Source organism: Heteronotia binoei, chromosome 1, assembly GCF_032191835.1.
Source record: "Heteronotia binoei isolate CCM8104 ecotype False Entrance Well chromosome 1, APGP_CSIRO_Hbin_v1, whole genome shotgun sequence".
Classification (NCBI taxonomy): domain Eukaryota; kingdom Metazoa; phylum Chordata; class Lepidosauria; order Squamata; family Gekkonidae; genus Heteronotia; species Heteronotia binoei.
Window position 1 is genome coordinate 31,678,534 of NC_083223.1, and position 72,089 is coordinate 31,750,622.

Genomic DNA, 72,089 nt, shown 5'->3' on the forward strand with positions numbered 1-72,089 from the left:
GCCTGAAGCAGCAGAACAAAGTTTGAGTCCAGCAGCACCTCTAAGACCAATAACACTTGGAATAAAAGGGACCACTGGACTCAGACTTTGTCCTGGAAAACATGGCTAGTTTTTATGATGCTACAGTACATCTGTTCTACAGCACATCAGCTTTCCTGAACATTCCTGTTCAGAATCAAAAGGTCTGCAAAGCTCCTTAATGCTGGCCATAGTGCAAGCATTTAAATTTCTTGCAACAGTAGTGGCTCTCCAGTAGGCTCACTATGCTTGATTGAAGTTTACTTCTGTCAGTGAAGTGTATTTCCCAGAAAGTTAAACAGATTTTGTGCTTGTTAAACACTTTACCAAACAGGATATATGATGTGTGCCAACTATTAAAAAGTATACCTTTTCACTTGTAAACTGGAAGCTCAAAACTGATGTTACAAACATTTTGCTAATGACACATTTTGTAGTTCAGTTGGGTTGCCTTGGTAACTGCATTGTTTAGCTAACTGGACCCTTCTTCACAAAAGTGTATTGTTATCAGGTTTTATTGGTGCAGTAGGGTATAGTTATTCTGAACTGTTTATGTAAAGATCTTCCTTTGGAATTTCACACAGAAGTTAAAACTCTGGATACACATCTGATTTTTGGGTTCTACTGACCTGTCTTTCTGCAAGAGCTAAAGTTCAGCTGAACCGTGCATGGCTTCTTGCATGGTGCCCATACAGTCACGCTTTTTTGTGGCTTGTGTTACCCTTGCCAGAAGAATCCCAAATTTTGAATTGGAGTGTGTGAAGCCAAGATTCCCTTGGTGTGTGTACTCTGCATTTTCAGTAATAGCACAACATTTGGTATTACAAACACAGCTTGATGTCTTGAGCATTACTTTTTAATAAACATCCTTATGGTTCTGAAAAGAAACTTAAAAAGGCAACCAAAGAGACTTGAAAAGGCAACTCTCCCTTCCGTTGCATCTATTCTTGAAAAAAAAAGTCCAAATTGCTTAAACATCAATTGTGAAAGTGGGATAAAAATATGAAACCCAAAATAAATCTAAGGCAATTATATTTGCATAATTATGACTGCATGTCCAGATTTTAAAAAAACAAACCCTGATTTTTCTACTGGCCTAATGGTAAACCGCTGTCACTTGTATGGTGCACAAATATACTTCTTTAAAGCTCTTACTGGATATGCAACATTCAAAAAGGGGGAGGGTTGCTTCCTGTGAATAAGATTTTCCTTGCAGCACTCAATGGCTCTGGGTTAAATCTTTGCCACTATATTTTAACTTCTGGAATAGAAATAGTATAAGAGCAGTGTTCATCAGCCACACATGACCTCCTACACAGTTCAGTCATAAATCCTATTTTGCTGAATAGTCTTTCCATTGGGACATATTAGAAATAGAATCAAAGAGTTGGAAGAGATCTCCAGGGTCATCTAGTCCAACCCCCTGCACAATGCAAGAAATTCACAAATACCTCCCCCCTACACACACACATACATCCCCAGTGGCCCCTGCTTCATGCCCAGAAGATAGCAAAAACCTCCAGGATCCCTTACCAAACAGGCCTGGAGAAAAATTGCTGACTGACCCCAAAGTGGCAATCAGTATTTCCCTGGGCATGTAAGAAGGGGCCACAAGAACTAAGCACTGATGCAACCCTTCCTGCCCTCCTTCCCATGATCTGCCTAAGTTCACAGGATCAGCATTACTGTCAGATGGCCATCTAGCCTTTGTTTAAAAACATCCAAGGAAGGAGGTTCCACTGAAGAACCACTCTGTCAGGAAGTTCTTCCTAATGTTTAGCCAGACACTTTTGATTTAATTTCAACCTGTTGGTTCTGACCTTCTGGGGCAACAGGAAACAATTCCACATCCTTTACATGACAGCCCTTCAAGTACTTGAAGATGGTGATCATATCACCTCACAGCCACCTCCTCTCCAGCTAAACATGCCCAGCTCCTTCAGTCTTTCCTCATAGGCCTTGGTCTTCAGACCCTTCACCATTATCGTTGCCCTCCTCTGGATATGTTCCAGCTTGCCTATATCCTCCTTAAATTGTGATGCCCAAAACTGAACATAATATTCTAGGTGAGGTCTAACTAGAGCAAAGTAAAGCGATACCATCACTTCATGTGATCTGGACACTAGCCTTCTGTTGATAACAGCCCAAAACTGAATTTTTAGCTACTGCTTCATACTCTGACTCAGTGTACGGTTCACTAAGACCCCTAAACCCTTTTCGCACAGACTACTGTCAAGACAAGTCTCCCCATCCTATAATTATGCATTGGATTTTTCCTACCTAAATGCAGAACTTTATATTTATCCCTGTTAAAATTCATTTTATTGGTTTCAGCCCAGTTTTCCAGCCTATCAAGGTCATTCTGTATCCTGATTCTGTCTTCTACTGTATTTGCAACCCCTCCCAACTTCACATTGGCCTGACTTCCTACCAACGGTTTTCTTTGGTTGTTTAATTCTCCATGGCTCTTTACAAGGAATCTTTTCAAACCCTTGAGCATATGACTGGAACGTCATTCATGTTTGGTATGGGCTCTGATACATTGGCATCCATCTTCGGTCTTGACTTAAAGCCCTTGAAAACTGGACAGACTGGCACATACTTGAGCCACTGGCTGCGTTTAATCAGTCCCATACCAAATGGAAAATCATAACTCCTCAGATTTGTAGATGTTTCACTGTTGGCATGTGCTCCAGCTTTCCACTGTATGAGACCACGTTCCTCTTGAGTCCCTGGGAAGGAGTAAAGATCAGAGGGAAACCAGATGAGTTTGGAATGAAGACTAGAATTAAAGAAACAAAACAAATTGTGCCTATAAATTTGTTACTAATGCATTAGATTAGTTTTTTTGTTAGCTCTGAACAAATGGTGCCTTTTTTGGGGTGGCAGGATGGTAATGACAGAAACAGCCAGTTTGGTGTAGTGGTTAAGTGAGTGGATCTAGGAGAACCGGGTTTGATTCCCCACTCCTCCACTTGCAGCTGCTGGAATGGCCTTCGGTCAGCCATAGCTCTCATATGAGTTGTCCTTGAAAGGGCAGCTGCTGTAAGAGCTCTCTCAGCCCCACCTACCTCACAGGGGGTGGAATACAAATCCAATATATTCTGTCTTTTAATATGGGTCTCCAAAGCCTGTCTTATACATGGCCCATTAATTAGCACAATTCACAAATAGTTAACTAAAACCATGGTAAAAAATTCTACCTAATACAAACAAATGACAAATGTGTATTTACTGCATAAAACTCCTATAATCCATACTACTGTAACCTCAAGAGTAGATTACTGCAATGTCCTCTATGTGGGGCTGCCCTTGAAGTTGATATGAAAACTATAGTTGGCTTAGGAGGATGTAGCAGCATGTTTGTTGGCAGGAGTCGGCTGAATCAGTCATAATATGGTAACGATTGCACAGGTTACCAGTTTGTCTCCAGACCCCTCACCATCTTCATTGCCCTCTGGGCGCCTACTGACTACTTGATGCCTTTTATTGGAGATGCCAGGGATTGAGCCTAGGACTTTATACATACATACATGCAAAGCCTCTGTTCTCCCAATGAGCTGTGGTTCCTTCCGTAAAAAGAACCCATTTTTAAACAATCACTCATATCAAGGTGCTGATTTTGATCATTAAATCCCTTTACGGACTGAAACACACTTTCTTGGCAATCTGCTGCTCCTCATGTGAACCTGGGTGGAATGCTCCTCACCAGGACCTGCTTTTGATTCTTTCTCTAAGAGAAGGGAAGCCTCACCCTGGGCTAGAATGATATCAGTGGCAGCTTCATCTCTTGGGAATGGGGTGAAAAATAATGTGAAAGTGGTCCCTTCCATTCTGTAGTTTAGTAGAATAGTCTTTTGGTTGACTGTTGGCTTTCCACTGGCTCTTTTAGGTGCAGATCATGTTTTAATTTGTAGATCGGTTTATTTTTAAATTTGGAAACCACTTTCAGCTTTATAGGAAAAGTGGTACAGAAATCTGTTAAATGGAAAAATACAGACTTTCTCAAAGAAACTGAGCTGGACTAGAACATGGACTAGAATGCAATGGATCTCCTTTGCATTCTGTACACTCGCGACATGAAACAAGTACACTGCAAGGCATTGAAATAGCTGTACCTGGGATTGTGTTGTCCAGTATGAATGCAATGCTACCTCCAACAAACATTTCTGTGGTTAACAGCACTGTTAATATTTGGTCTATTTCAGCAATACCTGCAAGAGAAAGTAAGAACATAAGAAGAGCCCTTCTGGATCAGAGCAGTGGTCCAGCATCCTGTCTCACACAGTGGCCAACCAGTTCCTCTGGAGGGCCCATAACAGGGCATAGAGGCCAAGGCCTTCTTTTGATGTTACCTCCTGTCAGTGGGATGCTGAGATTTACTAACTCTGAACATGGAAGCTGGCTTTAGTTTCCATGGCTAGTAGTCACAAAAGGACATATCCTGCATGAACCTGAATAATCCCCTTTTAAAGGTGTCTATGCCTGGACATCAGCTCACAGCAAATTCCACATTTTAATTGCTTGTTGAATAAAGGAGCATTTCCTTTGTTATGAATCTGCCAATCAACATCATCATACGCACCCGAGTTCTGGTATTTTAAGAGCCCTGTGGCGCAGAGTGGTAAGCTGCAGTACTACAGTCCAAGCTCTGCTCATGACCTGAGTTCGATCCCGGCGGAAGCTGAGTTCAGATAGCCAGCTCAAGGTTGACTCAGCCTTCCATCCTTCTGAGGTTGGTAAAATGAGTACCCAGCTTGCTGGGGGTAAAGTGTAGATGTCTGGGGAAGGCAATGGCAAACCACCCCGTAAAAAGTCTGTCAAGAAAACGTTGTGAAAGCAACATCACCCCAGTGTCGAAAATGACTGGTGCTTTTTACTTTTTTTCTGGTATTCTACCCTGTGAATAATTATAAACACCCTCTTCTTTAATCATCTCTCTCAAACTGCAGAGTCCCAGAGATGAACACAAGTCATAACAGCTGCTCCCAGTCTATAAGCTGCTACCAAGCTGCTCCCAGTCTATAAAGGTCTACTCCGACTGGCAGCAGCTCTCCAAGGTCTCAGCCCTTCTCCCAGTGCCTACTGACTACTTAATGCCTTTAACTGGTGATGCCAGGGATTGAGCCTGGGACCTTCTACATACATATAGAGCTTCTGTTCTCCCAGTGACCGTGGTTCCTTCTGTAAAAAGAACCCTTTTTCAAACTATCACTCATATCAATGTATGTTGCTACCCTACTCAAAGGTAATCAGCACAGGGTCTAAATTTGGGTGGAAATGCTTCTAAAAATAAAGATACAGGCTTTTAAAAGGCAAGTCCTATTTTAAAATGAGAAACAATACTGACCAAGAAGCAGAACAAAATGTGACCGTCATGTCAACAAAAGTTTTACATTGCCAGGGATCTAGTGCAAACGTGAAACTCCTAAAAATAATAAAATATTAGGAGTCAAAAGATATTTTTACTCAGGCATAGACTCCAGAGATTGAGAGCCCATCTATTCCAGGGGTGTCAAACATGTGGCCCAGGGGCCCAATCAGGACTCCTATCAGGCCCCCGAGGAACTGGCTGTCATCTGCTTCTTTCTCCCTATCTCTTGCTTCCTTCTGCATAACAGCTTGATTTGCAAGGCTTGCTCAACTGCACAGGAGCTACAAAGCAAAACCTCCATTTTCTCCATTGGCTGAGGCTCCTCCCTTGCAGAAGAAGGGGGGAAGGTAGAGCTTGTTTTTCCAGACTCAATCGTACAGTAGAGCTACTGAGCCAAGTCTCTCTTTCTTCTATTGGTTGAGGCTCCTCCCTCCCCTGTCCCCTGGGGAAGGAAGGAAGGAAAGAGCCGCAGTTTCCTTTGACCAGTTCCCTGGATCCCATGGAAGAAATACAAAGAAAGCACCTTTAAAACCAACAAGTGGTTTTAAGCATGTTTTATGGTTTGGGTTTTTTTTAACAAAAAAATATTTAATTGTGTTTGCCTGTGTCCTTCATAAAGTTTATATCTCTGCTACCTAATCTTGAATAGGTACACACATGGCCTGGCCCACCATGGCCCAGCCCAACCCAGCATGGCCTGGCCCAACAAGGTCTCATTTATGTCAGATCCAGCCCTCATAACAAATGAGTTTGACACCCCTGAGCTAGACTCTGCTTCCATTAGCAGTCAAAGTAAGAATTCAGCTGCAGGGAAGAGTTTCAATGACTTTTCTGTTACCTGTGTTGATGGCATTTGTGTGCGTATCCAAGTAATTTGGAAGTGTGAGACCAAAGAACATTGCAAAGCCCAGAACAAATAGGTTGCGGGAGGAGTTCATGTCAACAAACTGCAGGTTGGAAAGCCCAACGGCCGTGATCATGCCTACAAAAAAGGAAAGGCAGGGAAACTCACTCTTCCTGTCAGTGCCAAATAGACATCCAGGAATTGTGGTAGGGCTGAAGCAAAAGATCTAGTTGCAGCTCTGAACAGCACAGAGACTCCCTATGAACACGCATGTCTACCTTACACTGAGTCAGACCACTCATCTATGAAGGTCAGTATTGTCCACTCTGGCAGCAGCACTCCAGGGTCTCAGGCAGAGGACTTTCTCATTACTTACTACTTCATCCTTTTCACTGGAGATGCCTGGGATTGGAACTGATTGCCTGATATCCTCCACTATCTGCTACATGATGTTTCATGCCATCTTTTTTTTTTTTTCTGGAGCACACCAAGTCTTTTTATTGGCATCTACATTTTCATATTTTCTCCAATCATCATGAGGGCTAGAAACCATTTCTTGTCAGGTTCCTGAAAGTTACTATAGTCTCTTACAAATCCCCAGCTCCCAAAACATGCCAAACATGATTCATACCAGGGTGTAAGTGATTGTGCTAGCCTAGTATTGAGATTCCTTTATTTGCAAAAGAGCATTTGGACAGATTTGGCCAAGCTAGCTCAGTCTTGTCAGATCACAGAAATGAAGTAGGGTCAGCCCTGGGTAGTACTTAGACAGAAAACCACCAAGTAAGTCCTGGGTTGCTATGCAGCGGCAGGCAATAGCAGACCACCTCAGCATCTTATGCCTTGAAAACCCAATGCAGTTGCCATAAGTCTGCTATGACTTGACAACACTTTCCACCACTGTTTGGGGACAGTAAACTTACCGAACAAGGTGCAGAACATTCCTCCGAGGATGGGATCTGGGAGAGAAGCAAACAGTGCTGTGAACTTGCCAATGGTGCCCAGAACAAGCATGATCCCAGCACCATACTGCACTACCCTTCTGCTGCCCACCTGCAATGGAAAGGTGGCCAAAGACATCCAGAATATTAGTGTTACGGCTTTTGCATCCTTATTTATTTAGATTTTTATCCTGCAGCTCTCCCAGAATAGGGCTCAGGACAGCTAACAACATAATACAATAACAATAATAAAACCATAACTTAAAAACTCAACAAACCACAAACTAAAACTTTTGGCATGAAAATCTATCAAAATCACATTAGTGGCATGCCTGGCAGAATAACTCTATCTTACATACTCTGCAGAATGAAGGCAGATCACCACACCTCAGAAAAGATATTATAGTATTCGGAAAAGTGCAGAAAAGGACAACTAGAATGATTAAAGTAAAGGGTTGGAACACTTTCCCTATGAAGAAAGGTTAAAGTGCTTGGGGCTCTTTAGCTCAGAGAAAGGTCGACTGAGGGCTGACATGGTAGTGATTTACAAGATTATGCATGGGATAGAGAAGGTAAGGAAAGAAGTACTTTTCTCCCTTTCTCACAATACAAGAACTCATGGGCACTCAATGAAATTGCTGAGCAGTCGGGTTAGAACGGATAGAAGGAAGTACTTCTTCACCCAAAGGGTGATTAACACATGGAATTCATTGCCATAGGAAGAGGTAGCAGCTACATGCATAGACAGCTTCAAGGGGGGATTGGATGAACATGTGGAGTCCATCAGTGGCTATCAGCCACAGGGTATAGATGGAACTCTCTGCCTGGGGCACATGATGCTCTTTATTTTTGGTGCTTGAGGGGCAGCAGTGGGAGGGCTTCAATGTCCTGTCCCCACTAATGGACCGCCTGGTGGCACCTGGTTTTTTGGTCACTTTGTGACAGAGTGCTGGACTGGATGGGCCACTGGCCTGATCCAACATGACTTCTCTTATGTTCTTAAGTCCTGAAGGACACCAGTCTCCTCAAACAAAGCATTCCACCAGGTCCTTGCTGCATTCAAATGGGTGAACTGAGGGCCAGTCACTGCCAAAAGCCCATGTGAAGCGGAATGAATACCCCACAAGAGGTCTGTTACGAGATGAGGCAAGGTGACTGCTTTCACCACAAAATGATCACACACTCAAGAGCAGGGGTGGCCAAGCTGCGGCTCAGGAGCCATGTGTGGCTCTTGCATACCTATTATGTGGCTCTCAAAGCCCCCCCTCCCCCATCAGCCAGCTCGGAGAAAGCATTTGCCTCTTTAAAACACTTCTCCAAGCCCTATCACTCGCTGAGAATTCCATCATATGCACTGCCTCTCACTCATGCATAGGCTTGCAGTCCGTCACAAGGTCATAACAAAGCAAAGTGGTCCTTTAGGTGTGACAGTTCCAGACCATTTAGGGCAGGGGTGTTAAACTCATTTGTTATAAGGACTGGAACTGACATAAATGAGGCCTTGTCAGGCTGGGCCATATGTGTCATAAAATGTAATGACAGGTAGAGGAGATATAAACTTTATAAAGGACATAGACAAACACAAAGATTTTTAAAAGATTTTTAAACAATTTAAAAGCAAGCTGTGACAGAAGGAAGAGAGAGAGAAGGAAGCAGATGACAGCAGTAAGTTGCTTGTGAGCCATAATGGAAGCCCTCTGGGGGCCTGATCTGGCCCACGGGCCGCAAATTTTACAACCCTGGTTTAGGGCTTTAAAGGTTAATACAAGCACACAATTTTTCATACCAATTTCTCCCCATTGGATCTATTTATTTGTCATTCTCTGGTTCTCTCTGAATCTCTCAAGACAGAAGGCTGGTTGCTTTTATATAATATTTGGTAAATATACTGTTTTTATACAATATAGCAGAGGTGGCCAACGGCAGCTCTCCAGATGTTTTTTGCCGACAACTCCCATCAGCCCCAGCCATCAGCCATGCTGGCTGGGGCTGATGAGAGTTGTAGGGAAAAAACATCTGGAGAGCCACCGTTGGCCAACCCTGCAATATACTACCCAGCTTTTAACTTTCACGAGCTAAAATTACCGCAGCAGAAACCAATATTTCCATTTTTCTGATGGTTAAGGAGAATCAATTAGAAAAAAATTATTCTGAACGCTGATCACCCCAAATCACTGGGGAAGAAGATCTTTAGCCATTATCCTACCTTGCTTCTATAACATCCAGCCTGATGAAGAGATCTGGAGAACAGAACTCAAAAGCTTGAATGCTATGCTGCGTGATTTTGGGTCCAGTTTAATAAAAGGAATTCCTTCTCTTATGTTTTTTGGGGGATATTGCTATGGACCATAACTATTTACTTCTTGACACACCTTTTATGTAAGACTAAAACATTACCATTAAGACTGGAGAAAATCTTAGAAACTATTTGATCGCCACCAAGTTGGACACATTAATGCTATCCTGCAAACTGTGACTGGATTATCTTTTAGTATTTTGCTGCAGTGGGATTATAACTGACAACTGAAGCTACATTACAGATGATCAGGGCCAGTGTGTGGGAGAAGGCAAACTAGGCAAAGGCTGACGGCGCCAGCTCCCACAGGGGCGAAGGCGGGCACTCCCTCCCCGTCCCTGCTTGCACCATCCCTGAGCCTTTCTTGGCTCTGAGAGGTTCAAGGAGCACTCCTGATCCCTCAGAGCCAAGAAATAACACCACCACCACCCCCTCCCTTCCTTCCGCTCTGCCCCCCCCAAAAAGACAGTGGGGCCAAGGTGCGGCGCGCTGTGATCGCACCGGGGGGGGGGGAGGCAGAGCAGAAGGGGCCAAGGTGCAGCTGATTGTGCCGGGTGGGGGGGGAGTCGAGACTGGAAGGGCTATCATGTCAGGTGGGGAGAGGCAGGAATGGAAGGGACAAGGTGTGACGGGTGTGGGGGAGACAGCAGCAGAAGGGCCGATTGCGCCGGGTGGGGGGGAGGCGGGACAGGGCTGCCGGGCAAGGGGCATGCTGCGATGACATCACTTGCTGGTGATGTTATTGCGGCACACACACAGCGGTTAAACATTAGAGAAGGTGCCAGCACAGGCTTCTGCCTTGGGCGGCAAAAAACCTAATGCCGGGCCTGCAGATGATGTTTGCCACTCCTTGCAAAAAAAAATTGTATAACTCTAACTAACATCTATGCTGCAATAAGTCGAAGACCAGGAGTGTACAGCTTTTTCAAAAGATGTTTTAGGACAGTTCATTCACCCTACATCCCACAAAGGACTTTTTGTTTTACTTAATGAAGAGACAGCTGGATTATTTCAGTGCTTATGACAGGCAGCCATGTGAATTAAATCAAAGAAAGCAGAGACCCAAACTATGAAGGGACTTGAATAAGGCTGCCAAACCCCAGCAGAAGAAACATTTAAAAGGCCTCATCTACTTACAGGAAGTTCTCACAAAGAATTCCTGGAGATTCCTAGAGCTACCCAGAAGTTCAGGGTAGCTCTAGTAATTGCCAGGAACTTCCAGTTTTACCATACGGTTCCTAGTGATTCCTGTGTGTATGTTAAGTACCATTAAGTCACTTCCAATTTAGGGTAGAATTAATGAATTAGTGATCTCCAAAATGTCCTGTTGTTAACAGCCTTGCTTAGATCTTGCAAACTGAGGGCCCTTGTGGCTTCCTTAATAGAGTCAATCCATCTCATGTTGGGTCTTTCACTTTTCTGGCTGCCTTCAGCTTTTCCTAGCATTATCATCTTTCCAGTGACTCTAGTCTTCTCATAATGTGACCAAAGTACGATAGAGCCTCTGTTCAATCATTTTAGTTTCTAGGGAGAGTTCAGGCTTTATTTGATCTGGAACCCACTGATTTGTCTTTTTAGTGGTCCACCATATCCATAAAACTCTTCTCCAACACCACAGTTCAAAGGAATCAGCTTTCTTCCTGTCAGCTTTCTTCACTGTCAAACTTTCACATGCATATATTGTAATAGGGAATACTAGGGTACGAATTATCCTGATTTTGGTCACCAGTGACATGTCCTTACACTTAAGAGTCTTTTCTAGCTCCTAGAAGCTGCCCTTCCCAGTCTCAATCTCCTTCTGATTTCCTGATTGCAGTCTCCCTTTTGGCTGACGATTGAGGCAAACGATAGAAAATCCTGCACAATTTCAGTTTCTTAGCAGTCAGTCTTAAAGTTGTGTAATTCCTCAGTACTTATTAGTGTCGTCTTCCTATTGTTCAGCTTTAATCATGCTTTAATCATGCTTTAATCACTTTCTGCTTTAATCTTCACCAGTAGTGATTTCAAGTCTTCCCTATTTTAAGGGGAGGGATGGTGGCTCAGTTTTTGAGCATCTGCTTGGGAAGCAGAAGGTCCCAGGTTCAATCCCCAGCATCTCCAACTAAAAAGGGTCCAGGCAAATAGGCGTGAAAAACCTCAGCTTGAGACCCTGGAGAGCTGCTGCCAGTCTGAGCAGACAATACTGACTTTGATGGACCAAGAGTCTGATTCAGTATAAGGCAGCTTCATATGTTCGTGTTAATTTTCTGACAGTAATATGGTGCCACCTGCATATTTCAAATTGTTAATGTTCCTTCCACAAATTTCACTCCACTTTCCTCTAAATCTCATCCATCTTTCCTTATGATATGTTCTACAAACAGATTGGATAGGGAGATAAATTACATCCTTGTTGACACCTTTGCCAATTGGAAATCATTCTGTTTCTCCACATTCTGTCCTAACAGTAGCCTCTTGCTCGGAGTATAGGTTGCGCAGAGATGTACCCTTTCTACTTTCATGTAGCTCTTTCAATCACCAGCAATTCTATAGTAAAAACTTATTGTAAGTAGAAGAGACCTTATTTTACTTTTTTTCCCCTCCCAAACGTACAACCTCCCACTTGGAGGATTAAAAAGTCCAGTTTATCCTGTATGTGCAATAAACTGGTAGTGAAGCAGGGCTGAAATAAAAAGATATTAAATAAGGTAAATTGAAAGCCATCAATTAGGCACAAGGGCAAGAAAACAAAAGGTCAAAGAGATTTTAAAAGTGCTTGCTAGATGCCTCTTTGAAATAATCCTTCTAGATTGCGAAAGAGAGGAAAGGGGAGTTAGCAGTGTGTCCAACTTGTAGAATCATAAGGCAGCAAAAGGGGAAGTTAACCCACCGGCTCTGCCGCAGCTGCCTAAAATAGGAACTAGAAACTGGCTGGAATAAGCACTAATATAAGCATTGAGCAAATGTACCTTGGACTATGTCTCAGGAGCAAGTCAAAGATGCAAATATGTTTTTGATGAAGGATATTGCTGCAAGAGTGTTAGCAACATCAATGCCATGTATGGAAAGACCCTCCCTGTCTCCTCCTTGTTCTTTAGTAATATGACGCTTGTAATGATGTATGGGATATAGGGTGGTTCTTTCCTGTAATTGTGTGATTGTTTACTGGAAATGATTGTCTGTGACTATAAAACTGTAATTGTCTGTGACCTTCCTGAAATCGGGGCTCCCAGATTCGTTTAGACATGAGTCTGATCTGGGGTCCGTGTACACGTTAAATAAACGGCTGTTTCTTCCTTATTTTGCCTGTGGCCTCATTTCTGCCTCACCACCAATGGCTAAAGTTGCTGCTACAGTAGCCCTGTGCCATTCCTGGAGCATAGGAGGAAGTAAACAGCAGGGATCCAAACCAGCAGATATTCCTGAGCCTTCTCCCAACATAGCAGGGCTCCTGCAAAATCCCAGAAATAGAATATATGATCAAATATGGCAATATCGTACCTTAGTGATGCCCAAGACTCCAATGTTAGGGCTGGAAGAAGTGGAACCATTACCAGTACCCAGCAGCCCAGCAATTATGCAAGAGATTCCCTCTGTAAAAATGCCCCTGGGGAAAAGAAAAGGTATGTAGAAAATATTAAACTACTAGGACCACAAGTGCATGATGATCCCCATCCTCTTCACATGGCCCAAATTCCCTTACCATGTAACAAAGGAACAAGCTGCCACATTCTGAGCTACTTAGCTATTTTAAATAAACCGGAGTTAAAGGCCAATGTTTTATTCTCACCTAAACTTTTGTGGAGTAGAACCAAGATATTATGAGTAGATCCTCACTTGGCAGGCATGTTATTTTGGGGTAAGGTAGACAGGTCCAGGTTGGGAAAATTCTGGAGATTTGGTGAGGGAACTTGAGAAGGTACCTCAGCAGGGTTCAATGCCATAGCACCCACCCTCCAAAGAGGCTATTTTTTCCTGGGGAACTGCTCTCTGTCATCATTCCAAGAGATCTCCAGTTGGCAAGCCTATTCTGAGGTACAACATCAGTGAAGAAATGTGTTTTCCCTGAGAGGTATGAGATTGTCACGACTCGAGCCTCGGGTAGGAGACGGCTGCTGGAGTCCCGGCAGTCAGCCAGAACTCTTGCAGCCGGCTGAGGTTTTCAGGGAGCAGCACAGGCGTTATCTTAAACAGTCTAATTAGTCAAAACCATAAATCAGTCCGAGCCAAGGGATGAGACAGAGAGCGTAAACGCAGGAATGCCGGGGGTCGGGTAGCCAGAGAGAGCAAAGCCGAATGAAGTCAAATTACCAAAGCAAGTCCACAGAGCAAAGTCACAGTCCAGAGTTCCGAGGTCCAAGGTTCAAGCCGGGTCAGAAATATGCGGGTTCTCACAGGAGTCAAGAGGGTGCAGAGCGTGGTCACGTCCCAGGAGGATCGTTCGTTGCCAGCACAGTTTGCCAAAGGGCCAGGATTGCAGATATACTGTGCTGGCTTGTTAACCCATTAGTATGCCGGGCTTAGATCTCTTCTCCCCCGCATGCGTGCTTCACTCCTTCTGTTTCTAATCTCCTGCCGTCTCCTTTCACGGAGCCGGCTAACAGGTGGTGGAGATTCAGGAGGGGATGAGCTGGGGCCCGGCGTGGCCTGATCAGTTCCAGGTGGCTCCTGCTGCCGGCTTGCCTCCTCAGGACTTACGTCCAGGGCTGTTAGGCGCCTGCTCTGAGCTAGCAGGTGCTGGGTCAGGGGCAGGCATGACAGAGATGAGCAAAACCTCCACTGTGCATTTTAGCAGTATTTTTTTTTCTGGGCAGAAAACTGGAGGGGAAGTCAGTTCAGTTGCTTCCCAGATGTACCTCAGCTCACCTTTATACAAATGCTAATAGATCTAGCAGGAGAGATAATGGGTGGATCAAGCTTTTCTCCAAGCTGGGACCAGAGATTTGGAGGAATGAAATGCTAGAGGGATTCCAGGAAGGAAACGTCCTGGAGATCTCCAGGTAAAGCCTCTCTGACCTGGTGTGATCTGGTCAGCGGATGGAGAAACAGATATGATAAAAACTCCTTGCAACAAAAGGAGGTCTGTTTTTTCATTGGGCACTGAGTCCAAAAGGGCACACAGACCTCTCCATTGGGAAGGCAGCTATTGAATATGTGCTCACCTAAAGAGCTGGAGGGAGCTTCAAGGTAATGGAACTCTGTAGAGCTCTATACCTCCAAACTAAAGACCCTGTCCCATTGTCTAACATCTGATAGGGCATGTATCCCAAGAGGCACAGTGGGCTTGCATTTTACCCATTTCTTTTGAATCCCTTGCTTAATCTGGTGCTGTGCTAACAGTACGTTTATGAACAGTTTCTTTTCAATAAACACTTTATGACATTGATGCTGGGAGAGGTTCTCTGCACCTTGCAGACCTCCACTGTCTTGGACACACTATTTTAAAAGGAGTGCCAGGGGGAAGGCCAGCAGTTGGCAAGTGGCCATTCCTCCAGGGATTCACAAGGCAGTATATGGTCCCCATGGTGACCAGGTGCTGCGCAGAAGGAGTCACAGAGGCAAGGAAGGTGGGAATCCTAACCCTCCTAGTGGGCAAGTCTGTCTGTTTTGGTGCTTGGGAGGGGCAACAGTGTGAGGACTTCTAGTGTCCTGGCCCCACTGATGGACATCCTGATGGCACCTGGGGGTTTTGGCTACTGTGTGACACAGTGTGTTGGACTGCACGGGCCTTTGGCCTGATCCAACATGGCTTCTTTTATGTTCTTACAGAGATCAGGTGGTGGTGGCCTGGTGGGCTACTTGAGAGTGGAAGAAAAACCTCTCCAGGTGTTGAGAAAAACCTAGAAGAGCAGAGTGGAATAGGACCTACAGGCTAAAGCAAGCACACTCTGCCACAACATCAAAGATCAGGTTGAAAGGGCCACAAAATGCAGGATGCTCAGGGCAAAATGTAATTATATAGAATTCAAAGCTAAACTGGGAAAAATTAGTCTATTTACTAAGTATGCTAAACTATTTAACTCTGATCGGGGTGGGAAGTTCCATGTTTTGAAAAGGTAGTTCAAGTGCAAAAACCCCAAGTCCTTGTTTGTCCCAGAATGATTATAATGATTTCAACCTGAAGTCTCCCTAATCTAAATCTTTTTTGAGTACATCGATAACAAGTCTTATGGCACCTTAATGAATTTATTGCAGCTGCCCCACCTGAATTTGTTGCTACATCATCTAAGAACAACCTTATGCCACATAAAAATACCACTATGGGAAGTTGCGTTCTGTGTGCCACCTGACACTTGGAAGAAGTTAATAAAACTGGAAGTGTAGTAATAGAACAAGCTACTGCTTAAAAATATGGGGAGCCTTCATACTTCCATGTTATATGAACTTAGCAGCCCACTTCAATAGAATCCATGGAATTTTATTCCAGCTAACATCAGTCTTTTGAAAAAGGTGGTAGTGGTGGTAGCAGTATAAGAAAAAGGTACCTAGGTCAGATCGGAGATGGGGTTGGGGGGAGACTTGGCTCTCTCATAGTATTCTAGGCTCTAAATTTTAAGCTCTGTCTCTTTAGTAAGCCTCTAGCTATTGTATGAAGTTATTAGGAGCAAGAATGTGTATGAAGGATTGCATGCAGTTCCTCAAAGAAGTAAGCCTCCCTACTGAGGGTTGTCAGCTCTGGGTGGGGAAATACTTGGAGATTTGGGCAGTGGAGCCTGGAGAGGGGGGATTTGGGGAAGGGAGGGAAGGAGAGGGGAGGGACCTCAGCAGGGTATAATGCCATAGAGTCCACTCTCCAAAGCAGACCTTTTCTCCAGGGGCCCAGTGTCTCATCTGGAAATAAACTGTAATAGCAGAAGACCTCCAGGCCCCACCTGGAGGTTGACAGTCCTGTCTTGACTACTGAGTCTCATCTTCAGTTATGATCTGCCAGGAAACGTTTGGCATCACAAAGAATGCAGGGGCTGCTTCTTCCTCTAGTTCATTAGCTGACTGCCTTGTGATTGGGAGTGGTGGGATTTCATATTGACAAAATCATTGTCAAGTTTTTCAAAGCAATGCAGAGAAGCAGAGGTGCTGCACACCTCCTACCTACCTACCTGTTAATGGCATGTACAGGTGGAGGCGGAGCTCCAGCAAGCCTAGCACAGGCATAATAGTCACCAATCGACTCAATGATCCCAGCCAAGGTAGCACTGAACATTCCCAGCACTGCAGCAGCTGTCACTGTGGGGATCCCCCACTGGCCTAGAATGAGGAAAGGCAGTAGGTGTAAGTCAGAGCAAAACATACAGGAATCAAATTACTGCAAATAGGCTGGGCCTATAGGGACACACCTTGTAGAATGAAGGGCCTATGACAAAATAATGCTATGGTTGCTTAACATAGGATAGGACTCATAATAATGCATTTAAATTACCAGCAGGAAGGTACCAGTTGGATATTAAGAAAATGCTGTTATAGTAAGAATAGCTCAGCAGTGGCATTGGCAGCCTTGGGAGGTAGTGAGCTCCCCTTCTCTGGCAGTAAGGAACCTTTGTTAGGAGTACCTTTAGGTACTAGGAAGGGAATTGAAAACAAATCAGCCAGTATCATAATGCCCCTGTATAAATCGATGGTGCGGTCTCATTTGGAGTACTGTGTGCAGTTCTGGTCGCCGCACCTCAAAAAGGATATTATAGCTTTAGAGAAGGTGCAGAGAAGGGCAACTAGAATGATTAAAGGGCTGGAGCACTTTCCCTATGAAGAAAGGTTGAAACGCTTGGGACTGTTTAGCTTGGAGAAACGTCGACTGCGGGGTGACATGATAGAGGTTTACAAGATAATGCATGGAATGGAGAAAGTAGAGAAAGAAGTACTTTTCTCCCTTTCTCACAATACAAGAACTCGTGGGCATTCGATGAAATTGCTGAGCAGACAGGTTAAAACGGATAAAAGGAAGTACTTCTTCACCCAAAGGGTGATTAACATGTGGAATTCACTGCCACAGGAGGTGGTGGCGGCCACAAGTATGGCCACCTTCAAGAGGGGTTTAGATAAAAATATGGAGCAGAGGTCCATCAGTGGCTATTAGCCACAGTGTATGTGTGTATATAACATTTTTTGCCACTGTGTGACACAGAGTGTTGGACTTGATGGGCCGTTGGCCTGATCCAACATGGCTTCTCTTATGTTCTTATGTTCTTTAGGCTGACCCTGCATTGAACAGGGGGTTGGACTAGATAGCCTGCATGGCCCCTTCCAACTCTATGATTCTACAATTGCTCTTCAGTGAATACTAATTGTTAGGACCGTGATCCCAAATGTAGAAAGTTTAGGGAGACATGGTGTCATTTTTGAGTGATGCTCTAGGCCACCTTCTAGTGAAATCTCCTGCCTTCCATCCGCTTTGCCTGCTGCACCGCAACTGAGTGGGGTGGGGAAGATGCCATAGGAAATAGGAATGTCACACGGGCATGATATCAAAGCAAGAGTCAAGTTGCACCTTTAAGACCAACAAAGTTTTATTCAGAATGTAAGCTTTCGTGTGCTAGAAGCACACTTCATCAGACAATAGTATGGAATGGCAAGCAGTCCTAGATATAGAGAAAGTGGGCAGTGAGTTAGTATGCAGTTTTTTGAGCACTTCCATGACTCTGCATACTAACTCACTGCCCACTTTCTCTATATCTAGGACTACTTGCCATTCCAACTAGGGTTCCCAAGTTCAATTCAGGAAATATCTGGGGACTTTAAGGGTGGAGCCAGAAGACATTGGGGGCGAAGCCAGGAACAAGGGTGTGACAAGCATAATTGAACTCCAAGGGAGTTCTGGCCATCACATTTAAAGGGACAGCACACCTTTTTAAATGTCTTCCTTCCATAGGAAATAATGAAGGATATTGATAAGAACAAAAGGGAAAATACCAAATACGTGGAAGGAAGCTGTTATTTTGTTGATTCCAAAGGAAGACAAAGATGTTACGAACGTAAAAAATTATAGACCAATATCGTTATTAAATAATGACTATAAAATATATACAAGAATCTTGGCAGAACAGTTTAAACAATATTTGATAAATTTTATAAAGGAAGATCAAACGGGGTTTCTTCCCAAAAGGCAAATAAGAGACAATATCAGAACTGTTGTAAATATTGTAGAATATTATGAAAGACATCCAGAAAAGGAAGTAGCATTATTCTTTGTGGACGCAGAGAAAGCATTTGATCATTTAAACTGGGATTTTATGTTTGCAGTAATGGAGAAAATGGAGCTAGGAGAAAGCTTTACAAGAATGATAAAAACAATATATACTGAACAACATGCAAGGCTGTGTATAAATGCTGATCTTACAGAAGACATGATAATTAGTAAAGGTACAAGACAAGGTTGTCCACATCCCCACTGTTGTTTATAATGACTCTTGAAATATTACTGATGCAAATTCAAGAAGATAAAGAAATAGAAGGATTAAAAGTAAAAGGATTTACTTACAATACAGAGCATTTACAGATGATATAATGTTTATAAATTAAAACACCATACAAGTCACACCTTTGTTGTTAGCCAAAATACAAGAATATGGGGAGTTGGCGGGACTTTGTATTAATAAAGAAAAATCAAAACTTCTATGTAAAAATATGCAAATAAATAAGCAACAAGAATTGCAGAGACTAACGGGCTGTGAAGTTACCTCCAAGATAAAATATTTGGGTGTGGAGATAACAATGAAGAATATTGATTTGTTCAAAAATAATTATGAGAAGCTATGGCATAAAATGGATAAAGATATGTTAAAGTGGAATAAACTTAATTTGTCACTGTTGGGTAGAATTGCCACAATTAAAATGAATATTCTACCAAGAATAATGTATTTGTTTCAAACTATTCTGATTGTGAAAGACAGTAAACAATTTAATAGATTGCAAAGAAAAATTTCAGAGTTTGTGTGGGTGGGGAAGAAACCAAGAATTAACATGAAAATTTTAACAGATGCAAAAGAGAGAGGCGGATTTCAATTACCAGACTTAAAATTATATCATGAAGCAGTTTGCTTAGTATGGATAAAAGAATGGATAATGTTGTTAAACAAAAAAACTCTTAGCGTTGGAAGGTCATGGAAATAAATTTGGCTGGCATGCTTATATGTATTATGGGGGAAAAAAGATAGACGGCTTTTTCTCTCACAATTATATAAGAAACAGCTTGCTAAATACATGGATGGAATATAAGAAATATGGAGATGAGAGAAAACCGTTATGGATAGTGCCAGCCGAAGTGATAAAAATAACAGCGAAGACAGGTGAAGAAAAGTGGTTGTCATATCTCTCTCTCTCTCTCGGCTTGACTTCGCGAACGAAGATTTAAGAAAGGTGCAGTAGTCCGCGTCTGTTGCAGGCTCGCTGGTGGCTGACAAGACCAATGCGGGACAGGCAGGTCCAGCCACAGTGGCTGCAGGGAAAAGTCTGGTTTGGGGTTGGTGCTGTAGCAGTACAATTCTTCCTCGATCTCCTTTTGTCCTCAAGACCAGCTATGCATGCGTTCTCAAAGGAAGAGACAGCCTGGTGGATGGTGTGCCTCCATGCTTTGCGATCTGAGGCTAGGTCAGACCACTGGTGATGGTTGATGCGACAGGTGCCAAGGGATTTCTTCAAGGAGTCCTTGTACCTCTTCTTTGGTGCCCCTCTATTTCGATGGCCGGTGGAAAGTTCGCCATACAGAGCAATCTTGGGAAGGCGGTGGTTTTCCATCCTAGAAATATGCCCTGCCCAGCGCAGCTGCGTCTTCAACAGCAGTGCTTCGATGCTTGTAACCTCCGCCCACTTCAGTGTTGGTCACAAAGTCACTCCAGTGGATGTTGAAGATGGTGCGAAGGCAGCGCTGATGAAAGCGCTCAAGGAGTCGCAGGTGATGACGGTATAAAACCCACGATTCGGAGCCGTAGATGAGGGTTGTCATCACGACCGCTTTGTAAACATTGATCTTTGTGCCTTTTTTCAGATGCTTGTTGCTCCACACTCTTTTATGCAGTCGGCCAAATGCACGGTTTGCCTTTGCCAGCCTGTTGTCAATCTCCTTGTCGATCTTGGCGTCTGAGGAGATGATGCACCCCAGGTAGCTGAACTGCTGGACTGTCTTCAAAACTGATTCGCCCACAGTAATACAAGGAGGGTGATAATCTTCCTGGGGTGCAGGCTGGTGGAGAACTTCTGTCTTCTTCAGACTAACTTCTAGGCCGAATAGCTTGGCAGCCTCTGCAAAGCAGGATGTCATATGCTGCAGAGCTGATACCGAGTGGGAGACACGTGCAGCATCATCAGCAAACAGTAGCTCTCGGATAAGTTTTTCCATTGTCTTGAAGTGGGCCTTTAGTCGCCTCAGGTTGAACAGGCTGCCATCGGTGCGATAGCGGATGTAGACACCATCGTCATCATCTAAATCTACTGCAGCTCTTTGAAGCATCATGCTAAAAAAGATCGTAAAGAGAGTTGGCGCGAGAACACAGCCTTGCTTTACACCTGTGCCTATTGGGAAGGGCACCGAGAGATCGTTGCAATGTCTGACTTGGCCTCGCTGGTCTTCATGTAGCTGGATGACCATACTGAGGAACCTTGGGGGACATCCTAAACGTTCCAAGATTTGCCACAGGCCGTTCCTGCTAACGGTATCAAAAGCTTTGGTAAGGTCAACAAAAGTCACATATAGATCCTTGTTTTGTTCCCTGCATTTCTCATGGAGCTGCCTGAGAACAAATACCATGTCGGTGGTGCTCCTGTTAGCTCTGAAGCCGCACTGGCTCTCTGGGAGGAGTTCTTCTGCAATGGCGGGCACCAGTCTGTTCAGGAGTATTCTGGCAAGGATTTTGCCTGCGATGGAGAGCAGGGTTATCCCCCGGTAGTTGGAGCAGTCTGACTTTTCCCCTTTGTTCTTATGTAGAGTAATGATGATTGCATCGCGAAAGTCCCGTGGTAGTTTGCCTTGTTCCCAGCAGGTGACAAGTAGTTTGTGAAGTGTACTATGTAGTACTATGCCTCCATGCTTCCAGATCTCTGGTGGAATTCCATCAACTCCTGCTGCCTTGCCACTTTTCAGTTGCTTGATGGCTTTAACAGTCTCTTCTAGGGTGGGGATCACATCCAACTCTGTTTTCACTGGTTGAAGTGGGGTGAGGTGGATTGCTGAATCTTGAACTACGCGATTGGCACTGAAGAGAACCTGAAAATACTCCGACCACCGGTTCAGTATGGATGCCTTGTCTGTAAGAAGCACTTGGCCGTCTGCACTACGCAAGGGACTCTGAGCCTGATATGATGGACCATATACTGCCTTCAGGGCTTCGTAGAACCCTCTTAAATCACCAGTGTCTGCACACAGCTGGGTTCTCTCTGCAAGCTTGGTCCACCACTCATTCTGAATGTCTCGAAGCTTGCGCTGGAGGTTGCTACATACAGTGCGAAAGGTTGCTTTTTTCCCGGGACAGGAGGGCTGAGCAAGATGCGCTTGGTGGGCAGATCTCTTTTTCGCCAGTAATTCTTGGATCTCTTGATTGTTCTCGTCAAACCAGCCCTTGTTCTTCCTTGTGGAGAACCCGAGGATTTCTTCAGAGGTCAATAGGATGGTAGTTTTTAGGTGTTCCCAGAGTGCTTCTGGAGAAGGATCTGTGAGGCAACTGGGGTCCTCAATTCTTGTCTGGAGTTTTGCCTGGAAGGCAGCTTTAACTTTGGCTGACTGAAGGCTGCCAAGTTCCAACCTGAAACTTCCTCCGGGGGATACCGCCTCTCCTGGGTGTAGATTTAAAGTGAAGACAGAGATTGCAGCGTACTAGACGATGATCCGTATGACATTCTGTACTGGGCATTACTCGGTTGTGTAAGACATCTCGAAGGTCTCTCTGGCGCACCAGAATGTAGTCAATAAGGTGCCAATGCTTGGACCGTGGGTGCATCCAGGTTGTCTTCAGACTGTTCTTCTGCTGGAAGATAGTGTTGGTAATGGTGAGCTGATGCTCCATGCAGAATTCTAGCAGGAGGCGCCCGTTATCATTGCAGTTGCCAATGCCATGTTTGCCAAGTACTCCTTTCCAGGCTTCCGAGTCTTTACCTACTCTGGCATTAAAGTCACCAAGGATGATCACCTTGTCCTCTGTAGGGGTCTTCCGTACGAGGTTGTGTAGATCAGCATAGAACTTGTTCTTTTCTGCAGGATCTGCTTGAAGGGTTGGAGCATACACACTAAAGAGTGTTGCATGCTGCTTGTTTTGAAGTGGGAGGCGCATAGACATGATGCGATCTGAGTGACCTGTTGGCAGGTTTTCGAGTTTAGAGGCAATGGAGTTCCTGACCATGAAGCCGACGCCAGAAAGGCGGCTCTCAGCCTTTGACTTACCCGACCAGTAGAGGGTATAGCCAGCACCGTGTTCTTGAAGACTACCTTCCTCAGGGAAACGGACTTCACTGAGAGCTGCTATGTCGATATTCAACCTGAGAAGTTTGTGGGCAACTAGAGCAGAGCGTCGTTCAGGGCGACCACTGTCTACTGTGTCAAGCATGGTTCTGATGTTCCAACACGCAAGCTTTAGTCTTTGCACACTTTGTGAGGCAGGTGCATGCCTTTTCTTTGTTGTTATTTTTCGACCGCAAGTAAGGATGCCCGTTGACCGCGGCTAGCCAACTGGGGGGGAGGAGACTAGCTTTGTTTAGGCCACCTTTTCTAGGCCCCTCTGCATACGGAGCAAGCAGTACTGTCCCATCGCTGTATGACTTGGTATGTTGTGGGCTGTGGATGTGGATACCCTTCAGGCCTGCGCAGAGGAATTTTTAGGTGAAGCGCAGTGTGTGCAGTACTGGCTCCACCCTTTCACCATGGGGTCATCTGCCATGGCCCAGTAAGCTGGGACGCCGGCAGCGAGTCCTCCAGGTGGTAGATGTTACATTAACGAGCTCTGTCTGCCCGGGCTTGATGTTAGAGTTTTCCTTCTCTTGGCTGGCGAGGTTGGTGAGCCCAGCCTGCCCATCCAGTTATACCGCCGGACATTCGGTCGCACCATAATATGGCAAACTCTGTGAAAACGGGGGGGACCAGCGAGAAGGTGTTGCCACGGATGCAGTAATGTAGGAGAGGCCATTGCAATGACCATCTGCCAGGCATAGCCAGACAGTGACCACGCAGAGTTCACTACACCGGGAAAGGAGAGGCGATGTATTGCGCATGCACTTCCCCTGGGGGGGGGCAGGACACCCAGAGGGAGCCCACCCCCCACCCCCCCGGTTGTCATATAATCAACTATTAAAAATACAGTGGCAACATAGAATTGAAAACTGCTGAAGAGCTGAATAATAAATATGATTCCAAATGCAACAAATAAAGAGCTTGGTGGAGAATGACATTAAAACTGAAGGAATAAGAAAAGAGCAAACAGAAATGGAAAAAGTTCTGCTTGGAGACAACGAAAAATTAATTTCAAAATTATATAATTTACTTTTAAAATGGTCTACAGAAGATGAAGTAGTAAAATCTCAAATGATTAAGTGGCCAATTAATGTAAATAAAGAAATACAGATGAAAACTTGCGAATATTTGTGGAAGAACTCTATGAAGCTTTTGACGTGTCATAGTATTAAAGAGAACTGTTTTAAAATGATGTATAGATAGTATATGACTCCTAAGAAATTGGCAAAGATGAATAATAAGATGCCAGACAGATGTTGGAAATGTAAAAAACATGAAGGTTCTTTCTACCATATGTGGTGGAGTTGTGAAAGAGCAAAAAAGTATTGGCAGATGATTCAACAAGAAATTTCTAGGATCTTGGGATATGAATTCAAGAAAGTTGCAGAGGCTTTTCTGTTGGGATTACAAATGGAAAAATTTCCAAAAGAAGATAGAACTATAATTTGGTACTTGCTTTCAGCTGCTAGGACATTATATGTGCAGTTGTGGAAGCAAGAAAAAATACCAGAGAAATGGGATTGGATTGTAAAAGTTATGACATGGAGTGAAATGGACAAATTAACAAGAATTTTAAGAGGCTATGATTTAGAAGTTTTTAAGAGGGAGTGGGAAAAGTTCCGAAGATATGTAGAAAAAGAGTGGAAAATAAAAGGACATTGGACAATTTTTGATAATAATTAAGTCTTAGAAAAAAGAAGAATATTAATTTTTGTTTTTATTAGTTAAGGGTACCTTTAAACATTTGTACTTTTAGCCCTAGATACTATACTGAAAATTTGGTGCCTTTATCTCAAAAAACAGCTTCCTCAGAGCCCTTGAAACCTCCAGATCAATTCCCCATTATACCCTATGAGAATCGATCTCCACATAGGGAATAATGAAGTGCTCAGCAGACGTTTCCCCCTCCCTTTCTGGCGACTCTGAAGTGAGGGATTGGCCTCTCTACTCATGAGTTGCTGCCAACTTCTTCAAAGTAACACAGACACGCCATCCCAAGAGGAAGCCTTTCAATCGGAGACTGAAGCCTCCAGAGGTGGAAAAGGCAGATGGTCCTCTGGGGGCGGGGCTTCCCCCCACCGGCCAGCTGACTGGGGGCAGGAAGGAGCCTGGGAAAGCGGAAGAACCTCCACTGGGACCTGGGGATTGGCAAGCCTAATTCCAACCAATAGTCTGATGAAGTGTGCTTAGAGCACACAAAAGTTTACATTCAGAATAAAACTTTGTTGGTCTTAAAGGTGCAACTTGAGTCTTGCTTCGTTCTACTGCTGCAGACCAACACGGCTGCCCACCTTGATCTATTGGCATGGTATCGCTTTGTAGTATGACCTCTTCTCCAAAGCAAAAAGCCAGTCCTGGCTTTCCCTCTGTCTCCTCAATGCAAGAGGTACTTCAAAAGAGCACAGGAGACATTGCTTTTGTGTCTGCAGGGAGTACCCATCCAGAAACACCTGCTTCCATCAAAGGAGGATGTTTGGCCTGGAACCTTCCAGAGTTTTGTGATTGGCCCTTGTACTTCATGGCAGCTGTTTTGCAGTTGGACACAACACTGCCCCACAGCCATTTTTGTGATGGCACCCATTCAATGTTCTTAAAATTCCCAAGTTGCTCACAGCTCCAATAAGGTTATGGACTTCTGTTTTAGGAGATGATAGCTCTGACCAGCAACCATTAGAGCTTAGAGGGGGTGACTCCCCTCCCAGCTGAGGGAAGGGAGAGGGCAGGTCTGTCTGTGTATATGAGAGGCACAGAGATAGCACAAACAGCAGGGTTGAGCTGGATCATATGTGAAGAGGAGCAGAAAAAAGGCTGTAAAGAGGCTAAGCGTGTGAGTGCAGAATTTCTATTCCTAGTGACCTGGTGTAGGACAGCCCTGTAGGAGTTGTCTCTGCCTTCCACACCTGAAAACAAATCAAATATTTCAAAAACAGTATAAGCCTCTCCTCAAAAGGGAACCAGCCAGGTAAGTGCTATTCCTGGAACTAAAGCAGTTCCTGCATGCATGGATGAATGCATCAACAGATCAATGGGTATGAGACAGACTAAGCAGAGGTTATGCCATAGAGTCTTACACTCTTCCTTGAGACTGGTTTTTGTCTATACCTGCATCACTCACTAACACAACAGGAAATACAGTACATAAATTACAAAGACCTTCTAGGCATTAAAGCAATAGCGCTAGAACCACTGCAGGAATGGGGAATGGTATATATTCAAGATCCCTATGAACAACCAGGAGAACCATTTTCGACCTCAAGTTCATCAGTTTGTCTGTGAGGCACAGGAAGTTCAAAATGGAGATGCTGAAAACCATAAAGAGGCTCTTCAACCAAGGGCACTCATGACATTCACTGGCTTAGCAGAGTGCTATCTACACACAATGATCCTTACATCACACATGAGGGATTCCATCAGACAGGAGATTCCTCTGATTCAAATATGGAAACCAACTCTTCCAATTCAAAGCAACACTACTGAGGCTTGCTTTGCCTCCCCCTACCTCACGAAGCTAATAGTAGCTGTGGTGGCCAGTCTAAGTACTTGAGGAACCCACATTCTGTACCTCAGTGATTATCTGCTCAGATCACTGAGGAAAAGGAAAAAGCAGTCCACAATATCAGACAACCAGGTTCTGAAAGAATTCTGTCAACAGCAATTAAAGGCAGTTCAGCACAGCTCAATCCTAATGGCACTTGAGTGCCAACACAGACTTCAGCAAGGAAATATTCTTCCTCAAGAAATGTGGGAGAAGTTGACATTTTATGCCAAGGTACTAAGAATGACAAAGACTTGGATCTCATGTTCCTTATAAAGATCCAAGGGTTCATGATTATGACTGTAGATCCTATTTACTTGGTGAGAGAACATTTAAGGCAGGGGTGTCGAACGCATTTGTTATGAGACCCATATCTAACATAAATGAGACCTTGTCGGGCTGGGCTGTGTCAGGCCGGGCCATGTGCGTACCTATTTAAGATTAGGTAGCAGAGATATAAACTTTTAAAAGGACACAGACAAACACAACTAAACTTAAAAAAAACTTTAAATAAAACATTCTTGTTGGTCTTAAAGGTGCTTGTTGGTCTTAAAGGTGCTTGTTGGTCTTAAAGGTGCTTTCTTTGTATTTCTCCTGTGGGAACCAGGGAACCGGGCAAAGGAAGCTCTGGATCTTTCCCTCCCTCCCCAGGGGACCAGAAGGGGGAGGAGCCTCAACCAGTGGAGAAAATCAAGGCTTTGCTCTGTAGCTCCTGTGTGATTGAGCAAGCCTTGAAAAACAAGTTGAGATGCAGAAGGAAGCAAGAGGGGGGGAGGAAGTAGACAAGAGCCAGTTGCTTGGGAGCCTGATAGGAGCCCTTTGGGGGCCTGACCACCATGATGGTGGGGGAATTCAACAGGCAAATCGATCAAATCCTGGGTTTGTCGGCCCCGCAGAGAGCCCCACATCCACCTCCACCTAGACCTCCCGCAGCTCCACTGCCAACCCCGCCGGCGGTGCCCCAGCCTCCTCGGGAGGGAGGTTGTGGACGGGAGTTAGAAGCTACCTTCAACAGAGACCCCGAGGAGGAGGAGTATTTCACGATCCAGGCTAACAGCTACATGCACTATTGGGGAAACACCTTCCCTGATGAATTCAGCCGGGTGGACTACCTGGGGTCAAAGTTAAAGGGAGCCACGAAAAGATGGTATGTGAGTCTGTATGAGGCCATGAGCCCGGAACTGGACTTCGTGGCCACATTCCTACAGGCCCTGCTGGCCCAATATGAAGACCCACTACAGGAAACCTGCACGCTGGCTGCCCTGAGGGACATGCAGCAAGGCTCCAAGACAATTCGAGAATATGCAGCGGAGTTCCGTACGAATGTGGCAAAAGTGAGAGGATGGAGTGAGCTGATGAAGATCGAACACTTCACCCATGGGCTGAATGTGAGTATTCTAGATCACGCCCTACAGCAAGCCAGACCAACCACCTTGGTGGGTTGGATCCAACTGGAGGGTGAGGTGGAGACCAACATGAAGAGGGTGGCCATGCAATGTCAACACCAGAGCAGTAAGTCGAGTTGCGACCCGAAACCCGGGGGGAAGGTGGAGGCGAAGAAGCCCCAAGGCGGAGGTGCGACGGGGAAGCCGGTGGGGACCCGTAAATGCTTCCAGTGCGAGGACCCGAACCACCTGGCTAGTAGCTGCCCGAACCCTCCCCGGGCGCTGTCAAGCTCATCGAAAACAAGCACACCGACACCCAAGAAGCCGGCCAGCTGCCCTAAGGAAGTGGCCAAGAGCAATGCCGCCGCGGGCTCGATGTAGGACGATGACACCATCGTCACCGATGAGCTGAGTGAGATGTCCTGGGCTGATGAGCCATTGGGAAACCACCTGCTCTAAACGATGCCAGCCAGCAAGTTGCCGAGGAACCGGCACCACCATATATGGTGGACTTGTGAAAGAGCAAAAAAGTATTGGCAGATGATTCAACAAGAAATTTCTAGGATCTTGGGATATGAATTTAAGAAAGTCGCAGAGACTTTTCTGTTGGGATTACAAATGGAAAAATTTCCAAAAGAAGATAGAACTATAATTTGGTACTTGCTTTCAGCTGCTAGGACATTATATAAATGAGGGTCCAAGGAAGAGTGGGTTAATGGTGTGGAAGAAATGGCAGCCAAGATGGTTAAATCAGGTATCTAGATGGACGCCATTAGAAACGTTAATGGAGGAAGACAGGGACTATAGGTGGAGGGAATCACTCAATCTTAAAGGATACAGAAGGGTAGAAGATTTGTTAATAATGAATAAGTTAAAACCATTACAAGACTTGCAAGCCGCAGTAGGGGTACAACATTGGCTTAAAGCCGTAGGATTGTATACTAAAGTTAAAAAGAAAGTGGAAAAAAGTAATTTAAATGAAGAGGAACCTATGGAAAAGATTTATAAATTAATGGGTAAAACAAAAAAAGGAATAGTAAGCATTTTATACAGGTGTATGATCTCAGACATCGAAGGAGTAATAGGTTACCTTCAATGGATATGGAGTTCAGAAGGCCAGATAACAAAACCAACAGTAGAAAAGTTAATGGAAGGCTTAAAAAAGGTTAAAATTTATAAAGTTAGGGAAATGGAATTGAAATTCATTACTAAATGGTATAGAACTCCGGCTACCTTAGCTAACATGTTTCCTGGGTTGAGCCCTAAATGCTGGCACTGTAAGAAAGAGAAGGGATGGTACACCCACATGTGGTGGGAATGCCCTGAGGCTAATAGATTATGGAAAATGGTAGTGGGAATGATAAAGAAGTTCTTTCAAGTTGAACTGAGAATAGAGTTTGAATTGATGAAGATGAGTATACTAGGGAATGCGATAATAGGGAAGAATAAGACCTATTAAAAGTAATGATATCAGCGGGTAAAGAGGTAATGGCGGTAGGATGGAAGGATAAAAGTAAATGGAAGGAAAGAATTTGGCATGATTATCTTTTTGATTTTGTTCAGTCAGACATAGCTGCCATAATGACTCAGGAAGGGTCATGGGAGGAAAGAAGAACAAGGATTAAGGAAAAGTGGCTGATCTACCTGAAGTGGGCAAAAGAAGAAAAGAAGGCAGACATTCAGTGGAAGCTCCAAGTCCTTTGTCCCTGGCTGGAAGACAACGTATAGACTAAGGGGGGTGGGATGGGGAGAAATATGTTAAATGGAATGAGAAGAAGAGTGTAAGAGAAATGGACAATCAATAATAACAATAAAATATATATTTTTAAAAAAAAAATAAATCTGGACCGATCACAAAAATTTGGAGGCACTTACTGGCTGGAGAAAACTCAGTGTAAAACAAATCCAGTGGGCAGGGTTTTTCTCCAAATTTGACTTTGTGCTGAGGCATATTCCTGGAACGAAGAACTTTTTGGCGGATGGTCTTTCACGCCTTCCTCAGCATAATAGCCAAAAGGAGGAGGTGGTAAACTCGCTGATTCCCCCCACTCAGGTGGCTGCAATGGTGATTACCAGGTCCAAAACTCAGCAGAAACTGTGGCCAAACGGGTGGGGGGGAGAGCATTTGGCCATTGAGACCGAAAAAGAGGGAGAAGAGTGACCAGGAGACGTACAGAAAGGAGAGGATGGGCTCTGGTATAAGGGGAGTAAGCTGTACATACCGAAAGGCCTACGGTCAGAGGTCTTACAATTTTGTCATTCTAACAAGCTAGCTGGCCACTTTGGGTACGTCAAAACACTCCACCTAATTAGTAGGCAGTTTTGGTGACCCTCTATGAAAAAGGACGTTTCAGAGTTCATGGCTTCCTGCCCCATTTGCCTTATGGCCAAAAGAAGGGAAGGGAAGCCCCCGGGACTACTGAAACCTTTGGAGACGGCTACTCACCCTTGGTCCTTGGTGTCAATGGATTTCATAGTCGCACTACCAGTCTCACAGGGCAAGACAGTGACGCTGGTAGTAGTAGACACCTTTTCCAAACAGGCGCACTTTATTCCATGCGTGCAGTTGCCCACCGCCAAGAGGCTCGCCTATCTATTTTTCCATCATATTGTGAAATTACACTAATTCCCTGATAAGATCATTAGTGACAGGGGCCCGCAGTTCGTTGCCAACTTCTGGCGGGAGTTTTGTAAATTATCTGGTATAGAACAGGGGTTGAGCTCTGCCTACCATCCTCAAACGGACGGACAGATGGAATGCGTGAACGCTTTGTTGGAACAGTATTTACGGTGCTATGTGAACCACCAACAGTCCAACTGGGTGGATCTTTTGCCATTGGCAGAGCATGGTTACAACAACAGCATGCACAGCTCAACCAAGGCTTCCCCTTTTCAGATCGTGAATGGATATGAGGGGAAGCCTGTTCCTCTCCTGCCAAGGGGCGAACGAACCTGCGACCCCACATCATTTGAACAATGATGGGGAAAGCTAGGGAGTGGCTGGAAAGTGATCCAAGAGAATCTGGAGGTGGCGAAGGCAGCGTATAAAAAGCAGTATGACAAGTCTCATGTACCGGTGTGGAATTTTAAGGTGGGGGATTCTGTATTGGTGTCAACCAAAAACCTCCCCTTGATCCAACCATCAAAGAAATTGGCCTATAGATTCTTGGGTCCTTTCAAGATCAAACGGGTGATCAACAAGGTTACAGTAGAACTAGAACTGCCCAAAATGTTTAGTAAAATACACCCTGTCTTTCATTGCAGTCTTCTGCGAAGAGACCCGGGTGGTTCTTCTTGGCACCCTCGACCACCAGCTCCACAACCTATCCAGATTGGGAATCAGAGTCATCATGAAGTGCAGGAGATTTTAGATTCGAAATTGAAACGTGGAATGTTGTATTATCTGATTAAGTGGAAACATTTCCCAGCCACTGAAAATGAATGGGTAGCCGAGAAAGATGTATTAGCTCCTGATTTAGTAAATAAATTTCATAAAGCGTTTCCTCAGAAGCCCCGGAGCTGAGTTTAGGGGGGGGCAGTATGTCAAGCATGAATAAAATTCCATTGGTAATTGATTGTTCTAGGGCCCTGCTTAAGCCTGGTCTGGAAAGCATCATGGAGGGCACAACCGTCTTGCCTTATTATTCTTTCCCTTCCCCCCTGTCCCGCTTTATGGCTAGCAATTAGAAGTAGTGAGAACTGAAACCAAGTAATCAGCACCTTCTCATACATCCCGTGAAGGGAGTATAGGCCATCTGGAGAAAGCAAGGACAAAGTCCTGATAATGGTATGGGAACCTAGACATTTATGATAGTTTATGTGTGAATGCCACCCCACAACCTCATCCCTTGGAATCCCTTTGAAGTAAGCCTCAAAAGTATTATATCAATGTATCAGTTTCATTCTTCTCAAGAACTGTCTATGTCAAAGTATCAGTCTATCAATAAACATAGACTTTGTAGCAACTTCATCATTGAATCCGCATGCTTGACACCAGGATCCTGATGCCTTCATTCCAATTGGCCGTTCTCGTAGAACTGGCCAATCAGGATGTGACGCATTTCTTCCAGGAAATGCAAATGAAGGATCCTGGATAGACTAATAGGAGGGATTGTTGCTGACTAAAGAGGACATGTTTAACTCAGCCACAGTGTATATAGTGAGAGTGTTGGAAATATGTATGTTTTGTATGTCTTTTACAATGTTGTAAAGTTCCAGTCATTATAGGGTTAACACTGTGCCTGATTCCCTATTGTCTGCATGACCTGGGAAGAAGATACTGACTGCTGTCAATCAAGGTCTAGAAGCGGGAAAGCCTGTTTTGTCTGTTTGGTCCGTTATTCAGGTGACTTCCTTTGTTCAGGCAGAGAGGTCAAGAAGAAGGAGGAAGTAGCCTCCATTAAGCACATGATCTTCTAGTGTAAGCATGTGGTTCTCAATGTGTGAGGATGTGGTTCTATAGTGTTTGTTGTTTTATCTCCCAGTACCCTTTCCCTGTAGAAATAAATATGTTTTTGCTTTTTCATGTTAAATGCCTCTCAATGATTATTTGATCCAGTGATCCATCACACTGTTTGAGATAAAGAAATAGAATTTCAAACAGAAATCCCTAACAGAGAGAAGTTGCCTGTGCTGTTTGTGACTTTCTTCTTGAATAAACTGTTGCTGCTTACTTACGAGCTGACTGAACTCACCTTACAGTAGGGACCTCGGTAGGGTTGCCAAATCCAATTCAAGAAATATCTGGGGACTTTGGGGGTGGAGCCAGGAGACATTGGGGCGGAGCCAGGAGCAAGGGTGTGACAAGGATAATTGAACTTCAAGGGAGTTCTGGCCATCACATTTAAAGGGACCACACATCTTTTAAATCCCTTGCCTCCATAGGAAATAATGAAGGATAGGAGCACATTCTTTTGGGGTTCATAGAATTGGACCGCCTGGTCCAATCTTTTTGAAACTTGGGGGGTATTTTGGGGAGAGGTACTGGATGCTATGCTGCAAATCTGGTGCCTCAACCTCAAAAAACAGCCCCCCAGAGCCTCAGATACCCGCAGATCAATTTTCCATTATTTCCTATGAGAATAAGTCTTCATAGGGAATAATAGAGTTCCCTCCTCTCCCCCCGTTTTCTCTCTCTCACTCACACACACACACACTTAACTGTCTCTGGTGCAAGTGGGCAGCCGTGTTGGTCTGAAGTAGTAGAACAAAGCAGGAGTCTCTGGTGCCTCCACAATGAGGTCTGGAAAGTACAGGGGGCTACGCAGCTCTTTTACACACACACTCACTTGTCCGAAAGGAAAGCAAAACAAACAGAGCTGCACTCTCAGGAGGTCGGCTGTTGCTAACCCTTCCCCATGAAGTACTTCCTGCTCTAATTTAAAGGCACACACACATTTTAAAACTGTACCTGTTTGCGGGTCCTGCCCAAGATCTAGCTGGCCAACTGGCTGGGGAAAGCCTGTAAAACCTGGGAATCCCCCACTGAGATCTGGGGATTGGGAAGCCTAAGGGGAAGGGAAGGGGCAAAGAGAAGCTGCTGCGATGGGGCTGGGTGGGAGGAGAAGGGAAGGGGCGAGGAGAAGCTGCTGCAATCGGGGCTGGGTGGGAGGGAAAGGGAAGGGGCAAGGAGAAGCTGCTGTGATGGGGCTAGAAGGGGCGAGGAGAAGCTGCTGCCATCGAGACTGGGTGGGAAGGGAAGGGGCAAGGAGATGCTGCTGCCATCAAGACTGGGTGGGAAGGGAAGGGGCAAGGAGACGCTGCTGCGATGGGGCTGGGTGGGAAGGGAAGGGGCGAGGAGAAGCTGCTGCGATGGGGCTGCATGGGAAGGGAAGGGGCGAGGAGAAGCTGCTGAAATCGGGGCTGGGTGGGAAGGGAAGGGAAGGGCGAGGAGAAGCTGCTGCAATGGGGCTGGGTGGGAAGGGAAGGGGCGAGGAGAAGCTGCTGCGATCGGGGCTGGGTGGGAAGGGCTGCCATTTTTCCCCCGCTTCCGGATTTTTGGCGAGCGAGGGAGGAGGCTCCAAATCGGGGGGTCCCCCGCCCGGGGTGGGGGATTGTGGGAAGCTTAGACCTCAGTGGAGTACAATGCCACAGAGTCCACCCTCCAAACCATTAATTTTCTCCAGGGGAACTGATCTCTGTAGTCTGGAGAAGAGTTGTATTTCTGGGGGATCCCCAGGACCCACCTTGAGGCATCCCTAAAGCAGCACCAGATCAAGAGAACTGCAGAAAGAGGCAGCATTGATACTTCTGTGCGCAAGGAAACACTTAGATTTGCTGATGGCACAGCTGTCAGAACTTGTAACTTTCCTGTATACTGAACCTAGCAATGTTAGCCTGACTGACTCCATGTTGGAAATGTTCTACTAACCCAGTACTATTGCCTTTATGCCTACTAACCAAATGCCTTTGCATTTCAAACAAATCCAAATCACTGTGGGGCGATTGATAGTCTCTGGGAAGCTGCTGCAGGTGTCCCTTTGAAGCTGGATTGCCAGAGCAAAGCAGCAGGGTTCCTTCCTTCGCCTTGCAGATAAGAGGCCTGGGAACAGACAACTGTCTCCCGAAGTGTGAGAATAAGGTCTATTGTTTCTGTTACCCCTGTATAAAGAATGCGCCGATAGCCACTCCGGTTATCAGAGTCAATTTGCTTCTCCACTGAATGTAGTTCTCAATAAACGCTTTAACTTTTAAAACAAAGTAACACATCTTGTCTGAAGTTCTCCAGTTCTGACAACAGCATAACAGTATCAGCAATGTTCAGGCAGACTGTCTTAGTGAGTGATGGATGAATCTGGGTGTAGTGCCTGAGTCAACAGATTCCTCAGGACATATTATGCTCATAAGTATATCCTCAGCTAACCAAGAAGGGAGGCGAAGCTAAGCTCCACCTTCAAAATGGCAGCATTAAGTTCCACTTTCCTCTGCCTCCTATCTCAGTCCCTTGACAAGCTTTTTTTCTTTTCACACATTTGAGCCGTGTGACTCAACTGTGAAGTGGGGAGAAGAGGAGTCCTCAGGCTACAGGGGAACCCAGCAGACGTTCTGCACTAATATAATGAAGGAGAGTTGGGGGCAATATCAATAGCAAGTGGTCTGTGGACAGGTCATGTGAACACCCCACCCATTCTCATTCTATTCTGTGATGCTTCCATGGTAGGAGCAGGGATGCTCTCCTTCATTAAGGGAGAATGGAACAGTCAATTTATTATGAAAATTCCTTCTGCTTGCAGGTAACTTTGTTGCACCCTGAATCAAAGGGCAATAGGGTTTTTCTTACTGGGTAGGACTTCAGGATAACTCAGTCTCATTATATCTTGAAAGCTAAGCAGGTTTGGCCCTGGTTAGTATTTGGATGGAAAGGAAGTCCAGGGTCACTATACAGAGGCATCCAATGGTAAGTCACCTCTGGACATCTCTTGCCTTGAAAGTCCTATGGGTTCACCATAAGCCAGTTATGACTCAACAGCAAAAAAAAAAGGACTTTGTTAAAATAATCAAGGCACCTGAGTCTGTTCGTTGCAGTTTTATTAATGTCACTCATTGTTCCTTCAATGTCTTCTTAACCATGCCTTTCATTCTCTGTTAAGTTTATGTTTTTAATTATAAAAGCTGTTAAGTCTTTGAAACAACAATAGGCACACCTTGCAGAAGTTGTGGAAAGCTATGGAAGTAGGGCTGAGACCTTCCAGTTGCACCTGGAAATCTCCTGCTATTACAACTGCCAGTCAGTCAAAAATTTATTAGCCATTGGCCGTTACAAAACAAAACAGAAACCGAACAACAAAGTTTCAAATTAACACCTTAAAAGTTCCCCAGAAAGGCCAACCTTAAGAAGTTATAGCATTTGAAATTACTTTGCTCTTATCTTCTTAGCTGTAAGGGCAAACAAAGAGACTCTACAGGACACGTCAGATAACAGAAATATAATCTTTTCCGTTTCTGAACATGCTTTTAAGGAGGTTAGTACTCCAGACAGAAATTTAATTGAACAGGATCTAATTAACTCTTTCACACCCCTCCCATCTATGGAACAACTTGCAATCACAACTAAACTCAAAGTGTTGAGGGACGAACTTTTGAGAACAAAAAGTGGTCACACGCAACAAATATCTAATCTGCTTATGATGCCCAACACTCTTGAGAATGGTTCAGCTTTATCAACCCCTCTAACTCCTCTTATTTCTATGGAGGCAGACCAAAGGAAAACAGGAGTAAACCACTCACCCTCCCAACAAGTGAATCCTGAAGAGAAGGTATCTAACACTCCCCAGACTTTCAGCTATTACGACTGATATCCAGACAATCATGATCCACTCCCCCCTGAAGAAAATGATGCTCTGGAGGATGGATTCTATGGCATCGTATCCTACTGAGGTCCTTCCCCAGGCTCCACTCCCCAAAACTCCAGGTGTTTCCCAATCCAGAGTTGGCAACTATATATAGAAGTCTTCAAATGCTAGACCACAGAGCACTAAGAACCCAAAACAACAGCAAGTGCAAAGGAATCGTACTTACAAGGATAGGGAAAGCGGAACCATGGAGCGATTGACATGATTTCTCCTCTAGAATCTGTTCTGGCCTTGTATCCATGAGCATTTGGATCACGAGGAAATACATCAGTCACTGTCAGAATGTAACACAGCAGCCAGACCATCAAAATGGCAAGAATGATCTGGAGAGAAGAGATGCAGATAGTCCAAACTACCACTGAAATATTATTGTCAATAAAGTATCTGAAATAGAGGAGCAACTGTAGGAAGAAAGAATCCACAAGGCTAAATCATCACTAAAAAGTAGCTTGACATGACCACACTCGAAAGCTCCTGCCATCCCATGGAGCCATTTAGTAATTCAAATGAGACATAGCAATAGCATCCGTCCACTCAAATAGTAATCTCCATCTACTTTTGATCTTTCATTTTGAAATAGTTTGCATATCTAGAATTGTAGCACTATGGAGAAGACAATGTTCTGCAAGCTGAAGAGATCTTCCAAGTTTAAAAGACTCTTCCCCCCCCCCCCCAATCATTGTTGTGTAATAAATACTGACAACTGTTGCTCATTCAGAGCACACAAGCTACCCAGCTTCTTTTGAAATATAGTGCAGTGGTTAGACCAGGATCAAATCCTCATAGAACCACAGAAATTCACTGAGTGATCTCACAAGTTTGTTGTGTAGATAAAATGAGGAAACAGAACCATGTATCTTACCCTTCCATTCTTTGAAAGAAGGCTGTTCTTCTGTGTCAAGTGTTTTCTTAACATTCAATCCACAATAATTTGTGACTGAGAAAAATTACATTCTTTCTCCAGAAGTTCTAGGGTTTTCCCACATTTTTATTTTCCTCGCTTGTGTATTCCTGTGGCTTTGGGGGCAGGGTCTGTTCCACAGGTGTTTTTCTTCCTCTTGTGGTCAATGAAATGCTACATTGCTTTATATCCAGCATATCTCCCTGCAGAATTAGACTGCAGGTTTTTATGATGGACAAAAAGCAATGTAGTATTGAATCAACCACTAGAGGGAGAAAAATACATGAGGAACAGAAAAAAAATTTGATGCAAGAGGGACACATTAGCGAGGAAAATGAGAATGTGGAAAAGCCCTATAGAACATCACTGCTGTTAGCTGCAAAAATTCACAAGCCCTGAATGCCATAGTAACTAGTGATAAAAGAACACCATCTCCATGCTCCCAAGCTACACCCAATGTCAGTGCTTTCTTTTAATTTGTATTGAGTTAAATGGGGAGAGGCTGTGTCTCGCACAGCTGTAGCAAGATGCAACATGAAAGAAATAGAACAAGACAATTGACAACAGTGTGAAATCAGCTTCTGTACCATGGAAAACTGTCCCCATTAACAAATGGAATATTACTTACTGGGAACATCTTGAAGATTTGTATCCGGAACAGAATGCATCCTTCCCCACATTTGTAACCAGGGAGGAGAAAAGAGACTTTTCTCAGGTACTGAGCAAATAAAATAATTAAAAAAATTGACCTGTTTCAAAGAGAAAAGAAGTGCTGAAAGGCAGAAATCCAAAGCAATCTAGGAACACAATCAACACAGTAATTAGGACTAATTCACACAACTGGCAACTGGATTTATTTTACCATCATTAAGGTCCTGTAAATGCAATGCTTGCAGGCCAACTTCTACATTTAAAAAAATCAGCCTGAGCATGAAGAGATCCTCAGTCTACAAAAACAGGTTTTTTCTTACTGGGTTGGACAGAAACATTCAACAGCGCTTGAAAGGGAAGTGCTCCAGTTTTCTAAAATGATTTGAGTAATTTCCATCTGTACAGTGGAGTGTTTAGTTGTTTTCTTTCTTTCCTCCATAGCTTCCAAACAGCTACAATTCACAGACAACAGGATGCAGGCCATTTGTGTCTGAGTGAGGGCCAAACAACGTGACACTGGGGCTGTGTGACTGGATGCCTGCCTTTTTCACTGCCAGGGCTAAAGGCAATCCAGGCAGGGAACAGCAGCCTTAATCAAGAAAACATCACAAAAGATCCCACTTTCCCCAGTGTCACAACCCCTCTTCAAGTAATGTCTTCACAACATGACTTTGTTTTCAGTCTGCATTGGGGTTTCAGTCACAAGTTCTCAATGTAAATGTAGTTTAGCCCTCATTCTGCCTCTAATGTGTGACATCCAGGGTAAGTTGCATCCACTGGACTCTTAAATGCTTCAGCCTCACTGATTTCACTGGTATTTAACTACATCTATTTTTTTTCTGTACCTGTTTTAAATTGATCTTTATTACATTAGCAAAAAAAAAAAAGCCATAGCAACAATACAAAGCAAAATTCAACAGTCATTTCCAGGCTGGATTACTGTAACTCTCTCTACATGGGGCTGCCCTTGGCTCTGACCCAAAAACTCCAGCTGCTGCTGAACACACCTGCACAAATGTTGACCTCATTGCCTATGCAGACACGGATCCATCCTGTGCTGCACAAACTACAATGGCTGCCAGACCTGTTTCAAGGTGCTGGTTCTCACCCTTAAAGCCCTATATAGCCAGGAGGCAGCAGCATTTCCTTTGGGACTACCTCTCCCCATATGAGCCTCATCGATCTTTGAGATCAACAACTCAACATCTCCTGGTGGTCCCTGGCCCCAGAGATGACCAACTTGCCTTAACTGGGGCCAGGGCTTTTTTGGCCTTTCCCACTGCCTGGTAGAATGAGCTTTCCTTGGAGATCAGGGCCCTGCAGGACCTGTAGCAGTTCTCCAGGGCCTGCAAAACAGAGCTCTTCTACCATGCCTTCAGTTGAGGCCTCCCCACCCCACACCGGCCATCTTGGGATCCAATGGACTTCTGGACAGGATTGGTCATGACAGTAGAGGGAGAGTTTTTATGCTTTTAAGTTTGTGTTTTAGCTGTTTTATATTGTAATTTTAATCTTGTTTTAATTGTTTAATCTTTAGATGGAACCTGTCCTGAGCTTGCTTTGCAGGAAGGGCGGGATATAAATAAAATAAATAATGCCAACCCCCACATGAAGACAAGAGATCTCCCAGTTTTACAACTGATCTCCAGACAACAGAGATCCATTTCCTGGAGAAAATGACTGTTTTGGAAGGTGGACTGTGAACTCCCTGCTGAACTCCCCTCCCCTCCCCTCCCCCCACCTTCCAGAGGCTCCACCTCCCAAAATCTCCAGGTATTTCCCAGTCCAAAGTTGGCAACCCAGTCAGCTGTATTTGGATGACTGGCCAGTTTCTGTATAGAATCACAGAGTTGGAAAGGGCCATACAGGAAATCTAGTCCAGCTCCCGGCTCGATGCAAGATCAGCCTAGAGTATCCCCAACTAGTGTCTGTCCAGCCACTGCTTAAAGATTGTCAGTGAAGGGGAGCTCACTGCCTTCCTAGGTAGCTGATTCCACTGTTGAACAACTCTTACTATAAAAAGGTTTCCCCTAACATCCAGAGGGTACCTTCGCACCCTTAACTTAAACCCATTATTGCAAGTCCTATTCTGTACTGTCAACAGGAACAACTCCCTGCCCTTCTGTAAGTGACAGCCCTTACTTGATCAGGGAAATGGTGTAGACATAGGGCGTTTTCGCACTTACTTTAAGCCGGAGCGACGCCCCTCTTCACCGCGCAGCGTCTGCACGGTTTTCGCACTAGTTGCTGCGGAGCACCTGGAAGAGCCGCAAAGTCCCGCGGCTTTTGCGGCGCAAATGTAAGCCGGTTTTTAGCGGTTTACATTTGCGCCGCAAAAGCCGCGGGACTTTGCGGCTCTTCCAGGTGCTCCGCAGCAATTAGTGCGAAAACCGTGCAGACGCTGCGCGGTGAAGAGGGACGTCGCTCCGGCTTAAGGTAAGTGCGAAAACGCCCATAGTTTATCTTGATTTGAGTAAGGCTTTTGATAAGGTTCTACATCCATATAATATTCTGATTGACAAATGGGTAAAATATGGCTTGGACCCTATTACTGTTAAGTGGTCTGTAACTGATTGACAGATTGCACCCAAAGAGTGACAAGTGGATTGCCTCAAGGATCTGTCCTGGGACCTGTTTTGTTTAATATCTTTATAAATGATTTGGATGAAGGAATAGAGGGAATGCTTATTAAATTTGCAGATGATACTAAATTGGAAGGGGTAGCAAATACAGTAGAAGACAGGATACATGATGATCTTGACAGGTTGGAAAACTAGGCTGAAACCAATAATATTAATTTTAACAGGGATAAATATTTAGGTAGGAAAAATCCAGTGCATAATTATAGAATGGGGGAGACTTGTCTTGGTGGTATTCTTTGCAAAAAGGATCTAGGGGTCTTAGTGGACTATACACTGAACATGAGTCAGCAGTGTGATGCAGTAGCTAAAAAGGCACATGCGATTTGGGGTTGTATCAACAGACATCCAATATCCATGCAAAGTGCATGCTTTGCTCTGCTCTGGTTAGACCTCACCAGAAGTATTGTGTTCAGTTTTGGGCACCATAATTTAAGAAGGATATAGGCAAGCTGAAATGGGTCCAGAGGAGGGCAACAAAGATGGGGAAGGGTCTGGAGATCAAGACCTATGGGGAAAGGCTGAAGGAACTAGGTTCATTTAGCTTGGAGGGGAGATGACTGGGAGGTGATATGATCACCATCTTCAGGTACTTGAAGGGCTGTCATCTAGAGGATGGTGTGGAATTATTTTCTGTGGCCCCAGAAAGTAGGACCAGAACCAATGGGTTGAATTAAATCAAAAGAGTTTCCGGCTCAACATTAGGAAGAACTTCCTGCCCATTAGAGTGGTTCCTCAGTGGAACAGGCTTCCTCGGGAGGTGGTGGGCTCTCCTTCCTTGGAGGTTTTTAAACAGAGGCTAGATGGCCATCTTACAGCAAAGAAGATCCTGTGAATTAGGCACATCATGAGAAGGAGGGTAGGAAGGGTTGCATCAGTGCTTAGTTCTTGTGGCCCAGGGAAATGCTGATTTGCCACTTTGGGGTCAGGCAGCAATTTTTCTCCAGGCCAATTTGGCCAGGAAGCCTGTTTTGTTTCTCCATCTTCTGGGCTTAGAGCAGGGGTCACTGTGTGTTTGTGTGTGTGTGTGAGAGAGAGTTATTTGTGATTTTCCTGCATTGTGCAGGAAGTTGGACTAGAGGACCCTGGAGGTCCCTTCCAACTCTATGATTTTAAATACTTAAAGAGAGCAATTATGTCTCCCCTCAATTTCCTCTCCTCCAGACTGAACATTGCCAAGTCTCTCAGCCTTTCCACATAGAAATTTCCTCATAGGCCCCTCACCCATGATCATCCTCATTGCTCTCCTCTGCACCTGCTCCATCTGCAATTTGTTTCTCTGTGACTTTAGTTCTAGTTGGTGGGAAGTTTCCACACGCATACCTCACATCAGTTTTATAGTACAGAAATTAGAACACAGAAATGGAGCAGTATAGAAAAACAAGTGGCCTACAGTACTGCGATGCCCCAGTGCGATCCCGCTCTGTCCCCCGCAGCTTGAAACACGGAGAGTCCTATTAAGGAGACAGTGGGTGTGACTGTGAGAGGCCCAATGTAGCTGAGTAGTGCCCCCGGAAGGCCCACCAGTCCAATTATCACTTCCACCAAGCTAGAAACGATGATTGCTCCTTGGATCTATGGAAGAATGGAATGACAGGGACAGAAAATGGGAAGTTAAACATACCTAATCATGCTCCACTTCACAGGAGGAAATAATTGTCACCAGAAACACTAGATTCTGGGTTTGCTCCTAAACTGCTGCTCTGCTGATGGAACAGCCATTATACTGGAACAAAAGCACTTACGTTGGTGCAGGAAGGAGGCATGATTTCTACCAATCTCCCCTCCCACTGGTAGACCCCTCTTTGCCTCCCATTCTGTTAGAGCTGCCAACTCTTGGTTGGGAACTTTCTTTGGATTTGGGGGTGGAGCCTGGGGGGTGTGGGATTTAGGCAGGGGAGGGACCTCAGTGAGGTATAATGCCATAGAGTCCACCCTGCAAAGCAGCCACTTTCTCCAGGGGAAATTATCTCTGTAATCTGGAAATCAGCTATAATTCCAGGAAATCTCTAGGCTCCACCTGAAGGTTGGCAACCATGCAGAAGAAGTAAAAGAATTGCAGATTTATACCCAGCCCTTCTCTCTGAATCAGAGACTCAGAGCGGTTTACAATCTCCTTTTATCTTCTCCCTCCACAACAGACACCCTGTGAGGTAGGTGGGGCTGAGAGAGCATTCACAGCAGCTGCCCTTTCAAGGACAACTCTGCAAGTGCTATGGCTGACCCAAGGCCATTCCAGCAGGTACAAGTGGCAGAGTGTGGAACCAAACCCGGTTCTGCCAGATAGGAGTCCATGCCATTAACCACTACACCAAACTGGCTCTCTATTCCTTACGAGTCCATTGAATTCCCAAGGAGCAGAATTTCACAGGGTGGGAAGCAGGGAAGACCTGTTACATCAGCTTCCCTAATCTAGCAGTGCTTTTGAATCCTATCTTCTGTATTATGCAAAACTGTTTGCATGGATGTACTTAATTTGGTTTGACCTGGATTATCCAGGTTAGCCCATTCTTGTCAGATCTTGGAAACTAAGCAAGGCTGGCCCTGTTTAGTATCTGAATGGGACACTACCAAGGAAGTCTGGGGTTGCTACACAAAGGCAAGCAATGGCAAACCACCTCTGAATATCTTTTGCCTTGAAAACCCTATGGGGTCACCATAAATTGACTGCAGCTTCACAGCACTTTCCATCACCAATTTAACAAATGGGATTTCAATTCTTCTTATACTTTTTTTCTCCTTCCCAATGCAGGGGTTTTGGAACTGTTGGGCTTGTGTGTAGGAAAGTTGTGTGTGATGCAGAAGGTAGAAAATAATTATATAGAACAAGGAGGACAGCAAGTTATGTTGTCTGTAGTGCCAAAGAGTGTCACTAGACACCCCCAGGCCCTTAGCAAAAATTTCTTGCATCCTGTTTAGATTTTTTTTGCCCTGCAACAATGATTATGAGAAATAGGGATGGGCACAAACCAGCACATGATCTAAAGTCTGTCAAAAATTTGGGCCGGTTCATAGTTTGTAAAGCAATGTTCATGAACTAAAGAGCTGCCACAAACTTCCATGAATTTTAAGGCAATTCATGGCCATTTGTGGTGGTGCATGAAGAGCAGAAAGCAAGGGTTTAAATGTCTCTGTGGGTCATGAAGTGATACAAGCCAATTTGGTTTGTAAACCAATGTATCGGTTCTGGCTCCGTTTGATAAATATTATCAATATTTATTTATTTATTTATGGTGAATACAATGGCAAAGATAAAACAAATGGTCTGGAAACTTGTGGAAACTGTCCAGACTCCTGAGTACATCGTCCAGCCTGCCTAAACTCCTGCAAAAATGAGAAGTTCTGGATATATAATCTGCAGACATTAACATCTATGGGATTAAATGAAGAAGCTGAATGGATCTGTTGTTTTTAATAATAAATGCCTGACAGTACTGATCCTCAGGCTCTTCCCCTATCTTTTCTCTGTTGTCTCTCCTTCCCCCACCCCCCTTCTTACTTTTCCCTCCCTCTTCCGGGAATTGTATTATGCACTGCATGGGTTAGATTGCATCATCCTTTAACTCCTGCATATAACAGATTGTTGTCAGGGCCAGCCCTAGACTGTCTGGCACCCTAGGCAAGGCTAACTTCTGGTGCCCCCTCCCCCTGCACTGATAACATCACTGAGTCACATGGGGGCACCCAATATGGTGCACCCAGAAGGCTGGCACCCTAGGCAATCACCTAGTTTGCCTAGTGGCAGGGCCAGCCCTGATTGTTGTGTGACACTTTTTTGAAATTCTTAATTGATGACACACATGTCCAGAAACCAAAGAAATGTCCTAATAGGTGGGTTTGTGAATTCAATTATTTTTAGATTTAAATGTTTATTTGCATACTCATCTATTCTAGCTGACATATAATTTTTGTTTGTTGATTATTAGATCATTGAAGATTTTGTTGTGCATGTACAGTCACCATGAGAAGTTATCCATGGCCTACTTCATAAATTTTCAGCATCTCCACAAAAATTCTATAGTTATTTGTGACTTATATTTATAATAATTTTGCCTTCTTTTCTTTTTTTTGTACATTTTCAGAAAGCAGCGCCAGGCTTCAATTTTGGATGCGTGTTTCTTTCTAATGGTATTACTGATCACAAAGGAAGGCCTTTGTGGCTGAGATGCGTATGATCCTATAGGTTATTTGATATTTTCATCAACTGTCAATGTGAAATCAACTCTGGATGTAAAATGATTATAGCTGGTGTCTAGCTCATGTTGATGTTCTATATAGTCTGATCTTCAGACTGTTTTTAATCTTTTAATCTTTCTCTGATTCCTCAGCCCTCCTATGAAGGAGCAGGCTATAAGAGGAGGGGGAACTTATACCCCAAGCAAAGCTGGCAGTGCCAACCATCTGTCTGTGGGTGCATGCCAGTTCCCAGTCCAACAAGAGTCTCCTCCACCACTCTAAATATATAAAGCTGAATTATAATGTTCGGAAATATTTCAGAGTACATTTTCCTAGATGTTTAAAGCACCATTTGATTGACAGAGAAAAAAAAAAAATGAAGTAGTCCTTTCTTGAGTCATTTCCTCAAAATGTCTGGGTTTTCAAGGAGCAAGACATATGGAAATTTTACTTGGGAAAGGAACAGGAAACTTCAACAGGGAAGATCTCCAACAGGTATACAGAATTCCTGCCAGCTACCATCCAAAGAATTTCCCTGTCAAATGTATTCGGATTTTCTGTGCAAATACCGCAATGGGATTAATTCCAAAGCAGTTCTGTAGAATAAAAGTATTATACTAAGGGCTAAACTAGCCATAACTTTTTTTCCTGGGATGAGTCTGGGTTCCCCCAATCTGACCCCTATTTCCCCTAGTCAGACATCAGTTTCTTCACCCTCCACCTCATAGACACACACACTGTTTCTCCAACCTAAAATCACTCTGGAAAGTGGAGTTATTTGCCGGGGGGGGGGGGAGTGTGAGCGAATAATGAGTCCCCTCCCCTCCCCAGTCCATTTCAGGAGGAAGTCTGAAGTCCCTTCTCCCCTCACTTTGTAGTTACAATCCAAACTAGGTTCCTGAGGCATTTGAGAAATTAGTTCCCATAAGCTGACATCTGATAGACAGAAATGAAAATCTGCTGATTGAGGGAACCCAAACCAAACCTTGAGAAAAACACAACTTCTGACTTGACCCTTTGAGTAGATGAGCTCCCTTCCTGACAAAGATTGCTGGATTGGACTTGGATCATACCTTGGCAGGCTAGAGTTTTGGTATAACTTACCTCTCTCATCCTTGGTTGCCAGATGTGAGAGGTCTGGAGGGGTAATGTCCAATTTCCATAGACCTCCTCTGCATAATGAAGCAAGAAAGGTCAATATATACCGGAGCAGAAACCATGGGGGAATAGCATTGAGCAACTTGCTTGATAGGGGAACAGAGAGAATTCTTCAAGAATCTGAAGTATGAGGGAAGGGGCCAAGAAAGTGTTGATAAGCTTCGATAACAATTCCTCTATTTCTTGGTAACTAGATTTCACAAGCCAAGAAGGACAAGGATCCAGTTTGCAAATGGTTTGCCTCAGAGCTGGTGTCAGGATTTCTGGCGCCCCAGGCTGGCCCCCCACCTGTGCCTGCCCCCCACCCCCCTGCCTGTGCTTGCCCCACCACTGCCCCCCATGGGGAGGCAGCAGGGGAGGGCTGGGCAGGCTCTGGGCTGTAGGCTCCAGGCTGGGCAGGCTCTTAGGGCAATCTCAAAGTGCCTCTGAGAGCAAACTGTGCACAAATGGTTCACCTGCAGCCACTGCTCAGCCTTCTCAGGCAGACCCGCGAAGGCTGAGCAGGAGCTGTGGGTGACCCATGCGTGTGCTCCCAGCGGCACTCCAAGACTACCCTAAGAAGAATGACAGTCTCCAAGCATCTCTGGGAATGCACACACCACCCCTGCTCAGCCTTCTAGCAGAAGCACAGACCCAGGAAGTCTGAGTAGGGGCAGCAGGCGGACAGTGTGTGCATTTGGAAGTGCTCACAGACTGCCCTCCTTTGCCATGGAAGCCTTCCACGGCAAGGGAGAGCAGCCTCCAAGTGCCTCCGAGTGCCCCTCTAGCCAGATGGCCCCCTAGGCAGCTGCCTACCCGGCCTACTCAGACGCTCCTGCCTTGGGTGGCCCAGGCCTCCAGTGCTGTAACAGTGCAGAGAATTTTGGCCTTATTCTGCTTCCCTGAATATCTAATTAGGTGCAGACGTTGGCAAAATTCTTCTCAATGGATAGTGAACCTTTAAGGATGATCGGCCTTGTATGTGGTTGCATATACAACGTCCAAAAGAAAGAAGAAGGAGGAAACAAACATACAAAAGTACAGAATGATGTAACATATATGCACAAAAAACCTTGCACAAATAACCACTTCGAGCCCACTATAAACATATTCAAATATTATATAAAATAGAGGGTTGCAGGCTCTGAGCTTTATATTCAAATAACATATAAAATAAAGATCTCCTGGAATTTCTACTGATCTCCACGTGACAGGGATCAGTTCACCTGAAGAAAATAGCTGCTATGGAGGGTGGCCTCTGTGGCATTGGATCCTGCTGAGGTCCAAAAGCAATTAGTAGGGTTGTGAGTTCTACGTTGGGGAACACCTGGAGATTTGGGGGAGGGCCTGAGGAAGGTGGGGTTTGGGGAGAGGAGGGACTTCAGTGAGGTTTGATGCCTTAGTGCCCACCTTCCAAAACATCCATTTTCTCCAAGGGAGTGAGTCTCTGTTGCCTAGAGATCAGTTGTAATCCCAGGAGATCTCCATGTACCACCTGGAGGTTGCCAACCCTAGCAAGGAGACACCACCATTGAAAATGCCCTATCTCTGGTCACAGTCTGCCTCACACAGGTGACAGCAGTCAGCAGGGTCTGAGAAGAGGGTGGTGTTGCATCAGCCACCCTCCTGCAGGATAAGCACATCCAAATTACCTTCTGGAGGACAGTTCCATTTTTCAAGGGCCAGGATAGATTTGGCAGGCACCAGGAATGCTAATGCACTGGCTTGAAACAGAGGAAGTCTGGATGGCCAAAAGAGAAAGAGCTTTATTAACTACCTGTCAGAACTTGTATGTATCATGTATGCTGAGCTTGGTAATGTTAGCCTAACTGACTCCATTTTGTAACTGTATACTAATCTTATATCCTTGTAGCTAGGGCCACTAACTAAATGCTTTGCATTTCAAACAAACTGTAACCACTGAAGGGTGACAGATAGCCTCTGGAAAACATCTGCAGGTGTCCTTTGAAGCTGGCCGACCAGAGCCTCGCAGCAGGACTCCTTCCTCCTTTCCCAGAGATAAGGGACCCTGGGAACAGACAACTGTCTCCCAAAGTGTGAGAAATGGTTTTATTGTTTCGGTAACAACTGCATTAAAAATGTATCAATCGCTGAGTCTGTTATCAGAGTCAACTTGTGCCTTCCCTGAACACAGTTCTCAATAAACGTCTTATACTTTTGCAACAAAGTAATGGGCCTCGTTTGAAGTTCTTCAAGTTCTGACACTACCATTCACTATTAAAGTGATCTTCAGTCCCTGGGTTGGGACATCCAAGTGGGTCATAAAGATCCATCTACTGGGCCATGACCTGCTATAGAGCCACCATTTCCCACCCATCCCTGCTTTTTTGAAGGTCCTGCTGCTACTACACAGTGTGAGAGAGAAGATGTGTTCTATGCCTCCTGCCACTGCACATGCGCTGAGAGGAACAGGAGCACAGCAAAGTTAGGTCCTTCAGCAGTGGAGAAGATTCCTCCATGGCTGTGCTCATTGGCTTCTTCCACAATATGGTACACTTTCTAGTGCTCATCTTGTGTTTCCTTTCCCTCACTCTTGCAATGTAATCCCCAGCAGAGTGACACCCTTTTAAGTTCACAGAAGTCAATGGGGTTCCTATACTACCACCTGAGGGGGGTTAAAAGTGAGCCCTGGGTCTGGAAAGGTTGAAGACAACCATGCTATTATTCCTTGCCCCCTTTAAGATCACAGAGGCAATAGGTTACCTGATTCCTACTGTGGTTTGGATTAGAGTTGTGATTCCCACGCAGCTGAAGATGGTGCCAATGAGCTGACTGATGGTATACTGGTCCTTTCCTACACACAAAGACTCTGCCAGGAGGAAGGGAACTGCTATGGTGCCGCTGAAACAGGTCAAATAATGCTGGAGAAACAATTGGATGGTGGGGACAAAACAGCACATTATTAGGTGCATTCCCTTCACTGAAATCACACAATTATGTGAGCAAATAATGCAGATAAGTCATTCCTCCACAAAATGAGGTGTAGACATTCTAATGCCCTGACCTGGACAGCCCAGGCTAGGCTGATCCCATTCGATCTTGGAAGCTAAGTAGAGCCAACCCTGGTTAGTATTTAGATGGGAGACCACCAAGGAATACCAGGGTTGTGACACAGAGGCAGGAAATAGCAAACCACCTCTGAATGTCTTTTGCCTTGAAAATCCTACAGGAAAAGAAAAGGAAAGGTCCCCTGTGCAAGCACCAGTCGTTTCCAACTCTGGGGTGACGTTGCTTTCACAACGTTTTCACGGCAGACTTTTTAACAGGTGGTTTGCCATTGCCTTCCCCAGTCTTTTGCACTCCCACCCCCCACCACAGCAAGCTGGGTACTCATTTTACTGACCTCGGAAGGATGGAAGGCTGAGTCAACCTTGGGCCGGCTACCTGAATCCAGCTTCCGCCGGAATTGAACTCAAATCGTGAGCAGAGAGTTCAGATCACAGTACTGCAGTACTGCTGCTTTACCACTCCGCACCACAGGGGCACTAGAAAACCCTACAGGTGAGCCATAAATCAGCTGTGATTTGATGACACTTTCTACCACCATACACAATAACACACAGTGGAACATGTCCATGTTTTCCCTTATTTGTACTGAACATAGCCAATTTTCCAGATGAACATAATGTGTGTCTGCAAAATACTAGTCAAAAGCATTTCCACATTGTGGCATTAATTCTGGACTTTGTAGACATAGTTTTATATTCATATACCTGCCTTACAATCCCATCCCCTTCTTAAAAATAAGAATTGCATGTGTTTTATACTTGCTACTTTTCTGTCATATTGCAAAATGTGTAAAACATTAATGTTTTTTTTTTTTTTTAAAGAACAGTAGTAGAATGGAGCAACCCAGGAACACTCCTCTACAATGGAATAGGACTGTAGTCCACTGTAATTATTACTGCAGGGAACATCCGCATTTACTGTATTTTCTTACACATACAAACAACCTGTATTCTTTACAGTATACTTTGATTTATATCATTTGTTGTTCACATTGTTCTCTAATCCTGTAATCTTAATCCTACTGCATTGTTCACTGGTTGTTTTATGTCATCTGTCAGCACTGTTTGATATTCTGTAACCTCCAGGGCTTTTTTTTGTAGCAGAAACTCCTTTGCATATTAGGCCACACACCCCTGATGTAGCCAATCCTCCTGGAGCCTTTGTAGGATTGGCTACATCAGGGGTGTGTGGCCTAATATGCAAAGGAGTTTCTGCTAAAAAAAAAAAAAAAGCCCTGATGACCTCAACGAGAAAGGAAAGGAAAGGTCCCCTGTGCAAGCACCAGTTGTTTCCGACTCTGGGGTGATGTGGCTTCATGACATTTTCATGGCAGACTTTTTACGGAGTGGTTTGCCATTGCCTTCCCCAGTCATCTACATTTCCCCCCCAGCAAACTGGGTACTCATTTTACTGACCTCGGAAGGTTGGAAGGCTGAGTCAACCTTGAGCCAGCTACCTGAATCCAGCTTTTGCCGGAATCGAACTCAGGTCGTGAGCAGAGAGTTCAGACTGCAGTACTGCAGCTTTACCACTCTGCCACAGGGCCACTCTCAATGAGAAAGGCAGAGTATAAATAAAGCAAATAATTCTGCCCCCCAAGCTGAAGTTTGGGGGTACAAACCTGATGCTGTGTAGGTTTACCAGTTCTATGATGCAAATGGTTCTCCCACCATGGGTTTGGTGTAAAGCAACTGATCTGATGGTGGCCAGGGTCTATGCCAAAAGAACTGAAATGTTTCATAGTGGATGCTGATGCTTAGGACCCCGATACCTGTGTCCACTATGAAGTGTTGGGCAGGGAAAGTTTATAACACTGAATTTGGGACTACAGATGCTTAATGGGATATTTATTTGTTACAAAAACATAGTTGTGCCTTTCCGTCTTTACACACATACACACGGGCAGTTTACATGTTCTGATTCAAACAACCAGTTGTACGACAAATAACAATAAATACAAACAAGGAAGGAACAAAGAGAATAGCATTGTGGCTATTTCAGTATACCAGAGTTGTCTTTTTAATGCAATTGAAATTTTAAAAAATTAAAGCCCAGGGAGTAATGATGCCAGCCTCCAGGTGGGACCTAGAGATCTCCTGTAATTACAGCTCATCCCCAGATTACAATGAACAATGTACATTGTATTGCTCATTGTGCTGTACATTGTGCTGCACTGTGCTGTACAGTCCACCCTCCAAAGCATCCATTTTCTCCTGAGGAACTGGATGCTTTGGAGGGTGGACTGTACAGCACAATGTACAGCACAATGAACAATGAAACAGGATTACGATTACGCGATCAGTTCCTCAGGAGAAAATGGATGCTTTGGAGGTGGACTGTACAGCACTTTACCCAACGTTCCTGTCCTCTCCAGGCTCCACTCCCAAATCACCAGGAGTTTCCCAATCTGAAGCTGGCAACCTTACTCCCCACCTCCACCCCTTGCCAGTTGCCAGGGAGGACCTGGCAACCCTAACAAGGGCAAAGTCAATAGCATGAGCCAGGCAGCTATGATTACAGTGCAGTCCTATGCAGTTAATCCATTCTAAACCCTGCATAAGATTGCACTGCCAGTTATCATCAATCAGCAAACCAGATCATTTTATCACTGTAAGCAGTACAATGTATACAATAGCAGTATAGATGCCATTTTCCAGTAAAGGCACTCCCTATCCTTTTTTAACAATAAGGCTGTTAGGAGAAATGTCAGGCAATGAAACCTGAACACTTGCAAAGAGTGCCTCTTGTCACAGTAGTTACAGAAACAAGAAACACGAAGATTAGTTCAGCTGATCGCACAGAGAAGTTCACAGGAATGACTGAATTGCTTGAGCCTAATCCCAAAAACCTAGATACAGACGGAGTTCAATCAGTTTGTTACCTGAAACCCCAGCAGGACACAGAGATACCACGGTGGCACATCTTCAATCCAATAGATCATATCAAAACCCTTCTGTTCCTGGGATGAGGCTGGCCCTGCATGATTCCCATCTGCTGCCTTTTGCTGAAAACAGAGAAAGATGTTAGCACTGAAGAGTGGGAAAAGCTTGTGGTATAGGTTAAATAGGGTTACCAACCCTGAGTTGGGAAATTCCTGCAGATTTGGGGGTGTAGCCTAGACAGGGTGAAGTTTTGGCAGGGGAAGGACCTCCGTGTGGTATACTGGCACAGAGTTCATCCCCCCAAAGCAGCCATTTCCTCCAGGACAACTGATCTCTGTAGTCTGGACATCAGGATCTACCTGGAAATTGGCAACCCTACGGTAAAGGCAGGTGTCACAGTTCCATATGGGCTACCCATGAGGTAGGTGGGCAGAATGTCTTGATATGAGCCACATTCTACTCTACCTGTGAGCAGCAGCCTCAAGGAAAGCAGAGTCCCCTTTAGCCTTTTTGTTTCTCCAGGTTGGCAAATGGGAGTGAAGCCTGGGGATGTTGAGGTCTGGGGAGGGAAGGAGCCTCAGAGGGGTGTAGTGCCATACAGCCCACCCTCCAAAGCAGTCATTCCCTCCAGGGAAACTGATCTCTGAAGTCTGGAAATCTCCCAGACATAATTCTAGGAGATCTCCAGGCCCCACTTGGAGATTGGCAACCATAACTGCCTGCAGGCCTGAAAAAAATTCCCTGTCCCTTTGACAGAGGTTTGATGGGTGCTTTTTACTAGATGAAGTTATTTCATTTTTGACTTCCCATTGCCACACATTAAAGGTGGGTGATTCTTCTCCAGACCTACTACAGAACTGGGTTGTCAGTTACCTGGAGAAAAACTGTTCTTCTATTTCCATGACCTGTTTGTTATGAGGAAAAGGAGGAGAAAGAAGAGAAGGAGGAGACTGGATTTATACCCCGCCCTTCACTCGGAGTCTCAGAGCAGTTTACAATCTCCTTTCCCTTCCCACAACAGACACCCTGTGAGGTAGGTGAAGCTGAAAGAGTTCTGAGAGAACTGCTTTTGAGAGGAACAGCTCTGAGACCGTTATGACTGACCCAAGATTAGCAGGTGCATGCGGAGGAGTGGGGAATCAAATCCAGCTCTCCCAGATTAGCGTCTACACACTTAACCACTACACCAAACTGGCTCTCTGATTACGAAATCATTGAGAGCTCTGATTACCAAGCCTCAAGAAGAAATAAATACAGTGGAAACCAAAAGGGAAGAAAACTGTGGTTGAATATAGGAGTCAGGTTTCAAATAGACAAGATACCCAATTCCAAATAACAGCTAATCTTCCCGCAGGATCAGGGCAGGTTTTTTTTTTGCTTCCTCCCTCTTCTGCATCTTGTTACAGCAAGAATTTTAGAAGAATTTGCTGTAGAAACAATAGATTCCTGTGGTTCCTTGAAGACTAACACATTTATTGTGGCAAAAGCTTAGCCTGTGGGAATCATTGCCACAGAACATTGGGAAGGATGATAATGATAATTGGATGGTAATGATAATCCTGTCATTCTCTAATAGCTCCTGATGTTATCTTTAATTTACTTGATATAAGACAAGGGAGTGAAGGTAATCTACGTTTCAATTTAAATTATAGTACTTCTAAGGGCAGCAGCACTAATAAACCAGCATATGCTGGTTTGTCCCCAGGGTGGACAGAAAGTTGAATTTCTGTTGGGTAAAAATACATATTAAAAGGTAATGGTGAGACAGGACTACATCTAAGAAACCATACAGGCATAAGAACACTCTGAGCAGAGGAGCAAATTGCTTCCCTCACAATTCTTAACCTGTACTGACATATATAATAGTGATCTCAGCTAGTATTTATAGAACAGTGAAGATCTGCATACAGATTATGACCATGGCTAAATTCCCTGGTCTAATGGATTGTTAGCAAAGCAGGACAGAAAACAATTCTAATTTTAAATTCTGGTGTCAGTATATTTCTGAATTTCATAAGAGCTCAGATAGCATTTGGTGCTTGCATTCAAAAGCATGATGCCATATTTTTTACAGCATGGGCCATGTCTCTGTGGTGATTGTTTTTGTTTAGAGAAGACTTGAGATGTCAGCAGAAATGGAGGACGCAGGGTTGGGATTTCAACTCCCAGCTCTTGACAGCTGTGTCATCCAGCAGGAGCTTGGGGGATGCCTCCCTTTCAATGGAGGTTTTGGTCATGAATGTAGTTAAATGGGCGTTTAACATGGTTCCCTCCCTGTCTCCCTCTGATTTAGCCCCAGTGAAGCATATAAGTCATTTCCAGGTTGTACTACTGCAACTCGCTCTCTGCAGGTCTTCCCTTGAGACTGACCCAGAAATTGGAACTGGTCCAGAATGCAGCTGTTCAGGAATATCTTTCAGAGCGCATGTACAACCAGTGCTCTACCAGCTACCAGATTACAGACCGGATCAGGTTCAAGGTTTTGGTGTTGACTTTTAAAACCCTAAATGGTCTGGAGCCAGCGTATCTTCAGGACTGCCTTTCCTGGTACTTCCCTCAAAGAACATTACACTCTGCTGGTGATCCCTGGCCCAAAAATCTGCTGGTGATCCCTGACCCAAAGAGTATTCAGCTGTCCTCAACCAGGGTCAGGGCCTTTTCAACTCTGGTTCCAACCTGGTGTAACACTCTCCCTGGAGAGATCAGGGCCCTGAGGGACGTGTTACAGTTCCACAGGGCCTGCAAAACTGAGTTGCTCCACCAGGTGTATGGTTGGGGAAAGCGACGGGATCTATCTTAGTTTCCAACATGAATTGGCCTTCTCCCTTTCTTCCTCTCTCCCCTCTCCCTTGCTTTCTCATCCGACAACTATACCTTATCGCCCATAGATGTTACACCATCTTTTAGCTGTATAGTGGGATGTATCTATTTATTATGTATTTCATGGTATTTATTGTGACTGGGGTATTGAATGTGTAAACTGAATGTTTTTACAAATGATGTTACCTGCTCTGAGCCTGGTCTCTGGAGAGAGTGGGTTATAAATAACAACAACAATAAATATGTCAAGCTTTTTACAGATCTCTATGAAGTTGCCATCTCTACGAAGCTGCCCTGAGCCTGCTTCGGCGGGGAGGGCGAGATATAAATCCAATAAAATAAATAAATAAATAAATTATTTTGAGGCTCCCTTCAGGTGTACAGGCTAACCACTTGGCCAATGCCTGCCTTCTCAATTGAGAGTCTTATTTCCTCTCATGGCCTTAGAACCCAAGGAAAAGAGCCCTCCTTCCTACTCCAAGGAGTTTTTATCACCCCTCTTTTCTTCACCCACTGACCAGATCATGCCAGGTCAAAGAAGTGTTTCCGGGGCTTCTTCCTGGAGATTATATCTGGATCCATTCTAGACTATAGTCCTCCAAATCTTTGTTCCCTGCTTGGAGAAAGGGAACAGCTTGACCTACCCATTATCTCTCCTACTGGGAAATGAAGTCTGAGGTAGGCCTGCAGTAGCCACCCCTGCCACCAGATGACTCTATAGGTGGCTGCCTACCTTGTTGACTCCATTGCACTGGCCCTGGATTTGCCTACAAGTTATTCCTAATGAAGGCAACTGAGCTAAAGCAAACATGGGTTTTGTTTGGCAGATCGGTCCTCCTACAAGTGATGCATTAAACTCCCACTTGGAGGTTGCTTCCACATAGACATTTTTGCACCCGAAGTGGAGTGCTGGTTTTGAAGAGCATCCACTTGATATGGTCCTCTGATCATCTACTTTCCTGGTTTTCCCTGTCCTTGGCATGCTCTTTCTGGAAGAATAAGTACATTATGATGAATTGTGATTTTAAATATATATTCATATATCTATATAGAGGCTTAAGATCTCTGGTCAAAAGAACTCATTGCTAATAAAAGAAAGATAATGCCATCTGGATTGGAAAATGCACATTTTCAAAGTTCCCTTCCATATCAACATTGTTCTCTCCCTCAGCCCCTCTCCTCTTCATAGCCACCAGTGGAAATTAAGAAAATTTGGAAGATATTTGCATTATATTTGAATGGATTTTGATACTTGGCGGATATCTAACTATAGGATGGAAGAAAGTGGGCAGACCACTCCAGTGTGGATGCTCTGTTGCCAAAGCAAATGACTTATGTGCAGTGGCAATCAGTGCAAAACAGAGAATCCTTGCCAAGTTGAAGCAGTGAATGGGGTGGTGGTAAGCAACCTGTAGCACTGCAAACCTACTTGCATAAGAGAAAATTGACTGGACAAAATGCTCCAAAGTACTTTACTATCTTCCATAGCTGATGCTTGCAACAAACTCATCACACGTGGATGCCTTGCTGGATATGGATCAAAGAAACATAGTCCCCAAGAAAGCAGATCAGGAGTGCAGTACAGTATGCAAATACAGAACTAATTAGGTACTTGCATGAATGAGTAACATGATCACCTTTGATATTAAAATGATTTCGACTGTGTTTTGGTAGCAAGAAGTGCTCACAGTATGAAGCAAGAAGCCCACCCTCCCCATTACACCTTCTTGCTACACTTACTTAACAATGACTAGATAACCTATAAAAAAGAATTCTGTTCCATAAGCAATAGAGATTTATGTTGCAAAATTGAGAAGGTAGTGCTTTTGAATATTGTTTTGTTTGCTACAAAAAATCACATTACAATTATGACAAAATAATTGAACTCAACTCTTAAAAACAACTCTTCTGAAGTAGGCAGATTTAAACTAAGTAGAAAATAAGTTACTCACTTTCTATCCCCAGATACCTCCAATATTCTTTCAGGAAATTTGTCAGCTGAGGCATTGCCTTGCATAATAAAATGAGAGGGTGGAAACTGGAGCTTCGTAAACAGCCTTTTTGAATTCAGCACATTAAAATTAGGTAGGAAAAGCATGCTAACTCACTCTTCACCCAAAATGTTTCCTACGTTCTTTCAGAAGTTTTTCCAGACTACTACTGAGGAAGCGGAGGAGATGGTGGCATGGCACAGCCTGGGGAAGGGGAACTAAATCTAACTCAGGGTGGCCAAACTTGCTTAACATAAGAACCACATAGAATTAACATCAGATGTTTAAGAACTGCAAGACATGAACATCAGATGTTGGAGGGAGGGAGAAAGGGAGGAAGGAAATAGATAGGGGAGGGAGGGAGAGGTGGAAAGAAAGCAACTTTAACTTCAAATGCTTTCTCTAAGCCACCGGCTTGGATAAGTGATTTAAAGAGAGAAATGTCTTCTCCAAGCCAGCTGATGGGGGCAGTGGGGGCTTCAAGAGCCACATGTAGCTCGAGTCACAGTTTGGCCATCGCTGTTCTAACAAGTAGTGATAGTCCCCCTCCCCATTTCACAATATGACTGCCCCAACTAATTTGCTCCTGATAGTGTCCAATAGAATTTGGGGTGAAAGTAGGTTGCTACCATCTGGTAGAGAGCTTGGTAAGAAAAGGGTAATGTGGATCTTCCCGTGTTCAGTTTCAGCTTCTCCCCGAAGACACCGCAGATAAGAAATATAAGTTGCTTTTTCAACCATGAATAGAAGCCAGTATTGTTTTCTTCTGCATCTGTTCCTGCAAAGTTTATCAGTCAGGGAGTCCCCACAGCTGATATATCCATTTGGATATGTCCATGATGGGCCACACAAGGGAATGAAACACACTCCATTTCTCAAAGGTGTACTGTTAATCTGGTTCTCCTAAAACCCATTATATTTTTTCTTCAGCTTGCCCTCAGTGCATTTGTCCTCAGCGCAGCACCCCTCTGGGTGAAGAGGTCTGTCCTGTGACCAAAGAGTTCCCTGGAGAAAAGAAGCTGCTGGTACTAGCCGGCAGTTAAATGAAGATGCAGGGAGATGAGCTGAAGGGGACAGGGCAAAATGAAAGTGCACAGGGCATGAATAATAAACCCTGGAGTTAGCAGAGTTAAGCCTTTGGCTGGTCACTTGGATTGGAATGCATTGGAAGTACCCTGACCTGGATGCTTCAGGCTAGCCTGGTTCCCTTGGAAACTCAGCAGGGTCAGCCCTGGTTGGTATTTGGATGGGAGACTACCAAGGAAGTCCAGGGCTGCTACACAGAAGCAGGCAGAGGTTGCACTTCAAATAGGCTGTATATTTTGAATGACACAGAACAGCAGTCTGGGTCACATCACATGTCTGATATCAGATCAATCTGCCCCAAAGAAGCATTAGAAATTATGTTAAGTTGCCCTCTCCTAATTCTTCAGTTTTTTTCTTCCTTCTTCATTCCCCCTCCTTCTTCTCACCTTTGCCCTCACTTGAACATTCCTGCTTATTTGTTTTCTGTGTGGAGGTTTGAGTGGCAGTTTAATAAAGAAAAATGTTATTTTAAAAAAACAACCAACCAACTCATAGTCTTTACTTAGGAAGATCTTGTGTGGCGAATTCAAAACAAGAAGGGCTGTGTTTAAAAGGGAAATGAAATGTATTTGTTTGTTGGTTTCAGACTAATAGCTTAAAAACAGCTGCTGTCTGGGAAGACACCCATTACATGCACTCCTTTCTAAAACAGGATAATAGCAGTATAAGCAAATCCAAGTGACTGCAGCCAGCCAGAGGCTAACTCAGGTAACTATTATTTATGCTCCAGGCTCTCTTTTACGCTCGTACTCATTTAAGGACATAGGAACATTTTTAAAAATGTTCAATAAAGGATCTGGGAAACCCCACTTGCCTTGAAACTCACTGGGTGGCTTTGGGTCACGCAGTTTCTCTTGGCCTCATAGCTGGGCAGCTGTTAGGTGAAAACAGAGGATGGGGAAACCAAGTAGACATCCTCCTTGGAGGATGGGCAGGGTAAAAATATGCAGGAAGTCATATAAGACAGGGATATAATAAAATGATTCTAATAAATAATATTAATGAAATGATAAATAATACAATACTATAAATAAACAGTGATATAACTACAGTAATACAGTGCAGAAGCTAAATAAATAAGAATATGCAGAAAGATGCCCACTTAAAACTTTTCAGACATGAAGTCAGAGCAAAGCCAAGTTTCCAGGTTTCCAAGGGATGTCCTTTATTTTAAGGAAGAGTTTCTCATTCTGAGAAGCTCTTGTGTTCTGGGAAATTGCAGAGGCAGAAAACATCATGAGAACTCTATGAAACACACTCCATTTCTCAAAGGTGTACTTTATTGTTAATCTGGTTCTCCTAAACCCCATTTTTTTCTTCAGCTTTTTTTCTTTTACTCTCTGCTATTTTTTTCTTTACCAGCTGGCACAAATATCCTCCCACCACTTTTGTCTTAAGCAAGAAAACTGATGCAGATATAGGTCATAAATAATTAGAAATAGGACATTTACCTTGAACTGAGCAGAAGCTTCTGAGCTGCTTCCCATTCCTGTGCTTTTTAGGGAAAGGGGAAATTATTTGACAGCAGGCCTACTTATCATCTTGGCAAGGACTTTAATCAACAAGCCAAAGATGGTTTGTCAATCTATAACCAGTGGCTGCTGACTGGGAAATGAATTATCTGGTTTGGAAAGTTCACACATTAATCCTTATTCATTAAGACTTATTATATGGGTGAAGCTCTTCCTACCCCCTCACTTCCCATCATGCCAGTTTTTACAGCTGTCTGGATAAACATTACTAGAGCATGAGTTATTGTGTAACTGACTGGCTAGGTGATAGTTTAAACAATAATTCAACTCAGTGATGTATAAGGGCAGCTCAAACATGTATCGGCATGTTGGAATCCGCACTGATGAAAATATATTGGCAAACGCAGCTCTGATTGAGAGGTGGCAAAAATCCAATCTGACTCACTCTTCATACTTTTCCTTAGTGCTCCTGCTGCACAAAGGGATCATAGCCAGCTTTCCTCCAGGAGGCAGTGTTTGCAGGATCAACTGCGCCAGATTGGGAAATTCCTGGAAATTTGGGAGCAGAGCCTGAGGAGTGCTGAGTCTGGGGAATGGTAGCAGCTTAACAGGGATGTGATGCCATAGTTTTTACCCTCTAAAGCTGCCATAGTCTTCAGGGGAAATGATTTCTGCAGTCTGGAGATTAGTTGTAATTCCAGCAGATCTCCAGGCCTCATCAGGAGGTTGGCAACCTTACTTTCTGGGAGTTGCTGCAAACAAACAGAATGTTACTGATAGTCTCATAATCAACAGGAATTTCTCTAACCTTCTCATCAAGTCCAAGTGTTTCTGAGCTGTTGTCATAAAAATATAATTTGAAATTTATTTTTAAAAGCAGAAGCTTCTACCAACCTGTACTTAAGTCATAATAATGGCATGATCACAGCTCAAGGGTGTAAGCCCCAAAGCCCCCTCCTCCATCTTTAATGGACTGTGTTCGCTCTGGCCCAGAGCCAGAACGATAGGACTTTCAGTATGGTGGATTTATGTTATGGACTTGTGTCACTCCAGACCACTAACACACTGCTTCTATGAACGTTCAATGCCAAGAAGAAAGCAGTGGGTATAATAATGGCACAAATAAGGACCTTGTACTAAGATAGCAAACTCTCCAGCTTAGCCCTGCTGTGCTCAATGACTAGGACTGCATGCCTTCTTCTTGAAAGGAAGGACTCCAGATTGTGCTTTACTGAGGAACTGCCAAAGCCCTGCAGAACTTCAACAGCATTCCTGTCATGAAGTAGAGAGAGTGCATAGAGCAGTCATCCTCCAGAAGCCATCTTGCTGGAAGATCCTTCAACAACAACTCTTGTTCCAGCCTACCTCCATGAAGGCTAAGCGAGACTATCACGTTCTCCTGCTGTGCTCATGGAAATGTAACAGGCAAGAAGGAAGTTCCTACCACACCCGCACTCTTAACAATGGAATGATCCTGTTGGCTATTCAGGAAACTGCTGAATCCAATGAAGTAGCTCCAGAGAGACAACATTGCCAAAGACTTCATCCTGTCATGTAGACCTTCCCCATTGTGTGTGCTATGATGTTACAAATAGGAATCAATTTGAATCCAAATTACCCACCTAGATTTCTTTATTTTAGCCAAGGTAAACAATAAGTAAGCCCATCAAGCCCCATTAATCCTTTTCCCAAACATTTGGGAGCCTGCCCCCTAGTGATGTCAGGAATCACAAGTCTCTATGTCACAGGTCACATGTAATAGTGTCATAAGTCACCTGATGTCATAGCCTGGGGTCAAGAATTTGGATCTATCTAGACTGGCTTTGAGCCAGCCTGGTATGTCTCTTACAGTAAGTACCCTTAGCTTGCTGTTTGGGCCACCCCCAAAAACCTAATCACTTTTTGGGGCCCTTTAATTGGCAAATTGCGCTGGTTGTTGTTTGCTTCTTCCTTTCCCTTTCCCCCACTCGCTACTGGAATCATCACTTCTGAAGACTATGAGAGGTAGAGTATTGCTTTGTCTGTGTTTTACCTTTGTGTTTCCCTATCCAATTATTCACCACTATATTTCTTAGGAACTGTGTGTTTGCTGTGTGCATTTTTATTCTTGTATGAGTGAACTATTTTTCCAATAAATATCCATTTTAGTATATTATCTCCTCATTATTTGGTTTGGGCGTTTGGGAAGAACCACTCTGGTATACAAAGGTTGTTGCCCCCGATAAGTTAGCCATCCTTGCCCACCTAAATAAATTCCTCTACCTCATTTAAGGGCAATTTGGCTTACAAGGGGAAACACTGACGTACACATACAATTAGGGATCTTTGTTATATTTGTTAATTTTTATATATTTACTTCATTTATACCGCACCTTACTCTCCAATGGGAACCCAAAACAGCTTAAATTGTTCTCCTCCATTTTATCTTCACAACAACCGTGTGAGAGATAGGTTAGGCTTCATTCAAATTATATCCTACTTTCCCCTACTTTCAGCTATTAGATGTTATGTTTTCAACTGGATGGTTCCTTCCTTCCTTGTTTCCTTCCCTTTCCTTGTTTCCTTGGCAAGGGGGCATTTGGACACCAGCCACACCCTGTACTCACGGAAGTCAGGCCAAGCACTTTGCACAAGATGCTGACAAGAAGGCCTTTAATATCATGGACTTTTTTGTTTTGCTTTTTTTTTTACCCTTAGTCTGATGAAGGGTTCTGGCAAACTCAAAAGCTTGTGAAATGGGTTGTGTCATTTTGGTTGGTTTTAATTACAGGGCTTTTGTTGTTTTTGTTTTGTTTTGGGTTTTCCCCCACATGAGGAGCTCAAGGTGAATTATATAAGATATCCTATCAGGCTTTTGAATAACAACAATGCATTTTAAAGCAAATGAAAAACAGACCAGCAGCATACTGAAACTTTACACCAAAGACAGGTTTAAAACTGCATTCCATGCCAGCCTCTGCATATTGGGTCCCACCAAAAACCTTTCTCAAATAACACAGTCTTGTAAGTTGCAAGGGAAGATCATATGAACTTTTACAGTCAACCATTATGAAGAACAGGGCTAAGGCTGTTGTGCTGGGTGAACCATTTGGGAGAGGGCCACAATGTTTCCCTCTCGCACCCAGGTCTCAGTCATTCAAGCCAGGTCAACGTCCTGCTTGAGCAGAAACTCTCGGAGGACTGAGTTCTTATTATTTATGGACCTGGCATTGCATAACACCAATGATGGAGGCGAGTAATTCAACCTGGCCCCACTACCTGTCACCGTTGGGATGGGACACAGATTGGAAGGTGGCGGAGCACCACCTTGTCTCGGCCTCCTTCCCTTATATCGATGTCTGTTCCCACCGTCATACCTTCCCCTCCCCAGGAGTACTGGAATCCCCAGGCCTGTCATCTCCCACTGGTCTCTACTTCAGCCTCAACCAATGTAGAAAGCACAACTCACACCCTGCAATTAATTAACTCCCCAATCCTCTCCATCCTTGCCAATCCAATTCCCCTTAATTTACCAGGGAGCCGATGAACGGACTGTGCTATTGAACTGATCGCTGGGCAAACCCTGCCCAAGGCAAAGCTGTACTCAATGGGGTCAGCTGAAAAAGTGGAACTGAGGAAGTTCCTAGATAAGAACCTGAAGAGAGGCTTCATACGACCCGCCACGGCCCCCCCACACAGCCCCCATCCTCTTTAGGAAAAAGAAGGATGGCTCGCTTATGTCAGAACTTGAAGAACTTCAAACGAGGCCCATGACTCTGGTTAAAGTCTAAGCATTTATTGAGAACAGTACAGGTAGAAGACGAGTTGATTCTGATGATGAGCTCAGCAGCAGTTACATTCTTTAAGTTATTCTAGTTGCAATAACAAACTGGTTCCCTCCCCTCAAGAGGCCCTGCTTGGTTTCCAAGGCTTCTTATCGATGAGAGAGGAGAGGGGGAGGCAGCTTCAAAGGTTACTGGCAGATGTTTCCCAAGGCCTCCCCGTCACCCTCCAGTTGGCTTGGAATGCGAAGCATTTGTGCACACTATTGGATGCAGGGCTAGCTATTTCCTAACAGTTACAATATAGATTCAGCTAAGCTAAGCAGGCATTACAATCATAGAGTTCAATAATTACAAGTTCTGACATACTGCCCCCCCTAGGCCCCCCGCCCGGGGCTTGTGCGGGTACAGTTGGTGGAATCTCTTAAGCAGTTGTGGGGCAGACACGTCACAGGCTTTGACCCACTCATCGCAGCTCGGGGGGAAGTGTTTCCACCGTATCAGATAGTGCAACACTCCACGTTGGACCCTGGAGTCTAGGATTTCCTGCACCTCATGGTGGCTCTGGCCCCTCACGCGAGTAGGGGGCGGTTCGGGGGGGCGCGGGTGCCAGGGCGTGGCCCCCGGGTCTTTACGAAGAAGGCTGCAATGAAACACCGGGTGGATCTTACTAAACATTTTGGGCAACTCTAGTTCCACGGTGACCTTATTGATCACGCGTTTTATTTTGAAGGGACCAAGGTACTTGCAAGTCAGTTTCCGACACTTTTGGGAAAGGGGAAGGTTCTTGGTGGAGAGAGATACTGAGTCCCCTTCCTTGAACTCCCATTGGGGGGAGTGCTTCCGGTCGAAATGCTTTTTATAATCTTCTTTAGCTCTCTCCAGGTTCTCCTGTATCACCTTCCAGCCCCTCTGGATCCCCTCCCACCATTGTTGACAAGAGGTGGGCTCAGTGGCGTTTTCGGTCGGGGAAAGGAGAGGGACGGGCTTTCCTTCGTAGCCATTGACGACCTGGAAGGGGGAAGTTTTGGTGGAACTGTGTAAGCTGTTGTTGTACCCGTATTCTGCAAATGGCAATAGCTCCACCCAATTGGTCTGCTGGTAGTTGATGTAGCACCTAAGGTACTGTTCCAGCAGGCCGTTCACCCTCTCCATCTGTCCGTCTGTCTGGGGGTGGTAGGCAGAGCTTAGCCCCTGCTCTATGCCTGTGAGTTTGCAAAACTCCTGCCAGAAGTTGGCAACGAACTGCGGCCCGCGGTCGCTAATTACCTTATCTGGGAATGAGTGGAGGCGGACCACGTGATTAAAGAAAAGGTGCGCCAATTTCTTAGCAGTTGGGAGCTGCTTGCATGGGATGAAATGGGCTTGTTTGGAAAAAGTATCTACCACCACCAGTATCACTGTTTTCCCTTGAGAGGGGGGTAGCTCGACTATGAAATCCATCGAGACCACCGCCCATGGTCGCGTGGCGGTCGGTAGGGGAATAAGGTGGCCGGGTGGTTTCCCCCCCCTCCGTTTCGCCATGATGCATGTGGGGCATGAACTCACGAATTCTGACACATCTCTTTTCAATTGGGGCCACCAGAACTGTCTCGTGACTAGGTTCAGGGTTTTCACGTAACCAAAGTGCCCTGCTAGCCTGCCTGAGTGGCAGTTTTCCAGTACTTCCTTTCGCAGGGTTCTGGGCACGTAGATCTTCCCATTGTAATACCAAAGCCCCCCTTCTCCCTTTTCTACCCGTTCGGGCCGATCCCCTCCCTCTGCTTCCGTCTCGGCCACGAACCGGTCTTTCCCCTTCAGTTCCGGGACTCCAGTTGTTTTCCCTGATCGAGTGGTGACTCCTCCCGCTACTTGGTCTGGGGGGATCAGGGAATCTATCCCCTCCTCTCTTTGACTGTCGTGCTGGGGCATACGCGAGAGCGCGTCGGCCAAAAAGTTCTTGGTGCCGGGGATATGTTTTAGCACGAAGTCGAATTTAGCAAAGAATCCCGCCCACCGGATTTGTTTTGCAGTCAGTTTGCGACGGCCGGTGAGGGCCTCTAGGTTTTTGTGATCGGTCCAAATTTCGAAAGGGACTCGGGCTCCCTCCAACCAGGATCTCCATGTTTTCAGAGCAAACATCACTGCAAACGCCTCCTTGTCCCAGACCGACCAGTTCCTTTGTTCATTTGAAAATTTGTGAGAGATGTAGGCGCAGGGACGAAGTTCCCCTTCCTCGTTCCTCTGCATCAATATGGCTCCTACGGCGACATCGGAGGCGTCGCATTGCACCACAAAGAGTTTTAATTCATTGGGGTGAGCCAATATTGGTTCAGAGGTGAAGAGTTGTTTGAGCTCTTTGAAAGCTCTGTGGCACTCCGGCGTCCACATTAGGCGCGCGCCGGGTTTTTTCACCTCATCCCCTTTTCCCTTAGTTTTGAGGAGTTCCGTGAGGGGGAGCATTACCCGGGCGAACCCCTTAATGAACCCGCGGTAAAAATTTGCGAACCCGGGAAATGATTGTAGCTGCCGTCGGGTTCGGGGTGGTTCCCAATCTAGAACCGCTTGAATTTTGGCGGGGTCCATTGCTAGTCCCTCCCCCGACACTCGGAATCCCAGGTAGTCTAGTTCCGTCTTGTGGAACTCACATTTAGACAGTTTAGCATACAGTTTGTTCTTGCACAAGGTAGACAACACTTTTCTCACCAGGGGTACATGCGATTCAAGATCTTTCGAATAGATAATGATGTCATCAAGGTACACCACCACCCCCTTATACAAGAATTCCCTCAGCACTTCATTTATAAAGTTCATGAAAACCCCTGGTGCCCCTTGAAGCCCGAAGGGCATCACCAAATATTCAAATTGTCCCATGGGGGTATTGAACGCCGTTTTCCACTCGTCTCCTTCTTTAATCCGCACGCGGAAATACGCGTCTCGGAGATCGAGCTTGGTGAAGATTTTTCCCTCGGCCACAGTGTTCAATAAGTCTCTTATCAGCGGGATCGGATAAGCATTGGACATGGAAATCCCGTTTATCCCGCGAAAATCTGTGCAAAGTCTAAGCCCCCTGTCCTTTTTCTTGCGGAATAGAACAGGGGCTGCATGGGGGGCCGTGGCCGGCCGAATGAAACCCCGCTTCAAATTTTTGTCAATGAATTTTCTCAGTTCAGCTTTTTCTGCCACCCCATTGAATACAGTTTCGCCTTCGGTAATGTCTGCCCTGGGATTAGTTCGATAGCACAGTCCGTAGGGCGGTGGGGAGGGAGCTCGTCAGCCTCCCGCTCACTGAAGGCTTTCCTTAAGTCCCTGTATTCCTTGGGGATCGACCCTATTTCCTCAAGGGTGAGGCAGAGTCTCTCGTTCTGAGGAGGGGCCTTCGGACCCCACTCGGTGTTCCAATGGTGGTGCTCACATCGCCAGTTCGGGAATCGTACGATTTGTTCGGCCCACCGAATGTCCGGTTGGTGTCTAGCCAGCCACCCTGCTCCCACCACTACATCAAAAGAGGAGGACGGGGCTATGACGAAAGTCTCTATTCCCCAGTGTTCCTCCGTCCCCACGGGGGTAGCTTGGGTTTCTAGGGTGCAAGGTTCCCCTCTCATGGTTGACCCGTCCATCTGTTCGAATTGGATGGGATGGGGGAGGGGGGACGTGGCTAGTCCCAGCGCTTCCACTAGGCGCGGGGTGATAATGTCTCGGGTGCACCCGGAATCGATTAGGGCACGGGCGTGCATAAACCGCTTGAGGTTGGGGTTCAGGAGGGTGACCGCCATGAACAATAACCCCCCGGTAACTCTCACCGTCAGTAGTGCCGGCGTTTTCTGGACCTGCTTTGCGGCACCGATTAAAGCAGGTCGCTGTCGTTTCCCGCCGGCTCCTGGTCCCAGGACTCCTCTATGGTGGTAACATCCTCGTCAATCGCCAAGGAGGTGGCGACGGCGCCCCGGCTGGGCTCCTTGGAGCGGCTGCCTTTCTTCTTCTGCACGGTGGGTGCCGGCTTGGGCTGAGTAGGGGTCGGCGTTTGCCTCGCTGGGCAGTTGGCGGCTAGGTGATTCGGGTCTCCACACTTGAAGCACTTGCAAGCCGCGGTGGTGGGGGTCGAGGTCGCGGGGGCCCGCTTCCCTTCGGGCTTGCCGGATGCGGGGCTCTGCTTCCCCCCCTTCTTGCCTTGCTGCCGACGCCGCATCTCCACATGTTGGAGGTCGGTTTCCACCTCCCCCGCCAGCTGAATCCATCCCACCAAGGTATCGGGCCTCCCTTGGTGGTAGAACCGATCTAGAATGTTCGCGTTCAGGCCGTTCTTGAACGCGGTATACTTCATCACTTCGTTCCAACCCCTGGCCGCCGCACAGTGGTCCATGAACTCGGTAGCGTACTCACGCGTTGTACGGTTCCCTTGCTCTATTCTTTGTAGAGCCGCAATGGCCTTCTCCTCCCGCAGGGGATCTCCGTACTGTCGGAGCATCGCCTGCAGGAACTCTGCTACGGTGGCCAGTTCGGGCTTCCGTCCCGTGTAAAGCCCCACGTACCATTTCTGAGCCGGTCCCCTCAGTCGGGAGGCGATGTGGGCTATGCGGCTTGCTTCCGTGGGGTAGCCCGCTCCCCAGTGTGTGAAGAACGTGTCGCACTGGATCGTGAAGTACTCTACCGCGTCTCCGTCTCAGTCGAAGGTGATTTTTAATTCTCGGCCCCCCCCTGTCCCGTTCCCGCCGGGGCGACCGGCACTGCTGGTGGCGGTCCCGCGGGGGCTGGGGCTGCTGGGGCGGCCGGCACCGCGGGGGGTCCCGGTGCTGCGGGGCCGGCGGGTGGTGGCGGCGCCGGCGGGGGTAGCGGGGCCGGCGCGCCCCGTGGTCCCTCTTGGGCTCCGGTCTGCCTCCGGATCGCGTCCAGCTGTTCCCGGATTTCTCGGGTGATTCGGACATGGCTGGCCTGGATCTCTTCCATCAGGGCCCAGAGATCCGCCTCCATGGGTTTGTTGGTGGGCTCTCCGTTACCTGGTGCCCTTTTAGCCATCTAGCCAAGGTTCCCAGTTCGGATAAGCTCAAAAATAGGATCAGAATCAAAATGTCAGAACTTGAAGAACTTCAAACGAGGCCCATGACTCTGGTTAAAGTCTAAGCATTTATTGAGAACAGTACAGGTAGAAGACGAGTTGATTCTGATGACGAGCTCAGCAGCAGTTACATTCTTTAAGTTATTCTAGTTGCAATAACAAACTGGTTCCCACCCCTCAAGAGGCCCTGCTTGGTTTCCAAGGCTTCTTATCGATGAGAGAGGAGAGGGGGAGGCAGCTTCAAAGGTTACTGGCAGATGTTTCCCAAGGCCTCCCCGTCACCCTCCAGTTGGCTTGGAATGCGAAGCATTTGTGCACACTATTGGATGCAGGGCTAGCTATTTCCTAACAGTTACAATATAGATTCAGCTAAGCTAAGCAGGCATTACAATCATAGAGTTCAATAATTACAAGTTCTGACAGCTTAGACTTTGTACTGATTTTCGCGGGATCAATGGGATTTCCACTTCTAATGCATATCCAATACCCCTCATCAAGGACTTACTCAGTACAGTGTCGGAGGGGAAGATCTTTACTAAATTGGACTTGAGAGATGCGTACTTCAGGGTGTGCATCAAAGAGGGGGATGAGTGGAAAACGGCGTTCAATACACCAATGGGACAATTTGAGTACCTAGTGATGCCATTTGGGTTGCAAGGAGCACCGGGAGTGTTTATGAACTTTATCAATGAAGTGCTGAGAGAATATTTGTTGAAGGTGGTGGTAGTGTACGTGGATGACATAATTATCTGTTCTCAAGACCTCCAATCACATGTGAAGCTAGTGAGGGAAGTTCTCAGCACACTGCTAAAGCACAAATTGTATGCTAAGTTGTCCAAATGCGAGTTCCACAAAACCGAACTCGATTACTTGGGTTTCAGGGTGTCTGGGCAGGGACTTGCCATGGACCCGAGTAAGGTTCAGGCGGTACTAGATTGGGCTCCCCCAAGGACACATAGACAGCTCCAGTCGTTCCTTGGGTTTGCAAATTTCTACTGTAACTTCATACCGGGGTTCGCTCAAATAATGTTGCCCCTCACTGAATTATTGAAGACAAAGGGGAAGGGTCCAGACTCCAAAAAACTGGGATCAAAGCTAAATTGGATGCCTAAATGTCAAGAAGCGTTCAATAAGCTTAAAAGATTGTTCACAAGGGGGGTTTCCGGTTTCCGGCGGAGTGGTGCGGTCGCGTCTCGAGATTCTCCTCTCGGAGACGAGCCGAATAGCGACCTTTTGGGGGGACCTAAGGTCCGCACAAACTCCGGTGGTGGGGTTAAAGTGCGTAGAAGGGGCAAAGGGGTGGAGGGAGACCAAACAGGCCTCCCCTATCTTTACTCCTCTTACCTTTACCCCAGGGTCGAATAGCGTCTTCGGATGGGCTAGCTCCGGCCACCGGAACACAGAGGTAGTGCATGGAGGGCGTTGAAGGGTAAACGCCAGCGGTCTTTTTTCCTTCAGTTTTGTTTGGGTACAGTTATAAGGATACTTTTCTATTTTTTTTCTTTTGGAGACTCGCATCCCCCGCCAGGAGGGCGGATGCCTCGGCTCTGACTCATTCAAACTGATTGTTTCTCCTGCTGTTGGGGTGCGCGTTGCCGAGCCTGCCGAGGCTTTTCGACTTTTGCTTTATTTGGAAGTCTTCGGGGTTCTGATCTGTATGAACTAAGGAGGCGAGGCGTATGACACAAGAGGAAAGAGCTAAGAAGAAAAGCGGATATACGGAGAAGGAGAAGGCTTGTGGAGAGCGGTACAAAGAAAGACGGCGCTTAAACAGTTAACTCCTGCAGTAGCAGCTGTAACAGCTGATTCATCGGTCGAAGGGTTGGGCGAGCGTGGAAGATGGGAGAAGGACGACGTCACGACGTTGCACCCCCCCCCGCCCGTTTTGTTTGCTGTGCTTGCTGTGTTTGCTCTGTTAGTTACGTCTCCTGCGTTTGAAGGCTCATATCAAGAGAGAAGACTGATGGAATGAAGCAGGATGGAAGGCGGAGCGTCAGTAAAGAGTATTTCTGTGAGCCGTTTGTGGTTAATAGTATTATTGGTCTAATTGGAGAATGCTTCTACATCTTGTGTTTTGAACTTTAAATGTAATTATTTTAGGTGGCTGGAAGGCGATTCTAGAGGTTACAAGGAGGGCAGGGAAGGAAAGATACCTTTAAAGACTGAAGGTGTTCTATTTTTAAGATTGCGTGTTGGAGTGCTGGAGTGAATCAACCTTATATATATTATCGACTATTTGAACTCAAGAAAAAGTAATCTGTGATAATTTGTTATCTGGCTTTTCCTAATTTGTTTATTTTTTGCTGTGCATTTCCTTATAGTTTACTAGCATAAAATTACGGGAAGATTATTTTTAACAGCTATAAACAATGTCCCAACAAGCTAAGACTAAATTCTCTCCAGGCCAACCAAAAGCTGTGGGAGCATCTATACCTCAGGATACCCTCAAAGAGATTCAGCAAAACTTTTTAGAAGCCTTAAATCAGATGCAAACCACCTTGTCTAGACAGATGGAGGGTTTATCAGAAAAACTGGAAAGTCTAGATAATAAATCTAAAGATACTAAAAAAGATATTATGGAGGTGGTAAAAATAACCAAATCTATAGAAGACAAACTTAAGCTAACAGAAAATAAGGTGGGAGAATTAGAATCTAAACAGATGGAAGTTAATGATAAAATAGCCCAAATGGAGATGGCCCAGGCAGGTTATGTCCTCAGATTTTTAAACATACCTGAGGAGAAGAATGAGAACTTAGTCAAATTAATGGGCGAAGCCTTGACAGATATTTTGGAGATGGAAAGGGCTGAAATTCAGAAAGAAATCGATTCTGTCTACAGAGTCAATACTTTATATGCAAAAAAAATGCTCTTACTAAGGAAGTACATTTAAAATTTCTCCATACTGTCATAAAAGAGAAAGTCTGGAGAGAAGCCAGGGAACAGCAGCTGATAATTAGGGGGACAAGAATAAAAATAATGAAAGAGATCCCATGGTCGATTAGGCGTAGGAGGAAAGATTATATGAAATTGGCTCTGATGCTTCAGGAAAAACAGATTATGTATAGATGGTTAGTTCCAGAAGGAATGCTATTTACATACATGAATACGCGATACAAGATTGATTCGGTCCTCAAATTAGAGGAGTTCATCAGAAATTATACTAGGACCTGGCAAAAAGGATCTAGAGACAAGGGCTTAAAGGAGTTAGAAGATCAGTTAGCTCAGAAAGAACCAACCCACTTAGCTGATCTGTTACAGTTAGACGGACAAGAGGAAGGAGAAGTTCCTCAAACAGAAGAACTCACTCCAAGGGAGACAAGATTACAGAAAAAGAAAAAAGAAAAGAAGCTAATAGATTAAGGGTTGGAATCTTAATACAGAATTATGGCAAATAATCTCAGAATCATATCCCTGAATGTTAATGGCTTAAACTCCCCTCAAAAAAGAAAACGAGTTTTTCTTCAACTTAAAAAATTAAATGCAGATATTATTTGTTTACAAGAGACACACATAAAAAGAAAGGATGAATTTTTGTTATATAATAGGAGACTTGGGAAGGCAATTATAACTTCTGAGCCAGAGAAGAAAAAAAAGGGATTGGTGACTTACATTAAAGAAGACCTTCAAGCTGAAGTAATTTTTGAAGCTAAAAATGCCAGATTCCATGGAATTGAGATAATAAAAGAGCAACAGAAATTTCTTCTTGTAAACATTTATGCACCTAATGACAAGTAGGCAGTCTTTTACACGGATTTATACCATAATGTGGTTAAGTCTAAGTATGAAAATTTCTGTATTGTTGGTGACTTTAATGCGGTCAGTGATGCTAAAATTGACAGATCACCTAGAAATAAAAATAAGAAACAAAAACGGTCAGGAAGTAATATTCTTCCGGAAGTTTTTTTTAAGATGGCCAAAGAACTTACCTTAATTGATTTATGGCGAACACTAAACCCGAGTAAGAGAGATTACACATTCTTTTCCAATAGGCATAGTTCCTGGTCAAGGATTGATATGATGTGGGTCTCAATAGGTTTAATGTATTTAATCGAAAACGTAGAAATTTTGCCCTCTACTATAGCTGATCACTGTCCTATTAGGTTATTAATGAGGGCTAATAGAAGGATACCAAGATGGAGAATGAATGTAAGTTTGGTGAAAGACAAGAAATTTCTTGAATACGTAAACGATGAGATGAAATTTTTTTCCCAAACAAATTCACAGAAGGAAACCTCCCACACAATAGTTTAGGAAATCTGTAAAGCCTTTTTTAGGGGCTTAGTCATAAATTTTAACGCAAATAAACGAAAAGAGGAGGGTAGGTCGTTGAGAAACCTGACGGACTTAATTAAACAAAA

At 44.9% G+C, this 72,089-nt stretch overlaps 1 protein-coding gene across 2 annotated transcripts; it reads right to left on the reverse strand.

The window, feature by feature from the left end:
• Positions 1-856: 856 nt before the first annotated feature.
• Positions 857-58,951, reverse strand: SLC23A1 (solute carrier family 23 member 1). Of its 2 annotated transcripts, none has more exons than XM_060233023.1 (14): positions 58,908-58,951; positions 51,565-51,687; positions 48,378-48,535; positions 47,306-47,394; positions 45,621-45,688; positions 41,734-41,915; positions 37,679-37,799; positions 36,316-36,472; positions 16,550-16,697; positions 12,954-13,059; positions 7,160-7,289; positions 6,231-6,374; positions 4,137-4,232; positions 857-2,750 (listed from the first exon to the last, which is right to left on the reverse strand). In XM_060233023.1, the coding sequence occupies exons 1-14, from the start codon at positions 58,947-58,949 to the stop codon at positions 2,503-2,505; spliced, it is 1,812 nt and encodes a 603-aa protein (XP_060089006.1). In that variant the 5' UTR covers positions 58,950-58,951; the 3' UTR covers positions 857-2,502. The 2 variants fall into 2 exon arrangements, with proteins under 2 accessions (XP_060089006.1, XP_060089009.1); XM_060233026.1 differs by having other exon boundaries at positions 2,448-2,750; positions 58,914-58,951.
• Positions 58,952-72,089: the final 13,138 nt, after the last annotated feature.

Coding starts and splice junctions, on each gene's coding strand:
- SLC23A1 (XM_060233023.1), bottom strand. CDS start 58,949: ATGGGAAGCAGCTCAGAAGCTTCTGCTCAGTTCAAGGTAAAT. Junction 47,395..48,377: donor CAAACCACAGTAGGAATCAG/GTAACCTATTGC, acceptor TTGGCCATCCAG/ACTTCCTCTGTTTCAAGCCA. Junction 37,800..41,733: donor CACTGGGGCATCGCAGTACT/GTAGGCCACTTG, acceptor TCTTTGAAACAG/GTCAATTTTTTTAATTATTT.